This window comes from Strongylocentrotus purpuratus, unplaced genomic scaffold, assembly GCF_000002235.5.
Source record: "Strongylocentrotus purpuratus isolate Spur 01 unplaced genomic scaffold, Spur_5.0 spur5_scaffold_4, whole genome shotgun sequence".
NCBI lineage: Eukaryota > Metazoa > Echinodermata > Echinoidea > Camarodonta > Strongylocentrotidae > Strongylocentrotus > Strongylocentrotus purpuratus.
In genome coordinates this window covers 24,300,741-24,353,009 of record NW_022145610.1, presented here as the reverse complement: position 1 = coordinate 24,353,009, position 52,269 = coordinate 24,300,741, and the positions used below count along the sequence as shown (strand labels likewise).

General features: G+C 38.7%; 1 protein-coding gene across 3 annotated transcripts; it reads right to left on the bottom strand.

The window, feature by feature from the left end:
- Positions 1-8,931: 8,931 nt before the first annotated feature.
- On the bottom strand, positions 8,932-48,197 carry LOC589755 (nuclear pore complex protein Nup214). Of its 3 annotated transcripts, none has more exons than XM_030997406.1 (35): positions 48,072-48,197; positions 46,131-46,232; positions 45,670-45,802; positions 44,975-45,046; positions 44,378-44,526; positions 42,393-42,594; positions 41,292-41,420; positions 40,148-40,245; positions 39,669-39,766; positions 38,971-39,164; positions 38,374-38,523; positions 37,274-37,648; positions 36,651-36,812; positions 35,482-36,209; positions 34,425-34,574; positions 32,268-32,536; positions 31,506-31,673; positions 30,578-30,738; positions 29,589-29,783; positions 28,703-29,037; positions 28,018-28,187; positions 27,007-27,106; positions 26,320-26,505; positions 25,420-25,663; positions 24,441-24,569; positions 24,091-24,251; positions 22,724-23,666; positions 22,172-22,282; positions 21,094-21,204; positions 19,977-20,036; positions 19,202-19,309; positions 18,415-18,622; positions 17,862-17,986; positions 16,705-16,774; positions 8,932-9,931 (listed from the first exon to the last, which is right to left on the bottom strand). In XM_030997406.1, exons 2-35 carry the CDS (start codon positions 46,167-46,169, stop codon positions 9,892-9,894), a joined length of 6,573 nt encoding a protein of 2,190 aa, XP_030853266.1. In that variant the 5' UTR covers positions 46,170-46,232; positions 48,072-48,197; the 3' UTR covers positions 8,932-9,891. The 3 variants fall into 3 exon arrangements, with proteins under 3 accessions (XP_030853266.1, XP_030853267.1, XP_030853268.1); XM_030997407.1 differs by having other exon boundaries at positions 16,705-16,771; XM_030997408.1 differs by having other exon boundaries at positions 28,018-28,169.
- Between the last annotated feature and the right edge of the window lie 4,072 nt (positions 48,198-52,269).

Genomic DNA, 52,269 nt, shown 5'->3' with positions numbered 1-52,269 from the left:
TTAACGCAGAGAGAAGGAACCGGAGAGGGATGAGAATATACATGTACATGAATATATTATTATTGTTCAGTTGATATATCGAGTGAAGGGGAGAGCAAACTCACAACATTCGATGGCCCTTGACAAAAAGTTAATAGAATTGAAAAATTAAGCAGTTTAAACAACTCACATTAATGTCGTAAGATATCAGCTGAAAATATACAGTAGGATTTTAGATGTTCAATAAAAACTAAATCCCAAAATTATTTCAGGAGAGAAGGTATTAACTTTATGTTTTCTCGAAAATTCACATGATTCAAACAAATTATTTTGCTGGTCGTCTGGCCAGCGTAGCCCCATTATCAAATTGGCTTTTCCAACAAACATAATCCACGTCGTTGTCATGGCAACTGCTGGATGCAAGACACTGTACAGACACTCTGGAGGCTTAATTTCATTTGGAACAATTACCCAGCTGGGCCTTTTGCCGAGCCTCGTACAAAGTACTGATCCACAAGCAAAATGTCGAGTTAAAAATAGCTTGTCTGGTTGCCGAGGGTTCCTGATTAGAATTTTTATCTCTATAATGCAGAAAATGAAACGTTTGTCGTCCCATGCAGAGCATGTTGAACGGGAGAGTTTAGGGGAGGGGGAGGAGAGGAGAAGGGGGCGTCGGATCATATTTGAAGACGAAGAGGTAAAGTTGTAAACTTGGAAAAATGTAAATGCTTGCATTATCGAATATGCGAATAAGCGGTTTTAATAAACTATGACTTATTTTACTTGGTCAACATGGATTCGGTGATGGAGTACTCACCTTCTACCCCTATACGGTACCTCTGGTTTTAACCAGACGTATGACGTCTATCGTTCTACTTTCATCGATTGGAAAAGGTTGCCAATTTTGTTTAATTTTTGTTTAATACTTTGTGAAATGCGTATCGAGAAGCACAGGAAGAATCTCGACAAATCTCTCAAAATGTGCTAATGGCCATATGAATCGAATTAAATTTTATGAATCACGAATGAATTAAACAAAAATCCACAGATTAAGCAAGTAGGCCTAAATATGTTTATTGTATCTGCACATTGAAATTCCTCATTCGACTTTGTTTTGGAGTTGGGGATGATAATTATGAAAGTCATTTTCTTTTAATTAAGAAAACTTCCGCAATATACGAGAGGTTTCAATAAACATTGCACCAATACTCCAAGTCTGCATGCAATGGAAAACATTCAATTATGAATCAGTAATGTATGCTATATACCAAAAACATTAATAAAAGGGAGCTAATTACAAACTGTAATCATATCAAATACGTTTTCTTTTAAAAAAAAATGAAACTCCTCAGATATTTGTCCTGAATATGTAACTAAAACTCAAATCCACAGGCTTTTTGTTGTGCAGAAGCGGGTTATTAGAATAATTTGTAAAGCAAATTATCGTGCACATACAAATCTACTTTATTATGAAAACAGTATTCTAAAACTAGAAGATCTCTATTCAATGCAACTTGGAATGCTCATGTTTAGCATTCACTCTGGAGACCTCCCTCCTGCCCTTGCTCAAATCTTTAGAAGAAATAACCCAATTCACAGCTATAATACTAGACAGGCTTCTGCTCTCCATTTACCATATGCAAGGACAACCTTCACTTTGAATACACTAATGTCCACTGGCCCCAGGTTCTGGAATTCACTTGATACTACTATAACAAATGCTTCAAGTATCTCAGTTTTTAAACGTAGACTTAAGTCATATTTTCTAGACAAGTATGTCGATGACACATGAATGTGTTATCAAGCTTTATTGTTAGTGTACTGTAGCATATTTAACTCTACTCTTGATCTTTTTTTCGTTAATTCTTGACTTTGACATATAACCCCCTTTATCCCTTTTCTTTTTTCTTCTTCTTTCTCATCTGTACATACTACATATACCATATATTCCTACTTGACCTCTGCACTCAGAGAGCAATAACTCATTGATGTCTCGACTTGGTGTCGGCTTGGGTTTGTCCATATTAGATCATATTAGATGCAACGTTGGGTAGTTGTTCTCTGAGAGTATTTTGTAAATAGTTTTATATATTCCATATTTGTTGTTGTATTCATAAATAAGTTATCTTTGTCACATCATTATGAGGGGGCCTTAACTTAACAAGCTGTGCTTCAACCAAGGTCTCCTCGTCTTCCTTTGTTCTACATTGTACTGTTATGATTATACTCTATTATATTTTGTCACATGTGTTTTCTGGAAGACAAATAAACTTGATACTTGATACTTGATACTTGAACTAATATGCCTGCCTTCCATTGATACATGTTCATCATCTTACTATTTCTGTTTCAGTTTTATTTTTCATTTCAATGGCAACAAAACAGTAATTATGACAAGAAATCAAATATACAATTCAACATTCAATAATATAATACATTTTACATGGTTAAAAGTTGTGAAATAGAAAGTATACATAATTATCCAGTATAATGGGTTTTTAATTTTTTTTTAAAGATAAACCTGTGGAAATGGAGGGATCCACTGAAAAGGAGAGCTTGTAAAATGTGGATCCCTCAAAATATTAACTAACATAATTTGTGTAACATGTAAATATATCGACTTGAAAAATATAAATACATAGATTACCAAAAAGTGGCAGAATAATAATACAATTACAAATCCGTAATTTGAAAACTTGTTACGATAAAGTATAGTGAGCACTGTGACGTATTGAAAGCAAGCATGACTTTTAAAAACTGTGAGATTGGTAGTCATATTTATTTTTGAAATCGGAAATGTGTGGGTATGTGTATTTCCACTATTTCATTTTTAAAAAGCTCTAGTGACACCAGATGATATTAAAGACTTGTAATGAAAATGAAAATGAAATAGCCCACATGCTTTACTAGAATTTAAAGAGAATTAAACGAGAAGACTTGCGAAATAATGAGAGACGCTTTTCACCATTCTGTCTCTGGTGGTTACCTAATTACTAAAATGATAATAGCTTTGGTGTGGAATCAATGCAACACATGCATATAAATTGATTTGTGAGGAATATGCTGCTATCAAATTTTAATTCTAATTTTGATTTTCATTATGTTTGAATTAATTTCATTACCCAACGTACAATTGGCATGGAAGATTGTTTTCCCCCAAATGAAATTATAAAATACAAGGATGAAAAATTGACATATCAGTAAGATAACAACAATATGACTTTAAACATAAATTCGCCTCAATCATTCGGTATGACAAAATATGCAGTTACCGACGCAAAGTTTTCTGATATTCGATATGAAATATTAATGATGATTGACATTTCATCAGTAGGTCTGTGTTAATTATCCCCTTCATCATATTCATACTCATTGTAAATTATTTTGATGGTTTTTATTTTGAGTGTGTTTTCGTAAATCAAGAATGAATGGTGGATTGGCTGAATTAGGGCCTTTGTTGAATATTTTTAGATGTAAGCTTTGATATGACACATTCTATAACAAAAACAGAAACCCAGACAAATCAATTTTCCATATGCTTGAATAATTAGATAACTTTGTAAGGGTATACGAATTTAGTTGTCAAAAGTGTATGTTAATAAATTATCAGAGTTGGTTTATTCATTTTGCACAAACTTGCTGTATGGCGTTGAGCCTAAACATCCTGAAATGTCACCTAAGTGTGTATGTCTACTTTAAAGCTACGATTACCGAAGGATATTATGTTATCCTTTTCCTAGCGGAATAAATGTATACATTCGGTGACAGGAATAGCACTCAGAAATCACTCCAACAAAATGTCACGAGAAATGAAAACAAAAAACGCTTATACAGGTGCCTCCTGGTTATTTGAGGCACATCAAGACTTAAGAGTGTACACGGTTATGATAGTTGTGTCTACCCGTCTCGAATTAAGCATGTCTAGAAGCTACAGGGGGGGGGGGGAGCGGGGACACGTGACCCGATCCAGTGGTGAACAAAAAATACAAAAAATAAGTAAAGAGTGAGAATGGAAAGAAACATAACAAGGAGAAACGGAAATGGACGTGAAAAGAAGCCACCTCCCGCACCCCCATCCTTAGTAGCCTTGTAAATCTACATTTCATTTTCGAATTGAGGACCAGTGCCCGCCCCCTCCCAGCGCCTCCCTCAGTGTTCAAATGACCCCATCCATGGGTGGATTCACGCATGGTACACCACGTATGTCTATGTAGAACAAGAGTTATTTGAAGCAGGGGCGGTAATTTTATGTTTTAACGGGGAGGAAGTAGAATTTCCTTTAAAAAAAAAAGCTAACTAAATAGCTTAAAACAGAAACAGAAACAAGATTAGGTTATTCGATTTTAAAAATATTTTGTAATGTCAACAATAGTTTTAAAATTTCATGTCTTTGGGGCTTGGGGCACATAGTCACGGATCCAGGGTTTTGAAAGAAGTGGGTGCCCGCAAAATCTTGTGTACGTGAGAGCTATTATTGGAGTGTATTGATATATGATATGGAATAGGGTAATCACGGCATTAAATCAGAATAATTCTAACTCGACTGACTAGGCCTACAGCCAGAAATTTCAGGCACTCATATTCCATATTATATATCAATACACTCCACCATTTCAGTGGCGAGTCCGAGGGGGTGGGGGGGGGGGGTACAGGAAACCGGGGCAACTTCTATAGAAGGCACGGAAGCATATGAGCTTTTAGACCCCCTCCCCCAACCCCACCCCCAATAATTTGGCCAACTCCAATAGCATTGACGTACAAACGATTTTGCGGGCACCCCACTTCTTTCAAAATCCTGGATCCGTGACTGTATGTGTGCCCCAAGCTAAATGTTATCACAGCGTCAGCACTCTATTTTGATTCACCTTTCATCGCCCCCATATATCGAAATCACATTCAAGCGCCTGAATCGGAACGAATGATGAATGAAATACAATTCTGACAAATTTATGAATGAATTCACAAGCATCCTCGCATACAACGGGAAGCTCAGTAGGCGCCAACCGATGCATTATTAATATAGAGTAATATCAATAAATATGGGCTTGATTTATGAATGGGTCTGAACACTGATTTTGTGACAGATTAAAATTTCCAGTTGTAGATGAAGGTCAAGGTCGATGATATGGTGAAAACGAAATATATTTCTTCAGGTGTATGCTTTAGATAGACTGTTTTTAGAATTAGTTGATGTAATGTACTGAAAATGACCGAGACATATTTTGTGGCACATTATTCAATGTTCACTCAATATACCTTCGTTTCCTAACACTATACACGAAAGTAATGAAAGTGAAGATGAAGGTCGATGACGTGGTGAAATATAAATATATTTCTCCGGGTGCCTAATTTATTTGTCGGTTTCTCGACCGACTTACTCTGTGAATATATCACATCAGTTTTTCCGTAGCCTTAACATAATAGGACCTAATAATATACAAATTTTATTGCGCACATGATATCAACGCAATGGCATGCCGCATGCAGGCGCCAACAAAGGACCGATTTTACTCTGGCTTTAGCCCAGCTGATAGCATTCAAGGAATACATTTCTACATCCCCCCCCCCCCCTTACTACACCTAGATGGAGAGAGGCAAATGTAGATTAATGTCTTATGATGTAGGGCAATAGTATACCGCGGACCGTCACATGACTTAGAGGGTTGGTGGGGGGGGGGGGGGGGGAGGGGGGAATCAAACAAGTAACTTTCCAACATACTAATCAATCCTTCAAGCAATGTGTTTCATGTTCATTCATTCATTCATTCTTTCATTCAAGCATCCATTTTCATATTCATTCAATCGATCGGTCCACCAATCAACCAATCAGTCAGTCAATCCAAATAAACAACCGACTAACCCAACCAATTACTATTAAAAAAAAAAAAACATTATAGATGTTTTCAAATGAATATATTTTCTTACAACGTCCTTTTCAATTCAGTTCTACGGATTTGCGCTTCCCACGTGGACAGTATTACCCCGGAATCTAATAATAATAATAATAATAATAATAATTTTGTTTATCCACGGAGGCATCATCAGCATCGGTATTGGTCTTTCTATTATAAGTGCCCTGCAATAATTGCCAAAAGACGTTAGTGCCTGGCAGAGACTCGAACCCTCATCCCTTGGATTAAGAGTCAAGTGAATGAACCACAATACCATGACACCTCCACATTAATATGTGTCACCCGAATCTCAGATTTTTGAAGCCACTTTGACGTAACCTTCTGCTAAAAAACATAAGATTTAATTTAATGAATTCCTTTAGAAACTTTTTGTAACATTCAGGAAATATATAATTACGATGATAGAAAAACCAACGTGCTTAATTGAGAGTATATGCGGTCGTCAATTCAACTTTCATATCTCAGTATACAATTAGAGAAATATAAACCATTACCAATAATAACTGCATCTCTTTCCTACACATCTCGTATTAGATTTAGTTGTTTGTTTTGCGGTTGTTTAAATGTTTCTTTCTCTTTCAAAATATCAAATTTCTGCCATTCAACGGTGAATTGCTGGTAAAAAAGAAAATGTAATTATCTTATAAATTGTCCCTTTATGTTGTTGGTAATCAGATCCACATGATCACTTTCACTTCAAACTATGTGTCACGCAAATATCCACTACAGTCACCATTAATCGTTTATTCAACTTTTATACTTAGTTAATTTCGATTGAGATAGAATTTAATAATGGTTTCCTGGGTAAAAGAGACTGCCTTTATATCATGTTAAATGACGGTATCATATTTTTGTGTTTCCTTTGAACAGCTTTTGTACGTCTCCTGTATGACTTTATATTTTTTTTAAATATCCATTTTGCATAACACACTAGCCAAATTTAATTGTCATAGTACATAATTATCTACAAATGTCATGTTTTGGGTGTGTTTTTTAATTTTATTTCAGAGGTATTTAGAAGTTGTTTATATTGGTGATTCCTCTAAATTGTTTATTTTCAGGTCTAAATGTTTAATTATAAACTCCGTAGTTATTGCTGCCTCATAATATGGAACTAGCTTCTCATTTTAATTTTAAAAACACCAAAAAACATCAAATTCACATACTTCAACTTCACGGTTCACATTTAAATGTAACTATAGTTCTTAACAGATTTTTTTTGCATTTTTCTTAAACAAATGATCCTAGCACAATAATCAACTCAAAAGAGACGAGTATGGTCAATAATTGAGTATCGAATGGATACAACTTTAATTCATGATAGCAGCATCAAAACTGTTTAAAATCACTAGCATAATCAAGCTAAACATTTCATATTTAATAGTAAAAACAATATCAGGATCATGCAATTCTATGGAATAAAACCAAATCAGCCCTCAAGTGTTGGTTAGTTAGTTCGTACATCGTGGAACACAGTATTCCATGCCTGTGTATAATTTGATTAAAGTTCATTAAGTACTTGGAATTCTTGTTTTCCAAGTATTTCCCATGTCTTCCCAAATCTTCAAAATACTCTTCCAGGAAATTTTCGACAAGTGGTTTCATCCACTCGAAGATAGAAAGTACGATGTGTGCAGAGACTTCTTCTTTTCCTGTAAGTCCTTGCCAAAATTCCAGCTTATCTCGAGTTCAAGTATATAGACATCAAATGAAAATCTTGGCCCCATTTCACAAAACTTGTTATCAGTGACAAAAGACAGTTTTTGTTGTAAGCTACTGAAATCCTTGCTTCTGGTTGGTTATCAGCAGATTTGTCACTGATATTTGTCATTTGCCAGTCATTTGTCATTGGAAAAAGGCTTTGTGAAACAGGTCTCAGATCTCTTTCTATCTTAACTAATAGATATCATGAATGATCACAAAAACTAGACATAAATGGTGGATTCCCTATAATTGGCACAACTTTCTGCTGCTTCCAAGCAGTACAGTCCCACTGGATATTCATTCTCAGTACATTAAGCAGGAAACGGTGTGGTTTAGACAGAGGAAATACTTGGCTGCGATCGTACGTAAAAACAAAAACTGTGAACATGGATGTGTAGGCAGATCTATTCTGAGAAATAGAGTCATTGTTCTACATCTTATTATTGAGAAATTGATTCATAAATTATAACAGGAACATGCGCATTCATGGTCAGTTTCCAGCCTCCCAGAAGCTGTTACTCTCTTCATAAGAAACTACTTATTAAAATACTGCTTCATAAAAGTAGAAATATAGTATTTTCACTTGCAACTACATGTATATTGCTTCATGCCTCCCGGAAGCTGTTTCTCTCTTCATAAAACTACTTCATGAAGTTAGAAATATAGTATTTTCACTCGCAACTACATTGCTTAAAAGATAATACTACAGTAATAATACTTAGTAAGGTCCATGTAAGCATTCTGGAGAAATGGCATAAAAATCATAAATCTGTCTTTGTAGTTTTAAACTTGCATCAAGATAAGCAAGAAAGACAGAAACTGGGTGAAATACAAGTATTAATTTCAATGAATTAACATGAATAGATTGTCATGACTTTTAGCATCTATGAAAATATTTTGTAAAGTTATTTTCAAAGGCCTAAAATGTTGATACAAATCATTCATATTTTCTATTATCGAGGAGATTTTATGTTCTTGATGTGGAATTTATAATAAGTCTAAAATACTTGAATTTTCACTTCTGAATATAAGGCTAAAATGGCTCTCCATAGTATTTAAGTCCAACTTAGAATTGAGTTTGACTTAGGAGCTTTGTTAGGATCTTTGTGAAACACCCCCAAGCCCCTTAACTTGATCATTACAACTGTATCAAGGGGGCCTCTTCATAAACACTGACATTTAATGCTTAATTTTGTGTAATTTATAAACCGATATAACAGCAAAATGCAAAGATGGAACACATGATAAGCACACCTAGACACTATGATCTTCATAAGAAGTGTATGTTGTTTTTAAACAGTTTAAAGCTTACTTTGATTGAGGCACTTGCATGTACTTTTATTTTTATTTATACACATGGAGTACATCAGGAAGGCCACTCCCTATAAGCAATGGAATATTGAGCCCTTATTTGCATAATAGACCAATTTGATCCGGAAAAAAGGAGATGAATAGCCGGATTAACACTCCTTGACAACATTTTCTGTGCTACACTGGTTCACTGAATCAAAATATTCTCAATAGTTCATAGATAGAAGCAATATCTATAAAGGCTGATGTTTTACAGTTAATTTTACATAACAAACTAATTTGATTTTAAAAAAAGAAGAAGATAAACAACATGATCACCATTGCTTGAAATTATTTTCTGGGCTAGAATTTAATACCATTTTAAAACAGTTCACAGATAGAAGCCCTCCCTGTGCTACATGTATCTCATGGAGGCTTACCTATAAACACTGATGATTTTTATTATCAAGATTGTATAATAAACCAAATTAATAAAATAAAGGAGATGAAACACATGATATCCACTCCTTAAAACGATATTCTGGGATAAACTGGTATACCGTTATAAAAGCAATAATGATAAATAAATTCAAGAGCTCACAGGAAGAGGCCCTCGACTTCATTCGTACCCCTGTACTACATGTATAGGCATATCAAGGGGGCTAATCTATCAACATATATATCTTATACTTGATGCTTTTTTTCTCTCATCATAAATCAATTCAATAGAAGAAAAACAGGAGATGGAATGCATGATAAGCACTCATCAAAACGATTTTCTGGGTGTGTCCTGTTTCCTTTTTAAAAAAAAAAACACAGTTCAAGATGACACGTTTATGACACGTTTCAAGCATTCACTAATTGCAGCACTTTATTTGATCATACACCTGTACAGTATCAAGGAAACCTTTCCATGGACGTTCATCTTCACGCTAACATCACATGATGCAAGAAAAATAGCTGGAAGGCACTAGGGTTCTTCTTCGAGATGAAGCGCGGGGATGACTCAGTGACGGTACTGTGTGAACGAGCTTCCTCCAGTGAATCTGCATGACAAAGAAGAAGAAAATAAGGGGGAGTGTTCACATGGAGGGCATTTATTGATTCATCTGTTAACAACATGCTAGATATATTATGTTAATTGTTGAACAGGTATAGTGTGAAAGAGCCTATGAAGTGGATATGTTTAACACACAGAAAAGGGTACCTTTCACATTATGGAACACTCTCTGTATGTGGACACTTATGACAGATATCAATGTCAGTTAGGCCTAAAAATAAAGATGTTGTATTGCCCTTTAGGGGCCAAAACATGGGTTGGTCTGTCAGAATTTTTTTTTTTTACTCCCTCTTTGGGCTAAGTTTTTTTCTTTAAAAAACGGTAAAAAATACAAAACTGTTTTAAAAAGCCGACTGTGGATTTCAAGATTTTGGGGTCGGTCGCAAATGGCAATACAACATCTTTTTTGGGGGCCTTATCTTAGGCACCTTTGAGGCATAGAGGAGAAGCCCTATTCACATAAGCAATACCGGACAAATTTAATCAAAGGTCACATACTGGTTAATGAACAGTCTAGTTTGTTTAATATGGCAGTATGAACACCATCTCAGCAACCCTACTGACATAGAACAGTGTGTAAACACGAGCAATACTCATTTTCACAGAGTGACACTTGTACAGCATTTCATTGTGCATCTCGCCAATTTCAATTATCTAGAGTAGAAATCCATCTCAAGCAATGTTTAATCATACAATTTATTTCAGGTACTCTATGGAAATCTGGGGGCTGAGATCAAATTTCAAAACAAACTGCATTACTGTATTATACATCAAGATGAACAAATCAGATTACCTGCACAAAATTGGAAAACGTACCTATGATAATTCGCTACTAATAAAAGTGGAAAAGACAGACAAATTTCTCTTTAAACTCACAACTTCACAAGATGATTATCTTTTTTTGTTTATTGTCCAAAATACAACCTCTTTCATTCCACAAATGTTAAATATTACCTTCAACAACAATAATGTGCATTTAAAGTGTCAGTAAGCAATAATTTATACATCTGCAGACATTGACAAAAGGGGATATTTCCATTCAATTACTAAAGGTACATTTACATGTATATCAATGATGTCTGAAAAATTATTTTCTTATCAGCCCTTTACATGGTACACAACGCAATACGCTGTTGAAACCGTATTTAACTTCTTGCTTCCATGATTTTTTGGCTCGATATTTAAAGAAAACATTTCTCAAGAGAGCTATACTTTCAATAAATACATTGAATCACCCTATGTTTGTAAGAATGTCTTGCAGTAAGCTGCAGCAGCTTGTGTTTCTTGGCAAAGCATTTTGATTCATGACGTCAATGTATTCCCAGGATGTAACTCATATCAAATTATCAATATACATTGCATAGCCAAAAGCTATTGCCTTTGTTCTTTTCTCACTGTGATATATTTCATCTTAGTGGATTTATCTTTCCTTAAAGGGAACATCTAAGAAAATGAGTTTCCTCTCTGTATTTCCCATTTACTTTGTTTGATTTTTAGTTTACAGTTCATGCTTGTGTTTCACGCTGTAGAGTATAGATGTATCGATACATGATAGAGAGCAAGATAAAAAGCTTGAATAGCTATTTAAAAGCTTTTAAAAATATTACTTAATTGTGTAGTAAGCTCTTTACAAATTTAGTTTTCGACAGTTTCTTAAAAAGGCTTCCAACAAAATGGTGGAGCTCCAGAGCTTAACATTCAATTCAGTGCTTCCTTCAGACTCAACAACTATTGTAAATTATTCTTCTATTTTGAAGAACTCTCTTCATAAAATGATTAATTCGACAGATCCTTGTTGTCAAAACGTTTTAAGTTCAATTTAGAGCTCCATGTAATGCTACGGTCACAAAGGTTCGTACGAACGGTTAATTTTGTACGAATCTCCGTTTTTCCATTGTCTTCCCGAATTTCCATTGTCTGAAAATCGTTCGTACGGCGTTTATAGCAGTTCGTAAGGGCATTTGTGACCGAGGCTTAAACTCATCACATCAGAAAACAACAAAGGACATTCACATTTTATAAAGTAATAATTGATGAAATAGACTGATGGAGGTAATTGTAATTCAATGAATATTTTGTGTAAATCCCATCTTTTATCATTGTACTCAATCTCAAATTAAATGATGTTGCGCTTCAGTTAATGCACTTTGTAATGTATTCCCCCTCCCCTTCCCTTCTCCTTCCCTTTTGTATCGGTGTTCAGATTTTCTCTGCTTTTCTTTGCCTTTTTCTCTCTTCTCAACAAAACAGTGTATATTTTTAAGGATTGACGTTCATAAGGCTAATTGCCCTTTTTGTTAACCCCACATTCCCATAAAATTTTGTTTGCTCATTCCCATTTTCTATTTTCTTGTAATCAATCTTTTATCTGTATATCATGTTTGTATGTTTAAAGTTTTTTATGGAGAATGAAATATGAAATGAAAGAGGTACCAAAATTATAATTCTCAAAGCAACAAAAGTTTTAGCATGCCTCTCTTCAACATTATTCTCTATTGTCGAGAATAGAAGTAAACTTCTTTTCTTTTAAATGAATTATTCGACTGTATCTTTGGTTGTTTGTGAGTAAATGTTTGAGCGTCAGTTATGAGCCCTCAATTCAATTCAGTGCTTACTCATAACTCATAACAAAGGACATTAAAAGGCAATCCTCGATGAAATAGGGCAACCTACCGCACAAATTACCATTTCAAATTGGCTGGACTTTATAACACGACCGACACAGAAAGCAGTATTACGGGACTGCAGGCAGACTGGGGTGTGGAGAGGTGTAAAGGGGAAATGAACTATTATTATCAATTACCAGGACACAGCACATTGCTTCGTTAGTCTGGCTATTTAGGCTTGTTTTGTACTTTCACATGTACACCTACGCTGTTTTTTGCAATAGGTGCCAAAATCCTCTTCAAGAATGTAATTACTCTTCTCTAAATTTGGATTCAAATTAGCTTTTTTTTTCCTTCTCTTTCTGCAGCAAAAAAGGAGCGGAAATCCTGCCACTTTAAGGATCATTTTGTGTGGAGAGGAAACACACTCTCAAAAGAGTTATTAAACCACTGCTCTAGAGTGGATTCCACTATAATTCGGAGTGGATTCAACTCTGAAATGCTTTTAAAATTTCCACTCCTCTGCATTTAATAAAGGGAGTATATTATATTGCAAAGGTTGTTTCGAAAGAAGGAAAATCAAAAGCAAAAACACTTAGAACTGTAAGCGGACTCTTAAAAGTTCATTTATACTAATTGTATGTAAAAACAATGGCAAAGAAGGATATTTATAAGCATGAAGCAACACTTGCAATTTCATTCCGGAACCTTTGCACATTTAATTAATGCTTCAAAGCAGAGACATCTGGAGATGTGGGGTCTAGAGTTTAAGACCAGTATTTGCCTACGGCTGGATTACAAGGGAAATCTGTTTCAGACAGGCCATGAAAGATTTAAAAATAAAAGCAGGGAACAAAATAAGTGGGCAGTTTCTAGCAGCTAAAAATAAGTGGATAGAAAGGGTAACTCACTACGGACAGTATAAAGGAATTATGACGAACCCGAAGTTGACCACATCACATGATTATTAAGGTATCACTACGTAAATATTGAGGGATAATGACGATGCTCTGATGCAAGGGTAGTAGGATGTAGTGAGCCAATTCTTCCCAGGAGAAGCTAGGCAACTTTGCTTGATAACTTGGGCTATTCAAAAGGGATAGATCACAATCAGTGATAAAATTCAATATACATGTAGTTGCTATTTTTGTTCGATATGATATCCATTTTGATATTACCAAGTCTGTGATACATATCGATTAAATAATTAATATATAACAGTATTAAATTTGTGTAGCAGGCAAAAATACAAAATTTTGATATGAATACATTGAAATAGTGGGACTTAAGGTGGGTAAGAGGCAATTTTTGAAGAAATTAAGAAATCTCTTTCAAGGTAAAGACCAGTTTTGGAAACGCCCCTCTTTCAAAAAATGAAATGGAAGCTCTTATTACCAATCATGTGAAAGAATATATTTTGACTAATCCGTGATCATACAAATTTTGCCGAGAAACCGCCTACTAATTAATATATTTGGCAAATTATTATATCTATTTGGACCTGATAGATATAACGCACATCTGGGGTAGTCCCATATACATCTTTCTGTGTACAGTGCTTGTAACTTTATCAAGACTGGGCCAAATTTCTTCTCATTTTGATGATTCCAGAACCTTGCAGTACACAGCAATACTTATATGCTAGATGATCAACCTTTTCTGATCGATTCCACAACGTTTCTTTCACAATGCAATCGCATGACCATAACTGGTCTTTATCTTTACAAACCAATATTTCAATTATCTCTCTATATGCTTTCATAAAGTATTGATATATGACATAAAGTAATGCGCGCTCAATGAATACGTGAAGTTGCATCAGAATAACAAAATAAACCACTTTTCCATGATAATCAAGAACTATTTTCATTAACCATGGGGCAAGTGAAAATATCTTGGAGTTTCAGTCTGTACGGTTTGTGCCAGTACAAATATGGAGACTAAGCAATTTGTAAAATAGCGTGAAAACTTAGGTTAGGTGATGCGACAGACTCGAGCACATGCGTTGGTCATGTCATGTACACAAGCAAGCCAGGATTAATCTCACATTTTGACATGAGTCACTCATTTTTCAGCTGTCGTTTTCCTTCATTATTCATCAAGAATTCTGAAGGGGATGGTCCAAATTATTGCATGAAATGGAGCATACTACTTCTGAATTTATGATGATCCGGCATTGGAAAAAGTTTGAAGGAAAAAGGGAGAGGTATCTGTATTTGTTCATGGGGGGGGGGGGGGGGCGGTATCTCAATTTATTTTTGTTTTACTATTACCCTACATTGAAAATATTTTGAAGGAAGAAGTGGGGGCAATATTTGTCCCAGTGGGGTTACCGATTTGGAATCATACTGCATTTAGTGAAGCTTGCAATATAACATTCATACATTTTCGTATAAACCTACATGGGTAACAGTCTTGGGGAGGGGGGGGGGGGGAGACTATCCTAGATGCATTTCTCCTGCATTTCACGAAGCATGTAACATTTCTAAAGTTTTGGTGATCCTACAATGGTAACAGTTCCAAGGAAGAAAGGATAGAGGAGTATTTACAATGATGTTATTCATCAAGGTAATAAGGTAATAACAATGTAATAAGAAGAAAACAATACACCTATAACTGAAACCGATTCCATGAGTAAGTGTGTAAATAGTTTTATGTGGATTAATTAGTGTAGATATATGATACACTTGTAGTGGTAAGTTGTTTAACATGCCTAATTTATATGGATCAAATTCAAACAATTTAAAAGATATAAGATAATACTGATACATAAATCTCAAATGAAACAGTCTCTAAATAGACAAGTCCGGAAATCATCAAAAGTACTTAAAAAACAATAACACCCAATTGTAAATCATGTGAGCTGGTTTGAGGAGGAAACTTTTCTTGCACAGAAAACCTTTCAATTGCTCAAACAATTTAGAAGGTAATAAGAGGAGAACATTACCCCTATAACTGAAACTGATTCCATGAGTTAGTGTGTCTAATAGTTGGTGTAGATATATGACACTCTGGTAGGGGTAATCTGTGCAATATGCTGAGTTTACAAGGATCAAATTTCAAACAAGCTCCCTACCTTCCTACTTCTTCATGGCTCAAGAGAAAAACCAAGATCTACATCTAAAATCAAACAGATTCAATCGTTCAAACTTTGGCTGCTAGATCGTATTATAATCTTACGTATAAAACTATATATATATATAGTGCAGTTTTGTTTTCATTTTGTCTCTGGTTGCTTGTTTGTTGTTCCTGTCTTTTAGTTGCCATTTTTAAAAACTGTATTTGTGACTGTATTATGTTGTTGTATATCTGACCCTGCCTGATGACAATGTATTTCTCTTCCTCTGAAAGAGAATCAGGATATATTTCAATGTAACTTCTTTGATTTTCTTCTGCCGAACTTAAGATGACATGCACCAAGCAGTGGATGCCTTACATCAAATTTTACAAATGGAAAATATACACCTTACACCTATCAAACCAAGACGTAGCAACAAGCAAAATACACCTTACACAATAATGACAACACACAGCTACATTTAACACCTAATAATTAAGGCCTTACATTTAGCACAGTACACCATACATTTAACACCTAATAACTTAGGCCTAGCACCAAGCAAAATACACCATAAACATTAGTAACAACAAACACCCATCAATTTATGCCCAGCACCAAGGAAAATACACCAAACACAATAGTGAAAACATACACCTACATGTAACACCTGTCAACTTATAACTTACACCTAGCAAAATGTACCATACACATCAGTAACAAAACACACCTACTTAAAAGACAACTTTATAGGCCCAACTCCAAGGAAAAAAAAAATCAACTATATACATCAGTTACTTACCAATTTACAACTAACATGAATTCCTGGCAAAAACTACAAAGCATACATCAGTAATATCTTACGCCTAATTTCTTAATACCTAACACCAAGCAAAATAAACCATAAACCTCGGTGATACTGAACCTCACATCTAACAAATGCACAAGTAATGTTGAAGACATGACGAAATACACCATATACATCAGTGACACTGCACATGTAAAGCCCCACAATCTAAGTGGCCAACACTTTAACAGCATAAACACCACACATCATTAAACGCTTTACACCATAAACAAAGTGTCTACACTTACCCAGGGCTATTGCTGTTATCAGCTCCACCAAAAGCATTGTTTGATCCAGAGCCAAAACCACCAAATCCTGCTGGGGACAAAACAAAAATGAAGGAAGATGAAAACAAAAATGAATATATTTTATCATTGGAGGTATAAATGTTTTTTTTTTTACCATTGTAATCAGGATCGTGTTCATAATGAAGTTTCAGTACATTCCATCATCATCATCATCATCATCAGTCAAATATTTCAACACTATACCCTTCACCTATATTTTGCCGTTATCTTGTTTATGCAAGCCATACACTCCAATGCTACCATGTTGCAGTCCTCTTCTTTTCTCTTTCTCCAAGCTCTCTATCCTCCTCTCCTCTTTGCCTATCCCTTTCTTCCTTTCTTCCTTTCTTCCATTTATAATGTATAATTGTATTTGTGTACTCGGGCGTACCCATTACAAGCTATGCTTATCGGGTTTTGCGCCTTCTTCCTTGTAATACAAGTTCTTTAATTATATTTATGTTCCTACGTATAAATTGTATTGTTTGAACAGATGTTAAATATGTTGTCAAATTGAATGGAAGAAAATAAATGTTCATTTGAATTGAAAATTGAATTTAATCATCATCATCCTCATCATCCTCATCAACATCATCATCATCCTCCTCATCATCCTCAATATCATCCTCATCCTCCTCATCCTCAATATCATCCTCATTATTACTCTCAACACTATCATCATAATCATTTTACTCACTAGTCTCATATCATCTAAAATATCTGCATCACCACCACCCCCTCCTCCTCCTCCTCCTCCTCCTCCTCCTCCTCCTCCTCCTCCTCCTCCTCCTCCTCCTCCTCCTCCTCCTCCTCCTCCTCCTCCTCCTCCTCCTCCTCCTCCTCCTCCTCCTCCTCCTCCTCCTCCTCCTCCTCCTCCTCCTCCTCCTCCTCCTCCTCCTCCTCCTCCTCCTCCTCCTCCTCCTCCTCCTCCTCCTCCTCCTCCTCCTCCTCCTCCTCCTCCTCCTCTCCTCCTCCTCCTCCTCCTCCTCCTCCTAACCATCACCATCATCATCACACTCTGTAATAACATAATCTCATATCCATTTCACCACCACTATTATCATCCTCATCACCACCACCTCAACCTTTCCTCTCTCTCCCCGTCTCCTATACATTACCTGTATTCTTTTCTCCACCACCGAATGCTCCAAATCCAGTGCCCTGCTGCTGCTGCTGCTGCTGGCCAAACCCTCCTCCTGATCCAGATAGGGCTCCAAAAGATGGGGCATTCTGATTAGCAAAACTTAAATAAACAAAAGATAGATATTCATAATATTAATAATTACTCATTAAACATTATGAGAATATTCTTTAGGTTATTAGCAGAGGAAAGTTGTTTCATTGTTTCAACAGTGCAAACATTTAAGAACTTGCCCACTCATTACTCTCATCTCCATCATCATCAACACCATCATCATCATCAACTTCTTCATTAGAATTACCACCACCATCGTCATCATCACCAAAATCATCACCACAATTGAAGGGTCACCACTATACTCTTAGCACTACTGGTCAAGCATCATTTTGGTGACATCCCAAAAACATACAACTTATGTCAGTTTCATCTACAACCTTGACCAACAATTTGAATCAACAACGCTGCTATACACCCCCTACCCCCCCTCCCCCCCCCCCCCCCCCCCCCCCCTCCTCAAAAAAAAATCTTACGTTCCAAATCCGCCCCCTGTAGAAGCTGCAGGAGAACCGGCCCCAAAGGGGCCCGCTGAACTCCCTTGTTGTTGAGGAGGGCTACCAAAGGGCGACTGTCCAATAGGGTTGGAGAAAGTTGCCACATTGCCAAATCCTAACCCTCCTCCTCCTCCTCCTCCACCACCGGCCCCTGCTGCTGGTGAACCAAATGCGGGCGGCGGTGAAGCTTTAAAAAGAGAAAGGGAGAATTATGTTTGAGGTCATGTCCTTTGATGGCCATTTTACACAGTACATCTGTTTCGATAACAAATACCAAGTATTTGAAAGTGGAATACACATCTTAAAATCATCAGTTACCTCACCTGCTGTCAAATAGCACAGTTTATCTAATTCATTGTTTTGGTTTCTTTTTTTTGTGTGTATCTTTCTCTTTTTTTTTACACACATCTAGTTTGTTTTCTAATCCAAAAATATAAAGAATGTCATCTCATTGTGTGTATATTGCTGCTACCTCTTAGTGCAGACATTGATGCCATAGTCCGAGTGCTAGGATGCTGTACATAGATATAAAGAACTCCATGTCCTACTCGTTTACTACAACTGGGTGAAGAGAAATAAATGTACACATGACTTAAGCACAGGAAACATATTCACGCATGTTTGTTATGCTATTTTCCTACATTTATCAGATGTGAAGTTAGAATGGAATAGTATTATCATTTTTACTATCATCAATATCATTAATTTCCCTTTTAGGTAATTCATGATTTATCAATAAATTCATATGATAAGTTCCAAGATATACCTGCTGTATTTGCTTGACCAAATGCTGCAGCTTGGCCGAATCCACCAAAACCTGTGTTAGAAACCCCAGAAGTGGCGCCAAAGGCATTACCACTAGGGCTTCCAAAAGCTGTGACCAAGAAGAGAGAGAATACAGAGAAAGGGAAATTACTTCTCTCATGTCTAGCCATGGGCACATGGAGACTGCGTGGAATGCTTGATCACAAAATAAAATCCTTCAATGCAATCTTCTATTACTTATTGTTTGCATGTTACAAGTTCATCAATCCTTGTTAGCAAGCTTGAACATCTAATAATAATAATGATAATGTTCAATTCTTATATAGCGCATATTACATAATTGTCTCTAAGCGCTTAGATACGAGAGAGAGAGAGAGAAAGAGAAAGAGAGAGAGAGAGAGAGAGAGAGGGAGAGAGGGAGAAGAGGAAAGACATAAAGAAAAAGATCTAAGGGCCTTTTATTTTTATTGAATAATTTGAGCAATCATATCATAAAGTTTTCTCTAACACTCCAATAGATACCTCTATTTAAAAAATATATATATATATTTTTTTTTTTTTTAAATACAGGAGTGGCAAGTGATTTTGCTTTGGGAATCTCTACATGAGCATGGGTAGAAAAACAACATAATACAACATAATTGCTCTGTGAAATTCTAGATTAGCAAAGCTTAAAAGAGCTGTATATGAGAAGAGGCATTTTACTTTACACTGTCCCCTCCTTCATATAAAATGGTTAATTAGTGCCCGTATTAATACTATATCACTAGTCCTACCTGGAGTAGTTTCTGCAGCCCCAAAGGGCTTGGTAGTGGAAGATCCAAAGAGGCTTGTACCTGCTAGAACAAAACAAAACAAACAAAATTACAAGTCATATCCTAACTAAAACATGACTTTTATTATGATGTAGAGATACAAGAATTTAAATTCCTGATATTTTAAGAGGCAAGGTTCTTATTGTATTGTTACATAGAAAGATACATAGGTATGTATTGATTCTATTCTGTAATAATACAATTTCTTTGAAACCAGAATAGCTATGATTAGATATTGGAAGACATTATATTATGTCAGTACTTGACAAATTCCCCCTACCGTATTCGGCTCAAAACAAGCTAACGTATTACATATTACTTAAAGTGGCGCTCTATTTTTACGAGCGATTTTGCCGGGATTTTGGAGTCACATGAACTTCCGGTCAAAACAGGCCACACAATATTGGATTCAAAATCCACTGTCAATAGTATAGGACCAAGAATAAGAAAAATGTACTTAAGCCTAAATCTCTGATAATGTAAATAAATTGAAAATGTAGATCTTCGGTATCTCCAAATAAGTGGCCTTGCTGAACATAATACAGGGAATTCTTAAAAATTACTGACAGTATGTAGCACAAATCATGGCTTGGGGAAAAAAAGGAAAAAAAGCCACTTGTTGTGCGCGTGCCAAGTTTTTCCATAATAATTTCTCCAACCATTGGCGTTTTCTGGTATTTTAAATTTGATTTCTAAATATGCTTACTGCTTGTGTATTTTTTTCTTCAAAATTTGTAACTATTGAGCAATATCAGAAGAGGCAGATGAAGAATTATTAGCATGTCTGAAGAAGAAAAAAAAATCGCTGAGGTATCGGGGCACAGTGCATGTAATTTCTGTTTGGGCATTACACACGGGTATATATACAAAGTACTAGTTTCATAAAAAGCTTTTCATACTACAGTCGAACCTGTCTACAGCGACCGCCCAAGAGAAACACAAAAAGTGGTCTTTGTAGACAGCTTCCTTTAGTACATGTTTCAATGAGAAACCATTTTCAAGGGAAACAAAAAATGTGCTTGTTGTAGACAGGTGGTCACTAAAGCAGGTTTGACTGTAGTATTTTATAGTTTCATACCATCTGCTGGTGATGAAGAACCAAAGCCTGAAGATGCCGTTGTTTCGAGACCAAATGGATTTTTCTTTGCAGCCTCCGGGTCGGGCTTGCCACCAAGACCACTGAAAAATCCTAGAGGTATAAATAGAAATGAAACCATTGAATTACAATCAAATCGGCTACCATCACTGTTAGACCAATAATAATCTTATCAGATAACCATTTACTACACTAAGGTTTGGTGTAATGTCTTAGTCTTGCCAAAGGAAGTTAGCAATGTGGAAGGGACTTGAACCCTGGACCTTGTTATCCAAAGTACGATGACTAAACCACTAGACCACAACAGCTTTAGCAATGCTCTACTACTTATACATACATTTAAACTGCTTTACTAGAACTTCTGTTCCTGATCTGTTTTTATGACATTTGAAAATACATGTAATCCCAGTAATCTTGAAAGACTTCATTGAAACAACCAAAGTGGGCCAAGGCTAGAAAACCTTCATATATGAGGTTGTGGGCTAGTCATGCAACTCCATTGTGAAAGAAAATGTCCAGAAGTTATCCTAAACAGTTGATTACAGAATAGATAGAAAAAGTCATTAATTATGAAGTTTTTGAATAATCCAAATTACGACGAATGGATTAAACTGATGAAAAGAAAAACAAATTATGGGTACATGGGGCCTCAGAAACTTGGTCTAAAGTTGGAAACCCTTTAAAGTCTTATTTGAAATTGGAGAGACAATGCTCGAATGATATTTATTCACATAGGAATGAAACGAGAGAGCTCATAAATTATTTATTCATTTGTTACCACAACTCTCTTTAAAGGGCGTGTAGCATGACGAGACTACGTGTCTTTCCCGTGGCCTGACTCGGGCCAATCGGGTATAATACGACTACGGACGACGCGACCGCAGCATTCCGAAACCGAAGCGTGAGGAGAACTTTGGTCTGTTTCGTGAATGCTAGCACGCGCTGACCATGTAGAGTACCATTAATCATCCATTCGTTTACGTGCAGTTGTCCACAAGAAGACATAGAGGGCGTTAACCAGTATTTGCCAAGCTACACCCCCTTTAAAAGCATGCCTCACCTCCTCCACCACTACTGCTGGCTTTGCTGCTACCACTACCAAACAATCCTCCTGAAGCAGTTGTGGCAGGTGTACTATCACTGCTTGCTAGCTGACCAAAAGACAGATTACCTGATGACACAAAAGAGACAAAAAGATGTCAACATTCAGATTTCAATTAATTGGGTTCTAAGGGTCCTCTGCGAGAGGCCATAGAAGATCACTTGAAGTTTTGATGCCAATTTGGTATTTCCATTCATGAAGCAAAAATGGAAATCAGCCGGAATCAGAAAATCACGATAAAGAGGCATTCCTTGGTATTCCTCTTACATCTACATATGAGTGAATATCAAAGTCTTTGTGATAACGGAACATAGAAGAGACAATAGCTTTATCATCAAATGCAAAAATATTATTGCATTGCTGTAACCTATGGGTTCCTTTATCCAAATTCACTCACTTGAGCTTAAATGCCGATATAAAATTACCAATTTGCAAAAAATTGCTAAATGTAATCTGAGTAATGGTAAGTATAAGGTTAACTTTGCAGAACGGGGTGTATTCTAGACTCACCTGGTTGAGAGCCACCGAATACTGGAGTGGTGGTACTGGCCGTTGGTTGGGCGGAACCAAAAGTGGATCCAAAGACGTCTTTAGAAGTTCCCTCTCCTCCTGGCCCTAACTTGGGCTCCCCTCCAAAGGTAAATCCTCCAGAGCTAAAGGGTCCTCCGCTGGAGGCTGCAGTCAAACCTCCAGCCTGTCCAAAGAGACCGGGCATTTGGCCGAAGGCTGGAGCCGATGTGTTGGGAGCGGAAGAGGTAGCTGCTGTTGATGTTTTACCAAAGAGGGAGGGCGTGGTGGATGCTGTACTGGCTGGCTGTCCAAACAGACCAAAGCCAGCAGCGGATGAGGTTGTAGAGGTGGTACCTGCTCCTGATGTTGCCGCAGAGGATGTCGCCTGCGTACCGAAGAGACCCCCAGAAGATGTTGTCTTTCCAAAGAGAGATGTAGATGCTGCCTGGGTAGCTGGAGCTGCTGAACTTGTGGATGCTTCCGATCCCTTAGACGCATTTGCAATCGAGGAGAACAGACCTGAACTTCCAACTGTTGATGTTGTGGTCGTATCCGATCCTGACACTGCCGCAGTGCTCAGTACCGTCCCAAAGAGATTACGAGCAGCAGGTCCTGGAGATGCTGTTCTACTTTGGGAGGCTCCTGCAGAAGCGCCTGTCGGTAAGGTCACTCCACTCAGGATGCTCTTGGTGGACTGCTGCAGCTTGGCGTTCTCATCTTCTGCGGTGGAAGCTTGAGATCTCCTGTCCAACATGCCACCTAGAAGACTTCCTCCTGAAGCAGGTTTGTCCAACATGGCTCCCAGCATACTGGAGGACCCAGATCCTGTGGATGGCCTGGCAGCACCAGTTCCTGCTTCATCTGTGGGTTGAGATAGTTTGGCAGTGGCAGCGGTGGGCTTTCCTGTCCCACTCTCATCCTTGCCTTTGACTTCTCCTTTCTCCTGGATGAAAAAAAACGAAACAAAATTATACAAACTCATCATGTCCCTATATAACAATGATCTATAATTTGTTTAAGGAATATTTGAAAACCTACAAAACAATTGGCATTTGAGAGCTCGTACATTTTTAACTGAATGCACAAAATACATTACATACATCTGTCAGTAACGACATAACATTAACTGCGGGGGTACATACATTTCATCCCTGTTCATCCATTCATAGCATCCCTGTTGTTTGTCCCTGAATATCACGATATTATAATTGTCGACAACCTATAACATTTAATCAAATTTACAATAAGCATTAAGAGCTTCTACATTTTCAAATGAATGCATCAAATGCTTCAAATTCATCTATTACTAAAACATCAAGTTAATTACTGGGATAGATAAGCTTTCCATAAATTGTTGACATCATTACCTTAGGAGCATATGGCGGTGGAGGAGTGGCTTTGACTGGTGCTGCCTGTGAGGGGACTTTTGCCTGAGCTGAGGTTGCCTGGGCCGAGGTTGCCTGGGCCATAGACAGTGCCGCATTACTTGTACCGGATGCACCAAGAGGGGGTACCATTGATGGTGGAGCTGGAATAAAATAGATGAAAGCCACCATGATTATCATTATTATTATATAAAAATTTTGCATCAACAACAAATACAAATATCAAAACAAATACATTCTCTTTTTCTCGTAATACAGCGGGAAAAATTAATAATTTCCTGGTTATTTTCTGGATCAAAGAAAAAAATTGAGAGGCCTTAATTAAAACGAACCTCCAAAGAAGTAACCACCGGGAGTAGACACGTTGGCCTTGGGTTTGGTGGCTGCTCCAGAGAAGTCAAAGATCTGAGGCTTGACACCAGACTCTGTGCTCAATCCTGATGGCTGGCTTGCTGCATCACCTAGATAGGATGAAGTCAAAGGTCAAGATGAAGGTCAAGGGTTAAAATGAAGGTCAAGGGTCAAAATTAAGGTCACTTTCAGAACATTCTTTTAACATACCAGTGTAGGTCAACACTTACAGGTCTGAGAGCATATACCCATGTAAAAGACCTTCTGAAAATCTAAATAACCTCTGGATCTGTATACACATCCTTACATTGAGTAATAGGAGTAAAAGCCAAAGCTTGTCAGTGACCATTGGTTGACCATATGACATTCATAATATCTACCCCCAAAAATGGGGCACTTTCAGAATGTCTTTTCACCATATAAAAAGGGCTTAAAAGCTGGGTTTGAAGGCATATGACTATAGGACAAATGATATTCAACAACTAAATTTCTATAATTATCCCATGGAAAACTAGGAACCCCTAGTTTTGTCAATTACCCTTACAAAGGGCAGTTTTGAGCCACATAGAATGTCAATGTTTATATAGGTAGTATTTATCGTTAACCTCTCAATTATTCATACCCTTACCAAATTTTGTGATTTTTTAAGTATGAGAAAAATTGATTTGTCCCGATTTATGTTTCTTGAAAATGTGACATATTGAAGCTTACATAGAAAAGTATTCATTAAAGGCCCCCATTTCAACCAGTCCATAATTCATTCTTGAGTTACGAAAAACACACCAAACTGTAGATGCTGTTCATATGTCTGTATCTTACACATTTTTATCCTTTTCTTTCAAGATTAACATTAAATCTCTGTTAATACGGCAACCTAGACTTCAAAACAGATATATCTATTATCAAATTATAATATTAAATTAGCGGGCTTAACCGAGTGTAAATTGAAGATGAGTGTACCTTTAGCCGATGGAGCTTCAGCAGCAGCAGCAGAAGGAGCTGGTTTTGAAGCAAAGCTGAAGCCTCCTGGAAGACCTCCTGGAAGACCTCCTGGAAGACCTGCTGCAGTAGGAGCAGGCAGGGTTCTATCACCGAATGAAAATCCTTTGGATGATGTCAAGGCGGCAGCAGTGGCAGCAGCAGCCGCCGCAGCAGCAGCAGATGGTGGCACTTTGGCAGAGAAAGAGAAAGCCGATGGATTCTCCTAGAGAGGTGAAGGATATGGGAGAAAGGAAAACAAAATCTGATCATTTAAAGCCTGTCTGCACTAGTTTGGCCCGAGGGGATTAGACCTCCCTGCAAAGTCACTGACGGGTGATTATCTCATCAACTCAGCTCTCAATTAACATAAGAAAAAGAGGATCATGGGGGACCAACAGGCACCGATTAGGCATTGTTTTCTATATAGAGGGAGCAAGTAGCTACAAGTAGTACAGTGGGCCTTTAAAGGGAGAGGGTCATCAGGTTTCATGTGCAGAAGGTCATATTTCGCTGACATCAGACTTGGTGGAAATACCATTAATGGGTGTACAAGTCTGCACACGGCAAACCTGAATTCCAATCAAGAAATACCCCAAGTCTCTCGGAGAGTTTGGTGGAGGGAAATGTAAGATAATGACTTTACCATATTGGGGGGGGGGGGGGGATGGAAAAGCCTGTTGGTCAAAAAATGTTGAACAGTCAATAGGGCAAATACCCTCCATGAAATTTCTGTATCTGAATTTAAAAAGACTTAGCTTTTGTTCACTTTTGAATTGCATCTCATGTGAATTCCTCTACAAACCTTTGTGTTAAAATATAGGAGTTCTAATCCTTCTTGCACCAAACGTACAATGTCAGAATTTTTATTTTACGACTTACTACTTTGGATGCATCTGGAGCAGTAGGGGTAGCACTGGAAGCAGAGGGTGCCAAGGTGCTAAACACTGGCTTGGAGGAGAGGGATACGGTTGTCGTGACGACAGCTGATGATGATGATGCGGCTTGAGTGGTGGTTGGGGTCGGTTTTCTTCCTGAAGGGGACAGGGCTGGTGAATCAGCCGACGCCTGCAAGGGAGAACATCAAGAAGATGAATGTAAATGATAGTATGGTTAAAATGACACTGTACTGGAAGCATCCCCTCTACAGGGGTGATAGTGAGCACTATACTAACCACAAACTAACCTAAACCCCAACAGCAACCAAAGACAATTAAATTATCTTGCTGCAGAAACTGCTAATCACTGCCAGTACAGTCAAACATGCTCTAGCGACCACCTGTATAGAAAGACCACCTGTATTCAAAGAACACATTTTTTGTTTCCCTTGAAAATAGTTTCTCATTGAAACATGTACTAAAGGAACCTGTACTTAAAGACCACCTGCCTATAAAGACTATGTTTTTCATCTCCCTTGGGTGGTCTTTATAGACAGGTTCCGACTGTATTTGGTATACAACAACAATAGTAGTAGGTGTACAATCATAGCCTGCAGAGGTACCATCCCCAGTAGTTGTACTTGAAGTACCTAAAGAGAAAAGCCGTTACTGTAAGGACATTATGACTTACACTTGCCACTGTTCCAGGTTGAGGAGTCTTCACACCGCTAGCTATGGCCATCTCGGCTATAACCTGAGTCACTACCTTAGCAGTCCCTGCATCCACAGTGCTGCAAGGAAAATTTTATTTCATTTAATATTTGTCTCATAGTTTGTACTGTTCCTGATATAGTGTAGCATGCATATCAATAAATGTCACATACATTTTTTTAAATCAACAAACTGCAAAACTGTAAGATGATATTTATTTCACAGCACTAAGGAAACGATATATCAGAATTCCCAAAAGAGGTTGATATTAAATCGTGTTTTCAACCTCTACAAGCATTTAATGAGCAATACACACTTCAACATGCCTGTATTAGTCAAAGGTAGGGAAGTTAACCCAAAGATGTGAATTTGGGCCATTAAAACTAACCACTCCAGGGGAGTGTTTCACAAAGACTAAGATCGACTAAGTTGGACTTAAAGTATAGCAGGCCGTTCATGCCACTGGTTGCTTTTACCATTCCTTGCATTGGTCTCTCAAGGGACAAACAAATCGTTGTAAAAATCTTCAGATATTATCTAAAGATCATAACTTCCAAGGTTTTTTCCCTCTAATTTGACATCTGGTTCAAGACTTCTTAAGGGCATGAATGGCCTGCCATAGTTCAAGTCCAACCTAAGTAGATCTTATGGGGCGTTGCAAGAAAGTTGCGATTGATTGCAAGTTGCAAAATTTGCAACTGATATTTGCGATCGATTGCAACTCAACTTCCTTGCAACGCCCCACTAGTCTCCTAAATTTCCTAGGATTTTTTAACAGTTCAATTTAGTTAACAAGATCTAGCTTTTATTCTCCCCCTCGCCCTTACTAATGGGGCATTGCAAGAAAGATGAGTTCCAATCAATTGCAAATTTGCAATTAATTGCAAGACTTACGCTTGATTTTGGGGATTTGCAATTGATTGCAACTTTCTTTGAACGCCTCATTAGTCTTTGTAAAACACAGCCCAGGAAGCACTCAAATTATCATTACCTGGCAACTGGAGCAAAGGTGACAGGAGGCGGCATGGTACCCTTCATTGTGTCTAGGTTCTTGATGTTGACCACGGGAGGATTGGGCTTCTCCACAGGGGCGTTACCAGCCTTCACGGACTGGGCGCGGTTGATTGCAGCCACGCCTGCCTGCTGTATGGGTGATGTAACCTGGTTTGGTAAAAATAAGTGCTGCAATACTTCCTAAAAAAATTCCCTACTAACAATGGGAATGACAAATCTGCTGGCATGCAAGCATGTTAAAATCAAAATCACCAGACTATCTGGACCCTAGATGTCTGGTTATTTTGCTAATCCAAGATATTGAAGTGTTATCACTTTGATATCAAAAGATGAAGAGTCAATGCTGCTCGGAAAACTTTTCCACATTTCACAATTACAGGTGGAGAGATGGGGTGGATTTCTAGAGTTCATCAGTTTATACAGTTAACAATTGAATGATTCACATAAGATTCCGAAGTGTTGTCATTTTTTAAAGTATATACAAAAATTCATTTGTCCAAATTTATGTTTTAGAGAATGTACCATATCAAAGCTTACATCTACAAGTATTCAACAAAGGCCCTAATTGGACTGGTCCTCCTTTCATTCTTGAGTTATGAAAAACACAAATAACATCAAATTAGAATTCAGAATTTTGAGGCTCGTTGTAAAGTCTAACATACCTTTGCTGTTGCGGCTGTCAGGCCCCAAGCCACTGTACCAGAACCTGTGTGTGAGAAGCTGGAGGTTGCAGGTGGTGGAGCTTGCCCCCTGGGTGTGGTCGGGCTGCCCCCCTGTGCGCCCTGGGGGAGGGGCGTTGAGGTGACCATTCCTGCTCCTGGCTGGATGGGGGTCTCTGGTACTGCGGATGGCAGAGGTGGTGCCCCCATACGTTGAGGCTGGGTGAGCGGTTGCGTGCTGCGTGTTGCAGGTTGTTGAGAGACAGGGGTGGTGAAGGAGGCGGCAGGGCGAGGTGCTGTTTGGGATGTCAGAGGACGGGTGGGGGCAGGTTGAGGAGCTGCATCATGAGAAATGAATTCATTAGGGTTATAAATGATCCTCAAAATATATCCTCTACGTGTGTTTGTTCAATGACAAGTGTAGTCTAGCATCAAAGATAACAAAAGAAAGCAGAACTAATGACCATAATGATAAACTCAGTGGCTGAATTTTAAGCATTAATTTTTATATCATTACAAGTATTTAACTATAACCATCGTCACAGAACTATAATGCACATTTTTATCACAATTATGGCCCACATTTCCTAAGTCAGTATCAGTACTGGTACCACCATGAACAACATTGCTATCAAGATTATCACCAGCATCATCACCAATATTATGGTCATGACCAGTATTAAATTCATAACCATTTTATAGTCCTACATTACCATCATCATCATCACCATCATCATCATCATCATCATCATTGTCATCGCCATCCTCCTCCTCCTCATCATCATCACAACCTGTCACAATCCAGCAACAATATTACCATCCCCACCATTACCACCACCACAATAAACATCATCCCAATCACCACCACCACCACCACCACCACCATTACCTGGAGCTGATGTTGGTCCTCCTACACCTCTCAAGTCTGTCCTTCCAGCATGGTGGGCAGGGCGACGCCCATCCACCTGACTGCCACCGTAAGGCGGGGACTCATCAGACGGGAAGCGCAGGCGTCGCTCAGGAGGGAGGGGGAAGTCATCCAGGTCCGACGGAGAACCAACGCTGGACGTACTAGCAAGAGCAGCTGAAAATATACCCCCAAACACAAAGGTCCTTGTCAGTTGGATAACATTTTATTCTTTCTCATCTCTTTAGAAATGATATGAGATAGAAATCAATCTGAGATAGTACAAATCTTTTCCCGCACAAATCGGCGCCTTCAACTGCGCCTCACAGTTAAATTTTTTTCACACGGACCTGGCTTGCTGCTGACAGATTTTTTAATTTTTTAATAAACCGTTTAACCAAAAACCGTCCGGTTTTGACTGGCGGTTAAACGGAATTGGAGATATCCATGATGTTACAACACTAATGGCAGATACCTGTGCTAAAGAAGACATCGTTGCTATTCTTAGAACACTGATTTTTGATTGATTTTTCTCAAAAATATTCAGAAAAACTTCTCCAGTGGCTATTGCAATATTCATCACACACAGGCAATTCTCACATAAGATTTCATGCTAGTCACCTAATAGGAAATTTCTATTTTAAACTTTACATCCACATGTTTTATTGTAGCCTAGATCAAGAGTCTAGGGACATATTAAAGCCCCACTGTACTACTTGAAGCTACTTGCTCCCTCTATATAGAAAACTTCCCCAATCGGTGCCTGTTGGTTCCCCATGATGCTCTATTTCTTATGTTAATTGAGAGCCGAGTTGATGAGATAGCCACCTGTCAGTGACCACGCTGTGTGGTCTGATCCCTTCTAGCCAAACTAGTACAGATGGGCTTTAATATCAAGCTAAAACGCCAGAGTATGTGGTATCTGGTCCAAAAATACTGACAGGTGGAGTGAGAGAGGGGGATATTCTCACCTCTTGGTGCTGATCTGATTGGAGTGGTCTGTCTCTGAGACAGAACGTCTCTAAGCATGGCTTGCTTCTTAGCTGACATGGGCGTGCCCCTGGCCTTAGACGGAGCGCTCACCTTGACCTCAGCAAGTCTGCTGGCCAGGGATGATGGGTCACTGCTCGGTCTGAAATCAAAGAGGAAGGAACACATCAAACGATAAAAGGGGCCAACATTATACAGTCAAACCTGACTACCCAAGGGAAATGCAACAAGTGGCCTTTGTAGACAGGTGGTCTTGGTAGACAAGTTCCTTCAGTACATGATTCAATGAGAAACCATTTTCAAGGGAAACAAAAAATGTGGCGTTTGTAGACAGGTGGTCACAAAGGCAGATTTGACTGTATTTATCAAATTGAGCCCAAAATCATGGGCTGAAGCTCAGGATTTGATGGTCCTGAATGTTTTACTATAAAAAACTTCTTTTAGCAGACATGGGATGGTGAGCTAACCTTGATCTTTACCAGTCTGGTCACCATTGAAGATGGGCCACTGCTATGTCTGATAAAAGGAATCTACAGATTAAAAACGACTAGTATTGTATTGATCAACTTTAACCGTCTGATAGTGCCAGAGGATATACACATAGTTTTTAGTTCATTAAAGAGGGACTGCACTACTTGTACCGGTTGGTCCCCCATGGTCCCCTTTTCTGATGTTAATTGAGAGCTGATTTGATGAGATAACCACCTGTCAGTAACTTTGCAGGGAGGTCTAATCCTTCCTATCTAAACTAGTGCAGATAGGTTTTAAAGCACTCACAGGAATTTCTATTGCAAAAGTGACATTTCCTCTGAGGCAATTTCTATACTTAAAGGGCTCTGAACTAAAGTGCCTAGTGCTCCCAAGTATTCTCTCTCATTGACATCACTTCTTTTCACCAATTCTACTCACTTGATCCTAGATGAAGGGAGAACATTGAAGTTGGAGGTCACGTCGTAGCGATGAGCCATGGTCAGTTGCTTCCTCAGATCTATCAACTTGCTCTTCTGGGTTGTCAGCACATTGACATGATTTCCTAGGGTCTGATATATAGTATCCATTGTAGGTGTCACCATTCTCCTAAGGGAAAGATTGAAATGGGAAAGATTGGGGTTTTTGATTTGACATCATAGGAGGAGGCACGATAGCTCAGTTAGTAGAGCAGTGGTCTTGTAATCCAGCAACCCGGATTCGTAACCAAGTCGATCGCTAGTGCCCTTTGGTAAGGCATTAACCCTCAATACCAGGTCTCCCGTAGAGGACCTAGAGGCGAGTTGGCTCAGTCGGTAAAAGCGTCCGTCTTTCAAACCAAAGATCCCGGGTTCGACTCCAACCCAGGCGGATGACTGAAGCCTGCTTTGTGTGTTAACGTGCCCCTTTCCTTGTTCATAGACGCATGTTATGTCAAGTGGAAAACACTCCGTCCCTCGGATAGAACGTTAAATGGAGGCCCCGTGTAGAGAAGAGTCACTACCTTTGCATGTTAAGAACCCACTGCACTATTCGTATAAGAGTAGGGGAAAACCCCGGTGTAGTGGTCCACCTGCACCCCTAGAACAAGTTAGCGACATGCGGAATACCGCCCTGCTGACTCCAAATTCAGAAGAAAATTCAAAAGAAAAAGAAAATCAAAAATAAATAAATAAATCAAATCAAATCAAATCAAGTGCTCACCTTGTTGATCTGGTTCCCTTTCCATGAGTGATCTTCTCCCACTCCATGTCCAGGCAGGCATTGGTATCCCTGATGCCCGTCTCCAGGTAGTGATTGAGGGAGCGGATCTCCTGCATCTGCTTGGCAGACTGTGGATCCAGGCCCCTGGAGCGAAGGAGCTGGAGGTAGCGTGGATCCTTGGCGCGTTGCTTCCTGAGACGGCTCTCCTCCACCAAGCTGAAGGAGTTCAGGAGCTTGGCCTTGAGGCTGTGGATGTCCTCGTTATGCGACTGGATGAGAAAAAAAAATAGATTACTATATACAATTTCTTTCAATCACTACGTAGAGGTGTCGTGGTTGAGTGGGTATGTCGCCAGACTGTCGATCACAAGGTCCGCAGTTCGAGTCTCGCCATGGCACTAATGTCCTTTTGCAAGACATTGATCTACATTTGCCACTCTCCACCCAGGTGTTAAACGGATACCCGGTAGGATGCGAAAACCAATGTAGTTTGCTTAGCAATTTGAGCCTAGTAGCTCTTGCTGGAATGCTCCCAAGGGAGCGGAGAAAGTGCATACATTGGGGTCCAGACAACTCGCCACAAAGACAACCCGCCCCAAGACAACCCGCCACAATACCCTGGACATCCCGCCACAATACCCTGGACAACCCGCCACAATACCCTGGACAACTCGCCACAGCCTTTTCGGACAACTCGCCACACTTTTTCCCATCATGATTTCTAGATCTAAAATGAAATGAAATTGTCATTTTTCATGATTTTCGTGCTTTTATAAACACAGTCATTACAAAGAATAAAGAATAAAGTTGATTTCCCTAATTGTAACAATAATATATATTGAAATGAAATTGTCATTTTTCATGATTTTCGTGCTTTTATAAACAGTCATTAAAAAGAATAAAGTTGATTTCCCTTGTAACAATAATATACTTTTGATCTAGAGGTCTATAACAGCTGCATTTTTCTGTCCCAGAATTTTTTTATGGTAGGATACTGGAAGCACTGGCGTACTGATGGGGGGGGGGGGCAGGTAATATTAGAATGTAAAGATACGCCAAAGATACATAGCAGCATATTCCTACCATTAAAAAGTTTCCTGAGACATGAACTTAAAAATCGTAGTCGTAACTCGTAGTACGCCTGGCTTGGGTTCGTTCAAAATAGATTCTTGTTGCAAGCGCAAGGAAAATCATCTTTATTCTTTAGAACAGCTCTCAAAATACTCACAATTTCCATGTTTCCTGTCATAACTGTGTTTATAAAAGCACGAAAATCATGAAAAATGACAATTTCATCTAAGATGAGGGATTTTAGATCTAGAAATCATGAGGGGAAAAAAGTGTGGCGAGTTGTCCGAAAAGGCTGTGGCGAGTTGTCCAGGGTATTGTGGCGGGTTGTCCAGGGTATTGTGGCGGGATGTCCAGGGTATTGTGGCGGGTTGTCTTGGGGCGGGTTGTCTTTGTGGCGAGTTGTCCGGGATTCCATACATTGTATGCGGGCAAGCCAGAATCCGATGACCGGGGTAATAACTGTAAACCGCTTAGAAACTCAGACATTGCTTATGTATTAAGCGCTATATAAGCAGAAATATTATTACTGTAAAACCAGAAACTTCCGCAAATCTGGATGATTCATGAAATTTAGCAAAAGTTCATGCAGTGAAATACATGTACTTGAAACAAAATGGATGCAACTGCTATCTACTATGGCTCCACATGTGTGTTTTTCTACCAACCAACTTCACAGCTCTAAGCTCTGTTCACTGACCTCATTATTAAGGCCAAATAGAAATGAATCACTTTCATCAGTGCTTACTTAGATGGTTTAAGTTCAGAGAAAGAATGCCTTTGACAACATCAAAATCTGAAGATGTGAATACAGTTACCCGCAGTGATCAAGGAGACTAAAACTATATATGATGACAAAGGACAACTCTTTGCCCTCTTATTTAGCTTTCTTTTTTCTAAATACTCAAAAAAATGGTAGATCACTGCATAAAGGTGTTCAACAGATTTGTTATTAGTATCATTAGTTATTATTATCATTCTGTCCCGTCATCAAAAGTTTGCACAACTTCTCTCCTGAGCTATGTTTATTTATTGCTGTATCAAACACAGAATTGTAAACACAGAAAAAGTAATCAAATCCATCCGTACCTTTGTACATTCGAGCACTTCCTCTTTGAAAGATGCTAGGTCATCGACACCCTTGCAGATTTCTTGGAGATCCTTAGTCGACCCGACAGTGTGGCGGCCTGCTGCAGCCCTGGCCTTGAGGTCAGCCAATTCCTTGGTGAAATGCTCCATCTGTGTAAAGGAGCAGAGTTACAGAAATGAGCATTATCAGAGCTGCCAACCTTGTGCGACCCCAAAAAGGTACCATGATGGCAAGAAAAATGTTATTTCAAGCAAAAAAAAAAGGAATTTATTAAAACGAAACGTACAACCACGCACGACACACTTCCAATGCAGAAATGTCCATTCCTATCATGCAGTTTTTTTCCATGTTAGGACCTATAGTTTATTTACAAGTACCGGTAGGTATTGTGTTGTTATTTTGGTATTAATCGGTGTTTCATTCTTTTTGAGAATATTTTTCTCTTACAAGCAGGTTTTAACCTTATTTTCTATTGACTTTGTGATCAAAATAACATTTTAGGACAGTAATAGAAAGAAAAGAAAAAATTATAGAAATTATTTTAAAATGTATTTTGTGAAGAAAAAAAAACACAGAATAATTCCTGGAAAAACGGAATGGTTGGCAGCTCTGCATTATGAAGCCTCCAACAATGCACAATAGAACTTTCAGTTGTACAGGAGGTTAAGATATCCATTAGTTAGGAAAGACCCCTGAAAGCAAATGATTAAAAAGTAGGTATGATATGATAGACAGATGTGCGAAAGGCTACATAATAGAGTTTTCACTGGAGGTCTGCATTGATATTTCTGGTTCATGTACATCTAGCCCCCCCCCCCCCCGAAAATTTTTAAATTTTGTGAGCCACCGTGCATCTGACCCTTCTTGATATCCAGCCTATTAGTAGGAACAGCACCAGGGGACTTTAATACAGCTTTACTTCCTAGATCAGAGAACACACATGCATTGTTGGTAATTGGAGTTGCCTTATAGAAGATACAAACCTTGGAATCCCTTCTAACTTCCAACCACTGTACTAAAAAAAAAGGATCATTACACTAATCTTTAAATATTTACCTCTTCTTTGATATTGGAGAGCAGAGCGGCAGTGACAGGTTTAGCACTGGCCGCAGGAGTAGAAGTTGCAGAGATTCTTGTAGGGTCAATAGCATCTCCAGAAGCCTTTGGAGTCTGTTGCACGGCAGCAAGTGGCATTCCGACAGCTGCCCTGGCATCTGGTTGATCCCTACTATGTTTAGCCTCATTGAATGATGATAGTCCTTGATCAGGTGCGACAGCATTAGGTGGACCAAAGGAAGCACTGGCTGATCTTGTGGGCGCAACCCCTGCTGTTGAGGCGGGCGCCACGGAAAGGGATGGTCCTGCTGAAGCTGTCTGAGGGACAGTGAACTTGCTGTTAATTGAGGTTGCCCCTTGGGAAGCTGATCCTGCAACTGGTGCTGGTACTCCTGGTACACTGCCTAGCTGTGCTGGATGAGTCGATGTTTCAGAGGCTAATGCACTTGGCTGTCCTTGGGACTGTGCAGCGGACAATCCAGGGGCAACTGCATTTGGTGGGCCTTTGCCAAAAAGACCTTGTTGCCCGAAGCCTCCGAGACCTCCTGGTGCTGTCACATTAGGAGGTCCTTTGGGTTGGTCAGGTTGAACAGGTTGAGATGGTTTGGGTAAAGACTGTGTAGTCTGTACACTAGGTGCAGGAGTTGCAGTAGTAGTGACTGGCTTGGAGAAAGCCCCAAAGGCATTGCCAGGTGCAGCGCTTGATGGGCCAGAAGGAGCAGAAACCACTGCAATGTAAGATGTGAAGGATTAGAGGATCAGACAGCATGAAAAAATATCTGCTTTGAGAATTTTCTCACTTGATTGATGGAACTGTAACCCATGCTTTACTCCCAAAACATAATCCAGCTCTCTTCTCCCCATATGATGCCAGACCCATCAGTCTATTCTAAATGAGAATATGTACCTTGTTTCAACCACACATGCCTAATTTCAAAATTAACAGTCCTTCAATATACTTGTTGGCTTTATGTTTGTATCATATTCTGGAAAAATCTGTTTTGCCTTCAGTGGGCTGCTGTATGTCGAACCAGTCCAACTCACAATGATACTTGCAAACCTGCTTTAGTGACCACCTGCTTACAACAATCACAGTTTCCCTTGGGTGGTCGCTGTAGACAAGTTTGACTGTACTTGCAAAAGATTTGAAAAAAGGATAGCTAAAGTACCTTTGAAGCTGAATCCTTGAGTGGATGGTGCTGGTTGTTGGGCGGACTGAGAGGGCGCTGCAAAGGAAAACCCCTTGGGCCCACTGGCCTGTGTGGCAGGGGCTGCAGAGGATGATGGTGCACTGGTCTGGCCAGTATTGAAGGAGAACCCTCCTCCAGAACCTTTTAAAGAAGAAAAGTGGAAGTTGAAATAAGTTGGGAATCATTGGTCACAAAAGCAAATTGTAAAGCTGGGTAGCATCTCATGAAATTTGTTGACATTCCATTGAAAGGCGTGTAACTTTTACAGCTTTAATTTCGATAGGATGTCCAAGAATTTGGCTGACAACGGTTTCATGAGACAGTGCCCAAAGATCTTTAACAACAAAGACACTTGATTTTTCCCATGAATAAATGGTGTTTTATGATAAAAGTCAACAGAAATCACTAGCTAACAATGTACCCTACCAAGTCCCGGTTGCCATTAAAATATTGCAATGCAGATCAACTTCAAAGGATGTTAAACTCATAAGTGGAGATTTGAAAAAGGGACAAGTAGTCCCATCACAGTCCAGTCTTTATTCTCAAGATTGTGACAGATCACCATTTTACATTTCACTAGTACACATTTCACGAATACTTACCAAAGGGAGTTGAATTGCTTCCTCCAAAAACTGGAGTAGTTATGGCAGATGATGCTTGGGCCCCTGAACTAGCAGGAGCAGAGGATGTCGTGGAAGCAGGGAGCTTGAACTGAAAACCTGCAGATGAGGCACCAGCTGTCGCACCACTGAACCCCCCAAACATGGAGGGCTGTCCGCCAGTTGCTGCTGCTGGTGCGCCGAACGCCGGTTGGGCTGAGGCAGAGAACTGCGTGGTGGGAGCAGTGCCGGGTGGGTTAGCAGCAGCAGGAGCAGCTGGGGCAGAGGCCATGAATGGAGAAGAGGCTGCTGGTGCCTGGCCGAAGCTTGGCGGAGGTTTCGCTGCTGCTGCTTGCGGTTGGATCTGCACTGCAGTACCTAATGAATTGACACAGTGTATTAAACACCACATGTAATATCATTCTGCACCAATATAAAGATATACACATATTTTGGTACCTATCGTCTGTTTGGAGACAGAAGGGAGTTACATCAATGTACAATGATTGGAGTTAGCGCCCTTCTGGTTCCAAACAGACGTTATCATTATACCTTCAATCACTTGATTTATCATTTGTCCTATGTAAAGTGTCCCCATTGTTATATCTACAGGTAATAGTCACAATCTACACATGCTTCATCACTACTGAAGGATAATTTTGAAAATTAAAATCTTGAGATTCAGTCAGAGTGTGATCTAGTCCTGGAATAGTCCTTCTATATCTGTTGTCCCTCCATCGTCACTCAATTCTTTTAAAAATACGTCGGACAAACTAGTTCTCCCAAATCAAATTCTTCTGTAATACATGTACGTCCATCCACCATGCATTCACGATAAGTTAGGTTGGAACAACGGAAAGGACCTGAAGTTTTCAACAGGATTACCTTTTACTTCAGAACACTGACGCTGATGCTGATGCTAATTTCTTACAAAGATTGTATGATGTCCTTTTAAATGTATTACAAAGATAATTTAATTTGCGATTTTATCGTTTTTAAGTTTTGGACTAAGGGCTACAGCTACTAGATATGTTTCTTGGTGCAAATAAACCAATTTCAATTTATTCTAATCTTACATTTACCCTTCTCTCCTAATCTATTACCTGTTCCAACTCGCTCCCCTCCTGTTGGCAATGGTTGTGGCTTCTTAGTGATACCCTCTCCATCTTCCAGGTTGATCACATAAAACGGGCAAAGAAGCCCCTCACTGGACAGAACCATTACAATGGGTGCAGGGGGGAGGGTGTGTTGTTCTGGGAGGGATATCAGAAATGAAATAAAGATATCAGATATCGATGTTGCTCCTGATTTATGCAAATAATCCTTCAGCACCAATTTCTTTTCAACACACCTATTTTACATTCACAGTGATTGTTATCGGTGATAAATAAAAGGCTGTTAAGATGGGAATCATTAGATATCATCAACTTCCATTTCTGCAAAATCAGGTTAAACTGGAATCAAACACATGAGCTCTTCTTTGAAAGGCAGAGATAGCAACTCTTAGATGCAAGATAATTAATCTAATGCAATCCAATCCAAAAGATATTTGATATAGCGCCTTTTCCTTGCAGTCACAAAGCGCTGCACACACGCTCCACAATGTTTGGGCCACTTAAAAACAAAAGTTAGACAATTAACATGTTTATATCCCACCGGTGCCATCCTTACAAACACAGGAACATATCCCAAGCACTCACTGATCTTGATGTTGATCTGGGAGGTGTAATCCATGGCCATTCCCAGGGGCATGGTCTCCTCGTGGTCGTACAGCGGCACCTCGATCCTCGCTGCATCATCCAACGTCCAGATCTCCCACAAGTCCTTGTTCGCTTGCTGCCTCCCGAGAACAGCGCCGTCCATGGAGTTGCTTGAGCAAGTGATCGCAAATTGCCTATGGGAAGATGAAGAGAAGTGGATTAAAAAAAGAGTTCAACATGATATTCCTTTGGCACAACCACATAAAGTCAATCAACTTATACCTGCCTGAGAAAGATTATGATGAATATATATGTATAAAGCAAACAAATCAAGGTATTCAATGAAAGTGCAAGATGCTGCAAATTGTTTTTGCCCATGATTTATAACATTTACTGTACAATACCTCTCTAAAGAAGGCATACAATACTCAGTACAAAGAAAGAAAAAAAAAAAAAAAAAAAAAAAAAAAAGGATAAAAAAATAGGAATTCATAGGCTCCTGGCTTCCGAACAATTGTGCCAGTGCCCTCTGGTAAGGCACTAATCCTCACTACCAAGTTCTTTGGATGAGACCAAAAGCTAAAGGCTACTGGATCAATTTTTTACAAGCAGAATCCTGCTCTATCATCGGTCATAAGATATAAACATCAATATAATCAACAAGAACATCATTTAGAAACAGGATAAGAGTAACTCACCACTTATCAATGTAGTGCATGTAGTAACAGGCAATTCTATCCTCACAGCTCCCAAAACAGATGTCCTCAAAATTGATGTAGCTCACCGGTCTTTCTTTCTGCAAGGCAAGGAATAAATTGCTGCTATCTTTTACTTCACATTCTATCGCTAATGATTGCGTTCACGATAATGTAATAAAGATGGTAGTGATGATGGTGATACGGAGGAGGATGGGGGAAGGGGGGGGGGGAGGATGGGAAAGAGGATGATGATGATAATGATGTTGATGGTGATAAAAATGATAAAAGTGTAATAAGACAGTTATGCTGCACTAATCTATCTTATTTCAACAAAAATTTAAATTGAAAAAATTATGAAAAAGGAGATTACAAGAGAGAAATACCAACATTAAAAAATATATATATATATATATATATGTATGTTTTACAAGAATAATAATGAAAAAAAAATCAAAATGAATATCAAAAGTCCTACTCACCGGAGCATGGACGACCACAATGTTTGGTTGTAAGGACTCCTCTGCATCAATGTAGGCCACAATGTACATATAGGTTGACAACCAGTAGATATCAACAACTATAGCAGAGAAAGAAAACAAATCATTTGAATGGGATACCACTTTAATTACTACATATATTACTAGCATCCACAATGAGGTAGACTCTGGGGGGGGGGGTGTTTCGCAAAGCCTTTTTTCAATGACAAATGACAAAAATCAGTGACAAATCTGCTGATAACCAATCAGAAGCAAGGATTTCAGTAGCTTATAACTAAAACTGTCATTTGTCACTAATGACAAGTCTTGTGAAACGCCCCCAGGTCAAAATAAAAGTAAATGTTGTGTTAGGAGTAGAGCATAGACTAGGGTAGCGTTTCATGAAACCGTCACAAGTACAACTTCGCAGACAACCCATTGAAATTGAATCTGATAACAAGTGTTTCAACTTGTTCTTATGAGGGTTTGGTGAAACGATGCCCAGCTTCATGACCATTATGGCAGCATACTGAACTAGAAGAAGTATAATCAAAGGCTTTCCACCCTACTGGTGTCAATCTTTAATTTAAATGTTAGAACTAGTACTTGCATATCATTTATATGTACAAAGATGGAATAATGGTTGCTCTACTTGCCTAATCCTTGAGTGTTATGCAATATAAAAATTGTAGCTTTTGAAAAATCATGTAGGTATTTCACTAAGTTATTTTTGTGCTAAGCATGACGCTTGGTTGTGTCTAAAAATACTTTTGAAGCATCAATTTACTTCAATACCCAAGTATAAATCTTTACTTTAATTCCAGGAGCAAGTTGCAGGTTATCAGCCCTGGGCATTACAATTTGAAGAATCCAGGGACCCGTTTCACAAAGCTTTTTTCAATGACAAAATACTAAAATTAGTTACAAATCTGCTGATAACCAATCAGAAGCAAGGATTTCAGTAGCTGATAACAAAAACTGTCATTTGTCACTGAAGACAAGTTTTGTGAAACGCCCCCCCCCCCCCCCCTCCTGATGTCACAAGCTAGTTGGCTATTCATGCTAAAGAATCTGAGATATTTCACCTGCACAAAATCAGAAAACAATCATTATCAAATGTGTAAGAAATGAAAGTTTAATAGCTAACCTCTGACTGCTTCCTGGGTAAAATCAGGAGCCTTAACAAGCTTCTTGATTTCAACGGCATGGTTGAACTGTTTGAGCTCCCCCTTGGCTGTTCCTACAACCATCTGTTTTCCTTTAGGAGACCAGCAAACTGTTCAAAGAACACAATAGTTATTTCAATAAACCCATAATATTAAAGTGACTCAGTAACATTGCCTCAGATTCTGAAACAAAATCTTGGATTTAGCTCATGCTGCAATCATAATTATAAACCTTTAGGTCAGTCAGGAATCCTATGACTTTTACAAGCCCATCGCCTGTCTGATTATCAAGATATTTATGACTGAAAATCGAAATACAAATTTGCGTTTTCCTAACAGTTTTTAGAACACTACAGTCTATTTGATCATTTTGAAGCGCAATTCTTTTTTTAGGGCTTCAATCTTACACCATATCACAGACACTGATATCATGTAGGGCCATGCATCTCAGATCTATCATTTTTAAACACAATTACACCTTTAAAGACAATGTACAGTTTACACATTTTTATAAGACTTTCTTCGATTAATAGCAATATACTAACAAAGCTCACATGTGGGGAAGTGTCTTTATCCAGTAATGGAATGTCAAACATTTAAAAGGTGAAAAGTAATTTGTATCCTGGCAAGTGATCTAAATTCATTTGTAAAACGTATACAGAGCTTTGAGTGCAAAAATTGTACAAATCTGGCTTACAATGCCAGGACCATCAGATCGACACAGAAAAATAGTAAAAGAAGGGAAATAATAAATATGATAAGACAACTACCAGTAATGAGAATACTTCTCACAGTTCAAAACATTCTACTTCAGAAGAGTCTACTTTTGCTGCAACTGTCAACAACAAAATAAAGGACCTTTTCTCTTCTTCTTCTTCAAATAATCTGCCTCCTTCAACACTGAAGATTCTTGCAGATGCTGTATATACTCAGCCTGATTGGGGTGTGCAGGTGGACCCCTACACCAGGGTTTCCCCCTACTCATATACGAATAGTGCAATGGGTTCTAACATGCAAGGGTGGTGACTCTCCTGTACACGGGGCCTCTATTTAACGTCCTATCCGAGGGACTCTACACATACCTGCTGTGGCACCTACATCCAGTGGCAGACGTGCCATGGGTTTGAGTAGCTTGTCAGAGCTATCCCATATTGTGCAGTTCCCGTCCGACAAGCATGTAGCAACTAGAGGCTCAAAGCCTGGATTCCAGGCCAGATTGACCAGCTTGACTTCAGGGTTTTGGGAGAGGATGGAAGTTATGAAGGGGGCAGCTGGCGATGCGTTCTGTCAATAGAGCAAAGGACATATTGAAAAATAAGTCTCTGGTAGGATGCAACCGTCATTGTTGGTCAAACAGTTTTTGAGCGTCAAGTAACGCCTGGCTGTAATGCTCCCCAGGGAGTGGAGATTGTGCACACAGTGTGTGCGGGCAAGCACTGAATCCAATGACCGGGGTAATAGTATATCTGTAAAGCGCTTAGAGACATTGTATTAAGCACTATATTACAGGAATATTATTATCATCATTATCAACCAAAATGATAGTGAAAGATACTCAACTGCTACACGGGTGAGACTTGAAACATATCTATCCATGATCTTGGTAATTGTAGGAAGCATACAACCATAGTTGATTGGAAGTTTTGTAGATTATGAAACATTATTTTAAAATAAGCATGCAGCATTTTTTCCAGTTCCTGACAGGACTTCATGGTAGCTTGAAGAAGCAAATAAAACATTTCATATTGCATCTGTAGTAATAGTAACTAGATGGAATTCGACTGCGCGCAGTCGAAAATGATGCCTCCGTCATAGAGCAATTTTACAAACCAAAACAGAACACATTTTTAGAATTCAAGTTCAATTGTAATCCATTAACAGGTTCTCAGAATATTGTGATTACAAGCAATTTCTCATATACATATATGACCCTTTGATCTTTGACCTCATGACCCTAAAATCTACTCAGTTCATTGGCTCTGCAAGATGTCCTGAGTTAAATAGTAATCCATCTGTCAGTTCTAATGAGAATGTGTTCACAAGCTATTTCTGCATACATAATGAGCCCATGACCTTTGACCTTATGAACCAAAAATCTAATCAGTTCATCTGCTCTGCAAGTAACATACATGACCTAAGTTTAGCAGCAATCGATCAATCGGTTCTTGAGATAACGCAATCACAAGCTGTTTTTGCATACATAATGTGCGCTGTGGCCTTAGACCTTTGACCTCGTGACCCCAAAATCTAATCACTTCATCGGTTCTGCAAGTAACATACATGACCTAAGTTTGGCAGCAATCCATCACTCGGTTCTTGAGATAACGCGATCACGAGCTGTTTTTGCATACATAATGAGCCCTGTGACCTTTGACCTTTAACCTCATGACCCCAAAATCTAATCAGTTCTTTGACTCTGCAAGATACATACATGACCAAAGTTTGGCAGGAATCCATCAATCGGTTCTTCAGATAACGTGATCACGAGCTGTTTTTGCATACATAATGAGCCCTGTGACCTTTGACCTTTGACCTCGTAACCCCAAAATCTAATCAGTTCATCGGCTCTGCAAGATACATACATGACCAAAGTTTGGCAGGAATCCATCAATCGGTTCTTCAGATAACGCGATCACGAGAACGGGACGTACGTACGTACGTACAGACGTACGTACGTACAGACGGACGGACGGACGGACAACCCGAAAACATAATGCCTCCGGCTACTTCGTAACGGAGGCATAAAAACACTTCAAATGGGCTTGCTTCTCAGTGATCAAATAAGACAACTTTTAGCTCTTATTGTAGAGGCAGTTTAATATGATGGGGGTAATAGATGTAAAGGACCTCCACCTAAGACCTGTACAAATTTAAACTGGATATAGGCCTACAAGCCAATTATTCATGTCAGCAGAAATACTCAAGACAGAGTCTGATATGAAATCCTTCGTGAAAAAGGAGAATTGTTGACATTCAGGTGAACATAATTATTAGATCCGACTTCAGGAATAAGAAAGAATGAAAGTAATAGGCGCTAGATATAACGAGATTGCAAAAAATGACTTACTTTCTTTGTGACCAATCTGACATCGTACAGATTGAGAACAAGGTAGTTGCCATGTTGATAGCAAACAGACAAGATTAGCTCTGTGTTGTTGAGTGACAAATGGAGGGGTCTGGTACCAAGAGTAAGTTTGATGCAGTCATAATCACTCACTGTCGAGATTTGAAATAAGAAAAAAAAAGGATAGTTGACCTCAATTCATCAATAATTAATGGAATAATGATCTGGGACTTCCACAACCGACAGTAATAACATGCCAATTCCAATCAAAATCTATTATGAAATGTAATATTTTCCTATAAAACGTAAGAATTAAATGTTAAAAATTACACATACCAGTAAAATAATTGCATATAAAAACAACATTTACTCTAAGAGTTGCATACCGCGCAAAGAACTATTAGGACATTATTATTTTGATAAAAGAAATACAATACAATAAGATTGCATTAGTATGGCTACAAACCAGCCCATGGTGACCTGCCACTTGAACACTGTATTCATTGCAAAAGGATGGCAGCGGTGAGATATAGACCAATGTAATTGAAATGATCAATGGGGAATGTAGAATTAACACATCCTATTCCCATATTTACTTACCAACAGCCCCTGTGGACTCTCTGTTGAGTTCATGAAGTCTGCCAAGTTCTGTGGTCTGGAAAATCTTTACACCTGGGTTTTATAAGAGTCCAAAAATCAGGATATAATTAGATAAACATTAGCATAATTATTAAGACAAAGATTGGACCAATCAGTCATTTTATATATATTGCTTCTAGTGGAAGAACTACAATTATTCAGAGATATGAAATGCATTATCTCTTTAAGTTAATTCCTTAATTTATTCACTCTAAGGCATTCCCTAGGAACAAAACACATGGGTACTAGCAACCAGTGGGTTCACTCTAAGCCTATGAGGGGAATGAAAAGCCTGAAATGGCATGAAAGAGTGTGAAATAAAGGTATATCAGGGCCTGGATTAAAGGTGTCTCGGGCCAGTGGATAAATCATCAGACTGTGGATCACAAAGTTTGTGGTTCGAGTTCCACCACAGCACTAATGTCCTTTGACGAAACAATAATCTACATTTGTCGTTCTCCACCCAGGTTTATTTAATGAGTACCTGGTAGTAATCTATTCCTTGAATGCCTTGAGCACCTTAAAGCATGTGGGATAAAGCCAGTGTAATAATAACACTTTGTAGGTGCTTGGAGCATCCTCTTGAAAGGTATGTGTGCAATATAAATGCAGATTAAGGGCATTAAAATGGGAACCTGATTACAGTCTTGTCTTACCTGTATCTGAACCGATGAAAGTAAAGCCATATTTGTTGGACACGACAAGAAGATGGAGTCTCTCAAGGGGTGTAAGGGTCTCTGGCATCTCGTCAAAGATCTTCAGGCGACATAGCTGCTGGAAGCGAAGCGACTAGGGATGCACATAATTAAAAAAGTCAATTAGAAAAAATCAACTGAAATACATACTTTCTTAGGATGTTCACAGTATACACATAAACATGTCTTTTTATTTTTAACTTCCTATTTTTATTTATTGTTCAATATGGTCATCCTGATATTTCCAAAAACATTCGTCCACTGATTTCTTACATTTTCCTACATGCAGTCTAACATTGTACTTATTATGTATTTATCTAATTCAAGACTTTATAGAATACAGAATGCATCAGTCCATTGCAAATTTGTGAAAAGCTATAGAATGTTAACAAAGTCTGGACTGCCCATCCTACGGTACTTACTGCAACTTCTCGCTCTGCCGGTCCTGCTTCATCCCCCATCTTGGTTTCTACTTCAACTCTTTCGGAGGCTGATCTGGTCAAACACTGCTACCTGAAATCAGTCTAAATGAAATAAGAAACAAAATGAAGAAATAGAAAAGGCAATTCAAACAAACAAAAGATGAATCAGTTCTTAATTAGATGCTCACTAATTCTATGCTTTCTTCAATTTTTCTTAGCTTTAGCTTTCCTACAAATAGTTTAGTTTAAAATTCAGCATTTCTTATTTGAAAATTTTCATGTAATCAATAAAAATGCCCATAGGCTGAAGGCAGCCTTCTTCCTCAAAGGAGGTTTAGTATTTACCAGAAACTGTAACTGTAAGTGAGGATATGAGTAAAGGATTACTTGATTCCTTTGAAATTGCATTACCTGGGCAGGGGAAGATTTACCATCAGGAGAAAATTAGATATTCCAAGTCTGCATTAATTATGGTGACGTGGGAAATGAAACCACTCAATCACTCCACTTATCATTTTATTTAAATTAAGTTAAACAAATATTGTTGTTATAAGGATGGGGGCCTTCTTTTTTAAATTGAAAACTCTTCTTTATTCTCATGAAATTGGTAAAGATTGAAGAAAACATATCCCAGATTATAATTTTTTAATCTTTTTTTTAAGGCGAGCGAACAGTAAGTTCGCTACACATCTGTGCATGCGTCTTTGTATACATATACATGTACTAAACTCATTGCTATTAATTATCATTTAACAATTAGCCAAGCAAAAATATTTTTTTCCATGTATACCATGCATATCTTTGCATTTCGTTTTCAGCCAAAACGCAAAGGCGCGCTGGCTATGTGAAAAATGGATTCGGCATAAGAAAATAACCCCAGTTTACCTTCTACTTTTATGGGTTGTCGGCCTTCCTGAGGATTTATCGCTCATAACGAGAAAGTCTCTGAACAAAGTCAATGTAAAATGCATCGAGAAAATCTTGCAAAGTTCAGTTTTTCGCATCGCCAACGCGCGGATCGAAAATATGATACATCTGCGAAAATGCGGACGATCCTTATTTTTACGGACGCGTCTGTCCGAGTTTACTAAGACAATCCTTGTTTATGAGGATGATCCTTATTCTCGGACCAGCGCCCCTACTGCGTACAGGGAGTTCGCTAAATTTCTGTGCATGCGTCTTTGTATACTAAACTAGTCGCTATTATCGTTAAGGATTTGGCAACGCAAAAACATTTTCCATGAAGTCAGAGACGCCAAGTTCAAAGATCCGCAATGCGTGACATTTTCATGATTCGGCGCGCAAGCGCACGTGCGAGGGTATAACACACGTGTAAGGTAAAGCGTTTTTTTAAATCTAGCGCGCGCGTCGTGCGTGAGAGCTTTTTTAGACCCTCGAAATGCGTGATGTCACACCTAATGCGTGACACTTGGTAGCTCTGTGTAGTCTAGGTGACTCCGTCTAGGTATACCGCGCATATCTTTGCATTTAATTTTCAGCAAGAACCAAAAAAAAAAAAATTTAGGGTTTGTTTACCAGTTTTGCACTTTTGGGTTCCATATTTCATATTATTATCACCCTGATCACCTAGTTGGCGCTCTCGATCTCGCTTAACTTAATGCACACCTCACTAAGATTTGATTATGTAATATGTGATTCAATCATTCATGTCGATTCTCAACCTCAGGCCTCACTCTCGACTCTCACTGCATGCACAGTCAGTTTCACTCGAATTCACAATCGCACTCAAACTTCAGTTCAAACTTCAAACATGAAATGAAACAATCTCACCGAGCACTGACTGAGCTGAGCTGAGTGATAGCATCGACCACAACACTCTGCAGCAAAAACAGACTCTATCATTTAGATCTATGTTTGGTAAATGCATAATGTGAAATTTTAAAAGAATACCGGTATCAGAAGTTCATGAGATAGACTTACGTTAACTCATCAAAGAACCATTCGAATATTTTCACACACGGGTTTCAGTTTCAGTGCAGTGCAAAGTAGACCTACGTAGTCTAGTACAGTATAACGTCATTTGCTACGTAGATTCTACGTTATTCATTCATTCGCATTGCACTTTCTTGAAAAATACCGCTTTTTACAGTGTCGCTAACGAGACAAATTTTAATGAAAAAAATAAGTATTTTTATTTGTTTCAACAGTATTATTGCCTCACTTTAATTCCTATCAATAAAACTCCATACCCCTACCCCTCCTCTCCCTTTCTTTCTCTCTCTCTCTTTTTCTTTATTTCCCACCCTCTATCTTTCTTTACCTCTGAACACCCTTCTATCCCTCCATCTAAATTTCAAAGTCTGTATACCATTACATTTTGTCAATTTCCGGTAACCCGACACATGCTCCGCCGACGATTGCTCCGCCGACATTTACTCCGCAAAACGCGACAATTGCTCCGCGACATTTGCTCCGCGACATTTGCTCCGACGTCAAATGCTCCGCCGACAGTTGCTCCGCCGACAGTTGCTCCGCCGACAGTTGCTCCGCCGACAATTGCTCCGCCGACAGATGCTCCGCCGACAATTGCTCCGGCGACAATTGCTCCGCCGACAATTGCTCCGCCGTCAATTGCTCCGCAAAACGCGACAATTGCTCCGCCGACATTTGCTCCGCCGACATTTGCTCCGCCTGAAGCGACACTTGCTCCGCCGACATTTGCTCCGCCGACAATTGCTCCGCCGACAATTGCTCCGCCTGAAGCGACAATTGCTCCGCCGACATTTGCTCATACGACATTTGCTCCGCCCAAAAAGTGTCCCATAAACTACAAATGCTACTAGTACTACGACAAATGCTTCGCCGACAATATTTTCTTTACACCTATTTTTTTCGTTTCTTTTTTTCTTCTTCATTTTCTGAATGCATTTCTTGAAATAATGTAGATGAAATGAAATGAATGAATGTTGATGAAGTGGGAGGAAAAAGGAGTTACCTAAAAGTCATTTCGAATATACTGAAATAACTTTCCATCTATCACTGTACGTCCCATATAATGTATACTAAACACTCATTACATGTCATGGGAAGTTTTTTTTTTTTTAAAGTAGAGCAGCAAGCCACATTCCCCAATACGCGCATACCTCCTAGTTAATTTCAAGTAGCTCATCAATATGTAATACCTGAAATTACCTCGATCAATGCATCTTACTAGGTAAAGCATTATACAATGTAATAGGTCATCATGAAAGTTTAGAAAATAAGTAAGGGGGATTTACCAAGTGTTGATCTTTTTAAGAGTTTTATAAAGAAACAAAAAGATATTGAATATTTCTCAGCGAAAAAAAGGAACAAGCTTGTTTCGCATTTTAAGAAATGGCGATTTGACTTATGATACTCATGTTGATTTAACTTTTATTCCTGTGCCCCCTCACTCCCCTTTATGCACTGGAGTTCAAACTATGATTTATATGTGTACAGTGTATTTTTTTTTACTATAATGTTTTTTTTTTATAACTTTCTTGTACTTTCATTATTGTTAGTTGTTCTTATACATATTGTTTTTTTTGTTTGTCTAATTATTACCAATGACTTGTAAATATGTAATTTTTATATGATTGAAAATTTAATAAACACACAAATATTAAAAAAAAGTTTAGAAAATAAGGGCACTTATATACGTAAGGAAGAGAACCCATTCAGACGGGAAAATGAGATGGCAGCCTTTCTGCTTATTCACATTTATACAAATCATTTTGTTGCAGTTTGATGTTAGTTCTTCATGATAAGCCAATTGCTCTTCTTCCGGTGGCTTCGTGAGTCCCTTAAATTATTTAGTGAAAACAAAGTACTCGAATGAAACGGAGTGTTTTGCACACTAACATATATATATTAAAGCTACATACACTTAACTAAAGGAAAGAAACCTTTAGAAAATGGACTGGATATTATTGAAAATATTGTTCTAAACAAGAATGTACTACATGATTGTATTACTTTACGTTTCAATTTCACGAGAGAAATAGAAATCGAGAGGGGGAGCAGAGAAGAAGTGATGGAAATGAAAGAAGACTAATAGCATGAGAGCAAAGAAAAGAGCAAAGAAAACAAGAAAACGGTGTAAACAGGAAAAGGAGGAGCATGGGAGAGAGAGAAAGAGAGAGAGAGAGAGAGATAGCCTTGAGCTTTGGATCAGCTAATGAGTAATACATGAAACAGATTTTGAGCGGAGTAATTATCTTTCGCCGGAGAACTTGCGTAAGGAGCTATAATTTTATTTTTTATTTTTTTAAATCAAACATTATGGGGAATAGCAAAAAACGGTTGTCTTTTTTGCTCTTTTCTTTCCTCTCATGTTATTAGTCTTCTTTCATGGAGGTAATTTCAGGTCTTACATATTGATGAGCTGTTTGAAATTAACTAGGAGGTATGCGCGTATTGGGGAATGTGGCTTGCTGCTCTACTTTAAAAAAAAAAAAACTTCCCATGACATGTAATGAGTGTTTAGTGTACATTATGTGGGACGTACAGTGATAGATGGAAAGTTATTTCAGTATATTCGAAATGACTTTTAGGCAACTGCTTTTTCCTCCCACATTATCAACATTCATTCATTTCATTTCATTTACATAATGTCATGAAATGCATTCAAAAAATGAAGAAAAAAAGAAAGAAACAAAAACAACCCGTGAAAAAAAAATATTGTCGGCGAAGCGTTTGTCGTAGTACTAGTAGCATTTGTATTTAATGGGACACTTTTTGGGCGGAGCAAATGTCGTCGGAGCAAATGTCACCGGAGCAAGTGTCGCTTCAGGCGGAGCAAATGTCGGCGGAGCATATGTCACCGGAGCAATTGTCGCTTCAGGCGGAGCAATTGTCGGCGGAGCAATTGACGGCGGAGCAAATGTCGGCGGAGCATATGTCACCGGAGCAATTGTCGCTTCAGGCGGAGCAATTGTCGGCGGAGCAATTGACGGCGGAGCAAATGTCGGCGGAGCAAATGTCGGCGGAGCAAATGTCGGCGGAGCAAGTGTCGCTTCAGGCGGAGCAAATGTCGGCGGAGCAAATGTCGGCGGAGCAATTGTCGCGTTTTGCGGAGCAATTGACGGCGGAGCAATTGTCGGCGGAGCAATTGTCGGAGGAGCAATTGTCGGCGGAGCATCTGTCGGCGGAGCAATTGTCGGCGGAGCAACTGTCGGTGGAGCAACTGTCGGCGGAGCACCTGTCGGCGGAGCATTTGACGTCGGAGCAAATGTCGCGGAGCAAATGTCGCGGAGCAATTGTCGCGTTTTGCGGAGTAAATGTCGGCGGAGCAATCGTCGGCGGAGCATGTGTCATGGAACCCAATTTCCTACCTTCTTTTATATATTCCTGTTTGTAATATTTCAGACCATTCTAATGACCATTAGCACATAGAAGTATGTTTATGGCTTTATAATATAATTTTTAGATAGTTTTTAATTAGCCCATTGCTAGGTACTGGAAAGAAATATAAGAAACACAAAAAATTACAACTCCTGAAAGACATCACATTTATTTCCACATTATATACAGAACAAGAATTTATTAGGTATAATTTAATGATGCTATGTACAGAAAAATGCCACATGTACATGTACATGCTGAGTTGTGCATCAGAATCTCATTTTGGCTAGTACATTCGGTGCTGTCATTAATGATGTAAAGTACAAAATGTGAAATATTGGGTATTGAAAAATAGATATTTGACACATTTTCATAGAATCCTTTGCTCCAAAAAGTGTTGCTTGGATCAATTTTACACTGAGCAACATGTGATGTTTTTTAATGCCATATTCAAGTATCATCAAAAAGTTTTGCTGAAACAAAGTCACATGCAGGAGTCAGATATGAGGCAAGGTAAATGATTAAACCTCGTTCAGATATGCACAGGTAAACAGCAGTGTTTGTTGTTATGATGTAAATTGTAATATGCTCCACATTTCCTATCTTATAACACATAGGACCTTTTATGTGTGCATATTCAACATTCATTAACAATTTTTGTTTGAGTATGGCATTTTATTACAGCGATTTACCCCGTCATATCTGAACAAGCCTTTACAATGAAACCCACTTTAGTGACAATGTATGTAAAGACCACCTGCCCGTAAAGACCACCTGCCCGTAAAGACCACCTGCCCATAAAGACTGCTTTTCT

Excerpts from the sequence above, each read along its gene's own strand:
- LOC589755 (XM_030997406.1), bottom strand. The coding sequence starts at position 46,169 with ATGGGGGATGAAGCAGGACCGGCAGAGCGAGAAGTTGCA. Across the intron at positions 41,421-42,392 it reads GGATGTAGGTGCCACAGCAG|TTTGCTGGTCTCCTAAAGGA; the intron begins GTATGTGTAGAG and ends TTCTTTGAACAG. Across the intron at positions 38,524-38,970 it reads CCAGATCAACATCAAGATCA|AACAACACACCCTCCCCCCT; the intron begins GTGAGTGCTTGG and ends TATCCCTCCCAG.